The 71927-nt window shown below is 44.4% G+C and overlaps 1 protein-coding gene and 2 pseudogenes across 3 annotated transcripts; all 3 read left to right on the forward strand.

Annotated features, from left to right (window-relative positions):
• The first annotated feature begins 4837 nt into the window (after window positions 1–4837).
• LOC308515336 (small ribosomal subunit protein eS25-like) lies at window positions 4838–5239 on the forward strand (annotated as a pseudogene). The gene has a single exon. The product of its transcript is annotated as a small ribosomal subunit protein eS25-like (transcript).
• A 14066-nt stretch (window positions 5240–19305) lies between these two features.
• LOC308515337 (small ribosomal subunit protein eS25-like) lies at window positions 19306–20512 on the forward strand (annotated as a pseudogene). The gene is made up of 2 exons: window positions 19306–19631; window positions 20422–20512. The product of its transcript is annotated as a small ribosomal subunit protein eS25-like (transcript).
• A 2991-nt stretch (window positions 20513–23503) lies between these two features.
• LOC308515338 (nmrA-like family domain-containing protein 1) lies at window positions 23504–49402 on the forward strand (the record flags this gene model as incomplete). Its single annotated transcript, XM_081085967.1, has 5 exons — window positions 23504–23543; window positions 34994–35232; window positions 35710–35809; window positions 41725–41915; window positions 48398–49402. The coding sequence occupies 5 exons, from the start codon at window positions 23504–23506 to the stop codon at window positions 48575–48577; spliced, it is 750 nt and encodes a 249-aa protein (XP_080942093.1). The 3' UTR covers window positions 48578–49402.
• Between the last annotated feature and the right edge of the window lie 22525 nt (window positions 49403–71927).

The following is a 71927-nucleotide window of genomic DNA, read 5'->3' on the forward strand; positions in this document are numbered from 1 at the left end:
ATTATTGTCTTAAAAGTAGTTTAAGTGTTAGGAAGAAACGTATATGTTGATTTTGGGGAGCCAAAAGGGTAGACTGTGGTGAAATTTGCCTCTCTCATGGTCACTTAGCATCTGAATTCCTTTCCCATGTTTAGAGGAATCTCCACACAGAGCAGAGTCTGATTCTAATGCAAAAGTCATGGATCCCAGATATTTGCTTTCCCCGCAGCTAGGTACCACCCCAGTGTTGGAATCAGAAGTTAGTGATGCGAAGGAACAATATTGTAGTGCATACATTCTGGAAATGGGTATATACACCACCAGCAGCTACATGCAGTTACCAGAGGCAGCAGGGTAGCGGTTCTAATTCTCCGGGTCCATATCCAGAGTCCGTAGTGTTGGTGGTTATAAGCTGTGATGGTGGTGCTCAGTGGCAGCAGCCATGTATCTTTGCCAGACCAGTTCTGTGATATCATTTTGAGATATGTCCTGGCTGCTCAGCCTTTCTGAGCTTTGTTCTCAGCATTTCAGAATTCTGAGATTGTCCCATATCATTTGAATAATTTCCATAATCAGTGTCTGTTGTTTGCAAATAAGAATCCTGATTAATCTTTATTTTTTTATTTTAAAAATTTTTAATTTAATTTTTAAATTCTTTATTGTTTAAAGTATCATACATAATATTACATACGTCTCCTTTTTCCCCCATTGACCTCTCCCTGGCCACCCCCACCCCCAGCACATGCCCTCACCCCCCTAGTGTCTGTGTCCATTGGTTATGCTTATATGCATGCATACAAGTCCTTTGGTTGATCTCTTATTCCCCCCGCTCCCCGCTCTGCCTTGCCTCTGAAGTTTGACAGTCTGTTAGATGCTTCTCTGTCTCTGGATCTTTTTTTGTTCATCAGTTTCTGTTGTTCATTATATTCCACAAATGAGTGAGATCATGTGATATTTATCTTTCTTTGACTAGCTTATTTTGCTTGGCATAATGCTCTCCAGGTCCATCCATGCTGTTGCAAATGGCAAGAGTTCCTTCTTATTTACAGCAGCATAGTATTCCATTATGTAGATGTATCACTGTTTTTTAATCCATTCATCTGCTAATGGGCACTTGGGCTGTTTCCAATTCTTAGATATTGTAAATTGTGCTGCTATGAACATAGGGGTGCATATATCCTTTCTGATTAGTGTTTCTGATTTCTTGGGATATAATCCTAGAAGTGGGATTACTGGGACAAATTTGAGTTCCGATTTTACTTTTTTGAGGAAACGCCATTCTGTTTTCACAGTGGTTGCACCAGTCTGTGTTCCAACTAGCAGTGCACGAGTGTTCCTTTTTTTCCATATCCTCACCAGCACTTGTTGTTTGTTGATTTGTTGCTGATAGCCATTCTGATAGGTGTGAGATGGTTTCATTGCCATTTTGATTTGCATCTCTCAGATGATTGGTGACTTTGAGCATGTTTTCATATGTCTCTTGTCATTCTGTATGTCCACTTTCAAAAAGTGTCAATTGAAGTCCTTTGCCCATTTTTTGATTGAATTGTTTATCTTCCTTTTGTTAAGATCTATGAGTTCCTATACATTTTGGAGATTAGGCCCTTATAGGATATGACATTGGCAAATATGTTCTCCCATGCAGTGTGCTTTCTTGTTTTGTTGATGGTTTCTTTTGCTGTGCAGAAGCTTTTTATTTTGATGTAGTCCCATTTGTTTATATTCTCCTTGTACACTGGTAATGAACCCAAAAGAAAGAGAAACAAAACAAAAATAAATTACCATTGCCCTAGGAGCTGTATCGGTAAAGATATTGCTATGACATATGTCTGATATTTTTTTTAAATTAAATCTTCATTTTTCAGATTATTACAGTTGTTCCTCTTTTCCCCCCCATAGCTCCCCTCCACCCGGTTCCTCTTTGGATTCCTTTTGTTTGGGGTTTTCTGCGCTTCCTGGACTTGTAAGTCTATTTCTTTCACCAGGTAGGGGAAGTTTTCTGTCATTATTGACTCAAATAGGTTTTCAATATCTTGCTTTCTCTCTTCTTCTGGCACCCCCATAATTTGGATCTTGGTACGCTTGAAGTTGTCCCAGAGGCTCCATACACTATCTTCATATTTTTGGATTCTTTTTTCTTTTTGTTTTTCCGGTTGGGTGTTTTTTGCTTCTTTGTATTTCAAATCTTTGACTTGATTCTTGCGCTCCTCTGGTCTGCTGTTGGGGGCCTGAATAATATTATTTATTTCAGTCAGTGTATGCTTAATTTCTAGTTGGTCCTCTATCACAACCTCAAGGGTCTCATTAGATTTCCTGAGGGTCTCATTAAGTTTATCGGCAGTTTCCAGAAAATTCTTGAAAAACCTTCAAAGTGTGGTTTTGAACTCTATATCCAGTAGTTTGCTTTCCTCCATTTCTGTCATTTGTGTCCTGTTTCTTTGTCTCCGCATTTTTTTATGCTTCTCTGTGTCGATAGAGTGGCTTTCTGTGCTAGGTGTCCTATAGGGTCCAGTGGCTCAGCCCCTACAATTACCTGAGGTAGACACTCTTGGTGCACGCCCTTTTGGTCTTTGTGCACAGTCTTGTTGTAGTTAAGCCTTGATTGTTGTAGGTAACTCTGGGAGGGATTGAGCTCCAGGCCAATTGGCTGTGAGAATCAGCTGTGTCTGCAGTGGGAGAACTTCTGTGCTGGAGACACCCCTTTGGGGCAAGAGTTGCTTCAATGGGGCTTTGGTGCTCACTGAGTCTGCCCCCTGAGTGTGTCCTTTATGAATCCGAGGAGCTGCAATCTGGATGGTCCCACTCCAACCACCAGACACACTGGCTCCTGGATCTCTAAGGAGGTGCTAATCTAGCCTCTGCCTGAGGCTATCCAGCAGGAGCCAGCTGTGATGCAATGCAAGTTTCCCTGGGGCCTTGAGCCAGCTGCAGTTTGTTAGGTAATTATCAGATTGCAAAGGGCCAGGCCTTTCATATGCAAAAGCCTCTGTGCATAGCCTGGGTGGGGCGGGTCTCAGAGGATCAACAGGGTGGAGCAAGCAGCTATGGCTACTCCTCAGTCCTACCCTAAGAGGCCCTGCTTCTCAGTGTCCTGGTAATCGTTGGAAGCACCTCTGAGAGAAAGCCGCCCTTGAGTTCCGACTGATGCCAGACAGTCCAGTTTCTCCCCGTATGAGTCTGGGTCCCCAGCGACTCGCCCGGAACTGGAGTTCAGAGCAGTCAGGAGCTTGAGACTCCCTCCGGGTTGAAAGAGACAACAGTGTCCTCAGTTGCCAGCCCTTTCCACGTGCGCCTCTGTACTTCTGCACTCCATCTCCGCAGCTCCTCTGAGTCTCAGTGTGCTTTTCTTTTTCCTTCTAGTTGTAGAATTTCCACTCAGCCAGCCTTCCTGTGGTTCTGGATGATGTCTGTTTTGTCTTTTAGTTGTATTTTTGAAGTGGTTGTGCGAGGCAGCAATGTCCGGTGTTTACCTTTGTCGCCATCTTGGTTTTTTTATGTCTGATATTTTAATGCCTATGGATTCTACTAAGATTTTTATGGTTTCCCGTCTTATGTTTAAGTCCTTTATCCATTTTGAGTTTTTTTTGTGTGTGTATCGAGTAAGTTGGTAGTCTAGTTTCATTTTTTTGCATGTATCTCTCCAATTTTCCCAACACCATTTATTGAAGAGACTGTCTTGACTCCATTGTATGCTCTTGCCTCCTTTGTCAAATATTAATTGAGCATAACGGCTTGGGTCTATTTTTGGGTTCTCTGTTCTGTTACATTGCTCTATATGTCTGTTCTTGTGCCAGTACCAGGCAGTTTTGAAAACAGTGGCTTTGTAATATAACTTGATACCTGGTATTGTCATCCCTCCAACTTTATTCTTCTTTCTCAAGATTGCTGTGGCTGTTCAGGGTTCTTTTTATTCCATATGAATTTTTGGAGAGTTTGTCCTAGGTCTTTGAAATATGCCATTGGTATTTTAATGGGGATTTTATTAAATCTATAGATTGCTTTGGGTAGTACGGTCATTTTAATGATGTTGATTCTACCATTCCATGAACATGGTATATTCTTTCATTTGTTTATGTCTTTCTCTACCTCTTTTTTCAATGTCCTGTAGTTTCTGAGTACAGGTCTTTTATCTCCTTAGTTAAGTTTATTCCTAGGTATCTTAATTTTTTGGTGCAATGGTACATGGGATTTTTTTGTTTTGTTTTGTTTCTCTTTCTTTTGAGTTCATTACCGGTGTACAAAAAAGCCATAGATTTCTGGGTGTTAATTTTGTATTCTGCTACATCACCTAATTCTGGGACCTCTTGGGGGATGTTGGAGAGCTGGTTTCGGCCCAATTCCCATAGGCCAGGCCGAGGGCCCCCACTGGTGCACGAATCTGTTCACTGGGCCTCTAGTTTTATTACAATAACATTGAGAAATTGTTGGATACTTACCATGTTTCTACTTGTTCTGGGAGGGATCAGCCTAGTGAAAAAAATGAACTTTTTGGTTTCCTTCCAGTGCAAATATTTACAGGTTGGTACCTGTCCATTTTAGCTTTTCCTGTTTAGTCACTTCTTTCTCCTGTAGGTTATTTTTAAATAAATTTTCTAATGGAATATAAACAGAGAAAACTACAGATTTTAACTATACAGCTTGTGAGGATATGAAAGAAAAGGAACCCTCATGCACTGCTAGTGGGAATGCAGATTGGTGCAGCCACTGTAAAAAATAGTGTGGAGTTTCCTCAAAAAAGTAAAAATGGAACTCCCATTTGACCCAGTAATCCCACTTCTAGGAATATATCCCAAGAAATCAGAAACACTAATAGGATCTTAGTGAGACAGCAGCGGAGCCTTGCTCTCCAAGTCTTGCAATGCTGCCCAAGGATGATAAGAAGAAGAAAGATGTTGGAAAGTCAGCCAAGAAAGACAAACACCCCCATGAATAAGTTTGGGGGAAGGCCAAAAAGAAGAAGTCGTTCAAAGGCTAAATTTGGGACAAGCTCAATAACCTAGTCTTGTTTGACAAAGAAGCATATGACAAATTCTATAAGGAAGTTCCCAACTATAAGTTTATAACCTCAGCTGTTGTCTCAGAGAGACTGAAGATTTGCTGCTCCTTGGCCAGGACAGCCCTTCAAGAGCTCCTTAGTAAAGAACTTATTAAATTAGTTTCAAAGCACAGAGCTCAAGTAATTTATACTAGAAACACCAAAGGTGGGGATGCCCCAGCTGTTGGAGAAATTTCTATAAGATTGAAAAGCAGGAAAAACTAATCTATGGTAATAGATAACAGAATAGTGGTTACTTTTGTGGATAGTGATTGGAAGGAGCTTAATTGGGGTGGGGGGGGGGCTTCTGTAGGGGTTGCTGTAGGGCTGTAATGTTCTATTTTTTTTCTTTAATAAAGGTTTATTTTTCAAAATGTACAGCCAGTCAGACCTGTTGTTCATGCATCTTCTCAACAGCTGGGCATCCCCACTTTTGGTGTTGCTGGTGTAAATTATTTGACCTCTGTGCTTTGAAACTAGTTTAATAAAGTCCTTTATTGAGGAGCTCCTGAAGGGCTGCCCTGTGCAAGGAGAGCGAATCTTCAGTCTTTCCAAGACAACAGCTGAGGCTATTGTGTTAAGGCTATTGCCTGTTGTACTTCGTTATTAATAATTATGTATAACAGGATATTGTAAAAATTAAGTTACAAAATTTTCACTAAAATGTTTCTTTTATATATAGGCTGGGCCACAAACGTATTCGTATTCAACACCCTAGGCCAGATGCCTAGGTGGCAACTTTTTTTTTAAAGTAAGCTTAAAAAATGTGCATGTCATAGTATTCTCAAAGTGTGAGAATAATGTCACATCATGCCTAGTCCTCTGACTCTACTACCAGCATACTGCATAAAATCAACTACTCATCCTATCTAATAAAAGAGAAACATGGTAATTGGCGTACAACCACTACCCTTCCCATTGGCTAATCAGGGCAATATGCAAATTAACTGTCAGCCAAGATGGCGGCTGGCAGCCAGGCAGCTTGAAACTAACATGAGGCTTGCTTGCTTCAGTGACGGAGGACTCCAACGTTCCCCGCCTGCCTTTCAGGCCTCTGAGCTTGCAGTTTAAGAAACACTGTAACATATAGAAGCTAAAAATAACCCCCAGAAACCAGCTTTCAGTGAGCTGGGGTCTCAGAGCTGGAGTCAGAGCTGGAGTTATACATTGTTTCAATTACCTACTTTCAGCAGCGGAGGCCTAAGAGCTGGAGCCTCAGAGTTAAAGCTGGCCCAGAATTAAAAAAAGAAAAAAGAAAAAAAGGAGCAGTTGGGAGCTTCCATCACCTGCCAGCCTGAAAACAGCCCTCAGCCCCTCACCCAAACTGGCCAGGCACCCCAGTGGGGACCCCCACCCTGAAGGGTGTATGACCAGCTGCAAATAGCCATCATCCCCTCACCCAGGCTGGCCAGGCACCCCAGTGGGGACCCCCACCCTGATCCAGGACACCTTTCAGGGCAAACCAGCCAGCCCCACCCATGCACCAGGCCTCTACCCTATATAGTAAAAGGGTAATATGCCTCCCAGCACTGGGATCAGGGGAGCTGCGAGGCCTCCCGGCACCGGGATCAGCGTGACAGGGGGAAGCGCCCAAACCCCCTGATTGCCCTGCAGCTCTGTGTGTGACAGGGGCCGGGGCCACAACCTCCCTATCTGCCCTGCTCTGTTTGTGACAGGGGAAGGTGCCCCAACCTCCTGATCAGCCCTGCTCTGTGCCTGATATGGGGGAGCTCCCCAACCTCTGATCGCCCTGCGGCTCTGTGTGTGACGGTGCGGCGCCCCAACCCCCTGGTTGGCCCTGCTCTGTGTGTGACAGGGTGCGGCGCCCCAACCCGCTCCCCACCCCCCCACGGGCCCTGCTCTGTGTGTGACAGGGTAGAGCCATAACCTCCCCATCGGCCCTGCCCTGAGTGTGAGAGTGGCGGCGCCCCAACCCCCTGATCAGCCCTGCTCTGTGGGTGATAGAGGGCGGCACCACAACCACCCCCCCCCCCCCCCACAGGCCCTGCTCTGTGTGTGATGGGGTAGAGCCATAACCTCCCCATCGGCCATGTCCTGAGTGTGACAGTGGCGGCGTCCCAACCCCCTGATCCGCCCTGCTCTGTGGGTGACAGGGTGCGGCGCCCCAACTCCCCTATCAGCCCTATTCTCTGAGTGACAGGGGGTTGCTCCCCAACCCCCTGATCAACCCTGCTCTGTGCGTGACTGGGGGGAGCTCCCCAACCCCCGGATTGGCCCTGCTCTGTGCGTGATAGGGGTTGGCGCCGCAACCTCCCCATTGACCCTGCCTTGAGTGTGACAGGGGGTGGCGCCCTAACACCCCAATCGGCCCTGCTCTGAGCCCGACCAGGGGCTGCACCTAGGGATTGGGCCTGCCCTCTGTCACCCGGGAGCAGGCCTAAGCCAGCAGGGCGTTATCACCCGAGGCGTCCCAGACTGCGAGAGGGCACAGGCTTGGCTGAGGGACCCCCCCTTCCCCCCGAGTGCACAGATTTTTGTGCACCGGGCCTCTAGTAGTCTATATATGTGTATGCATGTATGTGTGTATAATATTTTCTTTACAACCTGGAATCACACAATATATGCAGTTCTCTATTCTGTTGATTGTCTTTCCCTCATTGAATAACTCATGGGGTCTTCAGGCAACTGCAGTAGCATTTCTCATAAACTTTCCCTAACACCTCTAGTCTGGGTTTTGTGTCTTCCCTCCATAACCTATGTCCCCTCTGCCATTTCTCCCTACTGTACTTTTTTAAAAAATTGATTTTCAGAGAGAGAAGAGAGAGAGGTCGATTTGTTGTTCTGTTTATTTATGTATTCATTGGTTGATTCTTGTATGTGTTCTGACCGGGGGTTTAACTGCAACTTTGGTGTATTGGGACGATGTTCTAACCGACTGAGCTACCTGGCCAGAGTTCTTTATTGTGTTTTTATTTACTAGTTTATCTCCCTTACAAGAGCTGAATAAGCAGGACCTTTAGTTCAATGCTTAATATACCAAAGGCACTCAATACACTTTTGCAGAACACATGAGTGAGTGAGTAAGCTAACTGGGATCAACCCAAAAACTACACGAATGAGGAGCACAATAGGGGGTGTGGTAATCAGACTTGGTTTATAGGTCTCATGCTTGAAGAGGAACTATTATAACTGCTGTTGCTGCTTGAGGAAAGTTCAGCTACTTCACTGACTCCTTCTTTGTTCAGTAACATGACCAGCAAGAAGGTAATTGCAGTGTTTGGAGCAACAGGTAAAAAGCTTACTTTTAAAGTGCATGCTGACTGCTTACTTTCCTGTCTTCTTGTTTTTAAAGTCAGAGCTTGCCAGTGTGGGTGAATTTCCTGCCTTTGGAGGAAATTAAGAAAAGTTTCTTACTGCTTGGAGTTCTGATGTGGTAAAGGGGCTGGTGAATTTATTTTGTCAGAAATGATCTGAGCAGGACAAGGACAACTGACATTCTCTATTTCTCAGTCATGTGCTGACTTGGTATGTTTCATTTCAACATAAGCTATCCTCTGGAGACTTTTCTCCCTTCACTTCCTGACAAGTGAAAGAAGCAAGTGTGGGTCTGTAGGGCATATCTAGGTGCCTAACCAATACCCCAGCCATTCTGAAAGGATGGAGAGGTTGGGGGTTAGGCAATGTGCTGAGTGACATTTCTGGGTCAGCTGCCCCAGCGTTTTAACTGCTCTCCCTGATTTCAATCTTATTTCTTCTGTTCTTTACAGCCAGAGCCATCTTTGCAAAATGTTGATCAAATCAGGCCACACCCATTTAATCTGTTCTCATTTCAGCCTCCTGATGATCCATTTGAAACTATCAGATCATGACATGCCTCTGCTCAAAACCCTCCAACAACTGCCTCCTCCCTCCCCCATCTCACTCCAAGTAAAATGCAAAGTCCAGCTAATGGGCCCCCATCTTTTACCCTCCCCTTTACTTGCTCAGGTGTTCCTCAAGTACACTCCCACCTTAAGTCCTTTGCATTGGCCGCCCCCTCAGCCTCCAGCTCCCTACACTGCTTTCTCCCTCCTGTCACCCAAGCCTCTGCTCAGATGTCGCCCTTTCCATGAGCACTTTCCAGACCTCCATATTTAAAATTGCAACTCCACTCCCCCTTACTGTTATCTGGCTGCCCTTCCTGCTTGGTTTCCTCCTTTACTGCTTGCCTTTCCACAGGAGAAGATAAGCTCTATGAGCAAAGGAATTTTGTCTGAAAAGAGGAAAGGACTAAAGCAGGGAGAAGAGAGAAATAAATTTGCAAAAACCAACAGCCAGTTATGACATTGACTTTAGAAGGAGTTCTTACCTTTTTTTAAAAAAATTTATTTTATTGATTTTTTACAGAGAGGAAGGGCGAGAGATAGAGAGTTAGAAACATCAATCAGCTGCCTCCTGCACATCTCCTACTGGGGATGTGCCCGCAACCCAGGTACATGCCCTTGACCGGAATCGAGCCTGGGACCTTTCAGTCCACAGGCCAACGCTCTATCTACTAAGCCAAACCGGTTTCGGCAGGAGTTCTTACCTTTTGAGACAGTGTGGATGGACCTGGAGATTATGATACTAAGTGAAATAAACCAGTCAGAGGAAGACAAACATCATATAACCTCACTTATATTTGGAATCTAATGAACAAAATAAACTGACAAACAAAATAAAAACAGAAGCATGGTTACATGGAACAACTAACAGCTGCAAGAGGGAAGGGAGGTGAGGGGACTGGATGAAAGGAGGTGAAGGGATTAGTCCAAAAACATATGTACATAACACATAGACACAGAAAACAATGGGAAAGGGTGTTTGGGATAGGTGGAGGTGGGCAAAGGGGGCGGGGTAATGGAAATAGAGACTTTGCTTTGTGTGATGGGTGCACTATGCAGTGTGCAGATGTTTTGTTGAGTTGTATACTTGAAACTGTTAATAGCATAATCATAAGCTAGGAAAATTCCAGGACAAGTAGAATAGGAAAACTAAGATAGTTAAACCACAGTTTGAGCCAAAGTAGCCCAGCCTAGGCCCTCCTGTTGCTTTTTCTATGCCCATCTTTGTTTCACCGGCCTAAGTATATTTATGCTGTGGTCAATAAACTCTTGCTTGCTTTTCTACCCTGTGTCTCTTCATTGAAATCTTTCCTTCAAGAAGACAAGAAATGAGTGTTAGGTCCGTGCCAGGAGATGAGGATTTAAGAAATAATTCATATGTTGAAGCCCTAGTTTCTAATATCTCTGAATATGACTGTATTTGCAGATAGGGCCTTTGCTGAGGCAATTATATTAAAGTGAGGCCATGAAAGTGGTCCCTAATCCCGACTGATGTCCTTTTAAGAAGAGGGAATTTTGACACGCAGAGAAGCAGGAGGGGCTAGAGTGCGCAAAGGAAAGACCATATGAGGACACAGTGAGAAGGCTCTTCATCTGCAAACCAAAGGGAGAGATCTCAGGAGAAACCAATGTAGCAACACCTTGATCTTGGGCTTCTAGCCTCAGAACTATGAGAAAATACATTTCAGTTGTTTAAGCCACAATCTGTGGAATTTTTTTATGGCCGGCTTAGCAAACTAACATAGCTAACAAATATTTGTTATTGAATTTTTATTTTTATAAATGTATATATAATAGTTTTAAAAGTCTAATAGTCCTTGTCTGGCTTCGGTTGGAACTCTTAGGCAGCTTTCTCTTAGAGGTTTGCAGTGGTTGCTGGGACTCTGAGAGGCAGAGCGCCTGGGGATGGGACTGACCCGCCCTGTAGATCCCCCTGGTACCCACCCCGCCCAAGCCCTGCACAGAGGCATTTGCCGGATAGCCCCAGGCAAAGGCTAGATTAGCACCTCCCTAGAGGACAGAAGTTCTCTCACTGCAGACACAGCTTATTCTCACAGCCAGTTGGCCTGGAGGTCAAATCCCACCCAGTATTACATACAACAATCAAGGCTTAACTACAACAAGACTGCACACAAAGACCACAAGGGGGTGCACCAAGAAAGCATAAAAAATTTGGAGACAGACGGAGAACCAAGATGGCGGCATAGGTTAACACCGGAGTTTGCTGCTTTGAACAACTACTTCAAAAGTGAAACTAAAAGACGGAACGGACATCACCCAGAAACACTGGAACGCTGGCTGAGTGGAGGTCCTACAACTAGGAGGAAAGAGAAACGCATACGGACACTCAGAGGAGGCGCAGTGCTGAAGTCAAATTCTGAGGGGCGGAGTGCGCAGAGCGGGCTGGCGGCGGAGGGCGCGGTTGGCGTTTTCAATCAGGAGGGAGTCGCAGACTCTGAGCTCCAGATCCGGGCGAGTCTTTAGGGACCCAGACTCAAACGGGAGAAGCGGGACTGCCTGGCTTCGGTCAGAGCGAGTGCAGCTTTCTCTCCGAGCTTTGCAGCGGGTGCTGGGACTCAGAGAGGCAGAGTCCCTGGGGACAGGACTGAGAGCCGCCATAACTGCTCTCTCCGGCTCACCCTGTTGATCCTGTGCGACCCGCCCCGCCCAAGCCCTGCACAGAGGCATTTGCCGGATAGCCTCAGGCAAAGGCTAGATTAGCACCTCCCTAGAGGACAGAAGTTCTCTCACTGCAGACACAGCTGATTCTCATAGCCACTTGGCCTGGAGGTCAAACCCTCCCTGGAATTAGCTACAACAATCAAGATTTAACTATAAGACCACGAACAAAGACCACTAGGGGGTGCACCAAGGAAGCATAACAAAATGCGGAGACAAAGAAACAGGACAAAATTGTCAATGGAAGATATAGAGTTCAGAACCACACTTTTAAGGTCTCTCAAGAACTGTTTAGAAGCCGCCGATAAACTTAATGCGATCTACAAGAAAACTAATGAGACCCTCGATGTTATATTGGGGAACCAACTAGAAATTAAGCATACACTGACTGAAATAACGAATATTATACAGACTCCCGACAGCAGACCAGAGGAGCGCAAGAATCAAGTCAATGATTTGAATTGCGAGGAAGCAAAAAACACCCAAACGGAAAAGCAAAATGAAAAAAGAATCCAAAAATGCGAGGATAGTGTAAGGAGCCTCTGGGACAGCTTCAAGCGTACCAACATCAGAATTATAGGGGTGCCAGAAGATGAGAGAGAGCAAGATATTGAAAACCTATTTGAAGAAATAATGACAGAAAACTTCCCCCACCTGGTGAAAGAAATGGACTTACAGGTCCAAGAAGCACGGAGAACCCCAAACAAAAGGAATCCAAAGAGGACCACACCAAGACACATCATCATTAAAATGCCAAGAGCAAAAGATAAAGAGAGAATCTTAAAAACAGCAAGAGAAAGAAACTCAGTTACCTACAAGGGAATACCCATACGACTGTCAGCTGATTTCTCAACAGAAACTTTGCAGGCCAGAAGGGAGTGGCAAGAAATATTCAAAGTGATGAATACCAAGAACCTACAACCAAGATTACTTTATCCAGCAAAGCTATCATTCAGAATTGAAGGTCAGATAAAGAGCTTCACAGATAAGGAAAAGCTAAAGGAGTTCATCACCACCAAACCAGGATTATATGAAATGCTGAAAGGTATCCTTTAAGAAGAGGAAGAGGAAGAAAAAGGTAAAGATACAAATTATGAACAACAAATATGCAGCTATCAACAAGTGAATCTAAGAATCAAGTGAATAAATAATCCGATGAACAGAATGAACTGGTGATTATAATAGAATCAGGGACATAGAAAGGGAGTGGACTGACTATTCTTGGTGGGGAAAGGGGTGTGGGAGATGCGGGAAGAGACTGGACAAAAATCGTGCACCTATGGATGAGGACAGTGGGTGGGGAGTGAGGGCGGAGGGTGGGGCGGGAACTGGGAGGAGGGGAGTTATGGGGGGAAAAAAGAGGAACAAATGTAATAATCTGAACAATAAAGATTTAATTAAAAAAAAAATTGGAGACAAAGAAACATGACAGAAATGGAAGATATAGAGCTCAAAACTGCACGTTTAAGGTCTTTCAATAATTTTCTAAAAACTGCCGATAAACTTAATGAGATCTACAAGAAATCTAATGAGACCCTCAAGGTTGTGATAAAGAACCAACTAGAAATTAAGCGTACACCGACTGAAATAAAGAAGATTATACAGACACCCAACAGCAGACCAGAGGAGCGCAAGAATCAAGTCAAAGATTTGAAATGCGAAGAAGCAAAAAACACCCAACTGGAAAAGCAAAATGAAAAAAGAATCCGAAAATACGAAGATAGTGTAAGGAGCCTCTGGGACAGCTTCAAGCGTACCAACATCTGAATTATAGGGGTGCCAGAAGATGAGAGAGAGCAAGATATTGAAAACCTATTTGAATCAAATAATGACAGAAAACTTCCCCCACCTGGTGAAAGAAATACACTTACAAGTCCAGGAAGCGCAGAGAACCCCAAACAAAAGGAATCCAAAGAGGACCACACCAAGACACATCATAATTAAAATGCCAAGAGCAAAAGACAAAGAGAGGATCTTAAAAGCAGCAAGAGAAAGAAACTCAGTTACCTACAAGGGAGTACCCATATGACTGTCAGCTGATTTCTCAACAGAAAATTTGCAGGCCAGAAGGGAGTGGCAAGAAATATTCAAAGTGATGAATACCAAGAACCTACAACCAAGATTACTTTATCCAGCAAAGCTATCATTCAGAATTGAAGGTCAGATAAAGAGCTTCACAGATAAGGAAAAGCTAAAGGAGTTCATCACCACCAAACCAGCATTATATGAAATGCTGAAAGGTATCCTTTAAGAAGAGGAAGAAGAAGAAAATGGTAAAGATACAATTATGAACAACAAATATGCATCTATCAACAAGTGAATCTAAGACTCAAGTGAATAAATAATCTGGTGTACAGAATGAACTGGTGATTATAATAGAATCAGGGACATAGAAAGGGAATGGACTGACTATTCTTGGTGGGGAAAGGGGTGAGGGGGATGCAGGGAAGAGACTGGGCAAAAATCGTGCACCTATGGATGAGGACAGTGGGTGGGGAGTGAGGACAGAGGATGGGGCGGGAACTGGGAGGAGGGGAGTTATGGGAGGGGGAAAAAGAGGAACAAATGTAATAATCTGAACAATAAAGATTTAATTAAAAAAATAGTCTAATAGTCCTACAAGCCTTATAAAGAAATCCAACAGACTCTGCTCTATCCCTTTCCACATTTAACTCTTCTGTTTCTATTGGTATTTGTCTCCATATTTCTAAATAATGTGATAATGAGCTATTTCTTGATTTTTCTATGTTAGATAATATTTATTAGCTCTCCTATATCATCAGTCCCAAATACATACTTCCTTTTTGCTCATCTTCCCTGTATAGTTTAAAACAATTTGTATATGGATGATGGACTAATATGGACTTTTATAGTGACTATGTCATTATTGCTCATACTTGAGCCATGTACTGTGCACTTTCTTGTTTTCCCTGAAATTAGTAATTGTCTTAATTTTTTTTTCTACCTATCACTCATCTATTTTTCTAATCTCCCTGTAAAACTCGATGAGCTATCTCAAAATGAGGAAACACATCAATTAATCTCTTAGTTCTGTTTTTTTGCCTCTCCGTGGAGACCTCCTTCCTGGAATGCTACCTTTTTTTTTTTTTTAAATATGTTTTATTGACTTTTTACAGAGAGAGGAAGGGAGAGAGATAGAGAGTTAGAAATATCGATGAGAGAGAAACATCGATCAGCTGCCTCCTGCACATCTCCCACTGTGGATGTGCCTGCAACCCAGGTACATGCCCCCGACCGGAATCGAACCCGGGACCCTTCAGTCCGCAGGCCGACGCTCTATCCACTGAGCCAAACTGGTTTTGGCACTACCTTTTTTTTTTTCTTTCAAGCTTCCTAGGATTTCCTTCCCCATTATTCTAATAATTCTCTTTGCCTTTTTCCTGGGTTTGTTTTCTATTTCCTGGGTTCTTCTTGCTTGCTTTATTTTGTCATTTTGCTGGAGCACACCCTCCAGTGGCTTACAGAAAACATGTACATAAGGATTACATTTTTGAGACCTTGAGTGTCTGGAAATGTCTTTATGTAGAATGTTTAGAACCAACTGATCATTTGGTTAGGTGTAAAATTCTAGACAGAAGTTAATTTCCCTTCTACATGACATTACTCCATTGCTTCCAATGTTATAAGGAAATCTGGTGCTATTTTTATCCCCCACCTTTGAATTGACTACACTTCTGCCAAAGTTTGCAAAATATTTTTATCCCCAGTGTTTTGAAATTTCACAATTATGTAAATAATGTAAGACTTAATTTATTCATTGTGCTGGGCACTCAGTGGCCCCTTAATCTGGAAACTCATTCGATATCCTTGAACTCTGCGAAATTATATTCTTTGATAATTCCATATGTCCATTTCCTCTAGTCTCTCATTCTGGAATTCCCCTGGCTTGGTCCTCTATTTTCTCCTTCCCGTTTTCCATTTCTTTTTAATTTTGAGAGATTTCTCTGACTTTTTCGATTGAAAACTTATTTCTCCTATAATATTTTAAGTATTGAGAACTTCATCTTCTCTTCTGAATGCTCTCTCTCCAGCCTCCCCCTCCCTTTTCATTGGTGCAGTATGCAGATGTAGTGTTCTGAATGCAAAATCTTCTCCAATCTCTGAAGACATTAATGCTTTAAAATTTTCTTCTGTACACCACATTGTTTCTTTTTTAAAAAAATTAAATCTTTATTGGTCAGATTATTACAGTTGTTCCTCTTTTCCCGCCCCATAGCTCCCCTCCACCCATTTCCCACCCCACCCTCTACCCTCATCCCCCTACCCCATCCTCATCCATAAGTGCATGATTTTTGTTCAGTCTCTTCCTGCATCCTCCCCCCCAAGAATAGTCAGTCCACTCCCTTTCTATGCCCCTGATTCTATTATAATCACCAGTTCATTCTGTTCATCAGATTATTTATTCACTTGATTCTTAGATTCACTTGATGATAGATGTGTATTTGTTGTTCATAGTTTGTATCTTTACCATTTTCTTCTTCTTCCTCTTCTTAAAGGATACCTTTCAGCATCTCATATAATACTGGTTTAGTGGTGATGAACTCCTTTAGCTTTTCCTTATCTGTGAAGCTCTTTATCTGACCTTCAATTCTGAATGATAGCTTTGCTGGATAAAGTAATCTTGGTTGTAGGTTCTTGGTATTCATCACTTTGAATATTTCTTGCCACTCCCTTCTGGCCTGCAAAGTTTCTGTTGAGAAATCAGCTGACAGTCATATGGGTATTCCCTTGCAGGTAACTGAGTTTCTTTCTCTTGCTGCTTTTAAGATCCTCTCTTTGTCTTTTGCTCTTGGCATTTTAATGATGATGTGTCTTGGTGTGGTCCTCTTTGGATTCCTTTTGTTTGGGGTTCTCTGCGCTTCCTGGACTTGTAAGTGTATTTCTTTCACCAGGTGGGGGAAGTTTTCTGTCATTATTTGATTCAAATAGGTTTTCAATATCTTGCTCTCTCTCATCTTCTGGCACCCCTATAATTCAGATGTTGGTATGCTTGAAGCTGTCCCAGAGGCTCCTTACACTATCTTCATATTTTTGGATTCTCTTTTCATTTTGCTTTTCCAGTTGGGTGTTTTTTGCTTCTTTGTATTTCAAATCTTTGACTTGATTCTTGCGATCCTTTAGTCTGCTGTTGGGTGTCTGAATAATATTCTTTATTTCAGTCAGTGTGTGCTTAATTTCTAGTTGGTCCGTTATCACAACCTTGAGGGTCTCATTAGATTTCTTGTAGATCTCATTAAGTTTATCAGCAGTTTCCAGAAAATTCTTGAAAAACCTTAAAAGTGTGGTTTTGAACTCTATATCCAGTAGTTTGCTTTCCTCCATTTCTGTCATTTGTGTCCTGTTTCTTTGTCTCCACATTTTTTTATGCTTCTCTGTGTCGATAGAGTGGCTTTCTGTGCTAGGTGTCCTATAGGGTCCAGTGGCTCAGCCTCTCCAATTACCTGAGGTAGACACTCTTGGTGCACCCCCTTTTGGTCTTTGTGCACAGTCTTGTTGTAGTTAAGCCTTGATTGTTGTAGGTAACTCTGGGAGGGATTGAGCTCCAGGCCAATTGGCTGTGAGAATCAGCTGTGTCTGCAGTGGGAGAACTTCTGTGCTGGAGACACCCCTTCAGGGCAAGACTTGCTTCAATGGGGCTTTGGTGCTCACTGAGTCTGCCCCCTGAGTGTGTCCTTTATGAATCCGAGGAGCTGCAATCTGGATGGTCCCACTCCAACCACCAGGCACACTGGCTCCTGGATCTCTAAGGAGGTGCTAATCTAGCCTCTGCCTGAGGCTATCCAGCAGGAGCCAGCTGTGATGCAATGCAAGTTGCCCTGGGGCCTTGGGCCAGCTGCAGTTTGTTAGGTAATTATCAGATTGCAAAGAGCCAGCCTTTCATATGCAAAAGCCTCTGTGCACAGCTTGGGTGGGGCGGGTCTCAGGCGATCAACAGGGTGGAGCAAGCAGCTATGGCTACTCCTCAGTCCTACCCTCAGAGGCCCTGCGTCTCAGTGTCCCGGTAATCGTTGCAAGCACCTCTGAGAGAAAGCCGCCCTTGAGTTCCGACTGATGCCAGACAGTCCAGTTTCTCCCCGTATGAGTCTGGGTCCCCAGCGACTCGCCCGGGACTGGAGTTCAGAGCAGTCGGGAGCTTGAGACTCCCTCCGGGTTGAAAGAGATAACAGTGTCCTCAGTTGCCAGCTCTTTCCACGTGCGCCTCTGTACTTCTGCACTCCATCTCCGCAGCTCCTCTGAGTCTCAGTGTGCTTTTCTTTTTCCTTCTAGTTGTAGAATTTCCACTCAGCCAGCCTTCCTGTGGTTCTGGATGATGTCTGTTTTGTCTTTTAGTTGTATTTTTGAAGTGGTTGTGCGAGGCAACAATGTCCGGTGTTTACCTATGTCGCCATCTTGGTTTTTTTATGTCTGATATTTTAATGCCTATGGATTCTACTAAGATTTTTATGGTTTCCCGTCTTATGTTTAAGTCCTTTATCCATTTTGAGGTTTTTTTTGTGTGTATGGAGTAAGTTGGTGGTCTAGTTTCATTTTTTTGCATGTATCTGTCCAATTTTCCCAACACCATTTATTGAAGAGACTGTCTTGACTCCATTGTATGCTCTTGCCTCCTTTGTCAAATATTAATTGAGCATAACGGCTTGGGTCTATTTTTGGGTTCTCTGTTCTGTTACATTGCTCTATATGTCTGTTCTTGTACCAGTACCAGGCAGTTTTGAAAACAGTGGCTTTGTAATATAACTTGATACCTGGTATTGTCATCCCTCCAACTTTATTCTTCTTTCTCAAGATTGCTGTGGCTATTCAGGGTTCTTTTTATTCCATATGAATTTTTGGAGAGTTTGTCCTAAGTCTTTGAAATATGCCATTTGTATTTTAATGGGGATTGTATTAAATCTATAGATTGCTTTGGGTAGTACGGTCATTTTAATGATGTTGATTCTACCATTCCATGAACATGGCATAGTCTTTCATTTGTTTATGTCTTTCTCTACCTCTTTTTTCAATGTCCTGTAGTTTCTGAGTACAGGTCTTTTATCTCCTTAGTTAAGTTTATTCCTAGGTATCTTAATTTTTTGGTGCAATGGTACATGGGATTTTTTTGTTTTGTTTTGTTTCTCTTTCTTTTGAGTTCATTACCGGTGTACAAAAAAGCCATAGATTTCTGGGTGTTAATTTTGTATTCTGCTACATCACCTACTTCTGGGACCTCTTGGGGGATGTTGGAGAGCTGGTTTCGGCCCAATTCCCATAGGCCAGGCCGAGGGCCTCCACTGGTGCACGAATCTGTTCACTGGGCCTCTAGTTTTATTACAATAACATTGAGAAATTGTTGGATACTTACCATGTTTCTACTTGTCCTGGGAGGGATCAGCCTAGTGAAAAAAATGAACTTTTTGGTTTCCTTCCAGTGCAAATATTTACAGGTTGGTACCTGTCCATTTTAGCTTTTCCTGTTTAGTCACTTCTTGTTTCTCCTATAGGTTATTTTTAAATAAATTTTCTAATGGAATATAAACAGAGAAAACTACAGATTTTAACTATACAGCTTGTGAGGATATGAAAGAAAAGGAACCCTCAGGCACTGCTAGTGGGAATGCAGATTGGTGCAGCCACTGTAAAAAATAGTATGGAGTTTCCTCAAAAAAGTAAAAATGGAACTCCCATTTGACCCAGTAATCCCACTTCTAGGAATATATCCCAAGAAATCAGAAACACTAATAGGATCTTGGTGAGACAGCAGCGGAGCCTTGCTCTCCAAGTCTTGCAATGCTTCCCAAGGATGATAAGAAGAAGAAAGATGTTAGAAAGTCTGCCAAGAAAGACAAACACCCCCATGAATAAGTTTGGGGGAAGGCCAAAAAGAAGAAGTCGTTCAAAGGCTAAATTTGGGACAAGCTCAATAACCTAGTCTTGTTTGACAAAGAAGCATATGACAAATTCTATAAGGAAGTTCCCAACTATAAGTTTATAACCTCAGCTGTTGTCTCAGAGAGACTGAAGATTTGCTGCTCCTTGGCCAGGACAGCCCTTCAAGAGCTCCTTAGTAAAGAACTTATTAAATTAGTTTCAAAGCACAGAGCTGCCGGGAGCCGGTCCATGCTTGCTGTTTCAAGGGACCTGGCATATATTGCATACTGTTCTTAATATGTTTGCTCACCTTCTAGGCACTATGTGTTTTAACCAAGGTCTCTGAGAAAGGTTGTTTCCCCAGGTAGGGATTTTCCCCTGAAGTTAAGGAGGGAATAAAACCTCTTAACTAAGTGCCAGGTGGGTAATTAATCACTTTAACTATGAACAATCATGCTTAAGCTACATAATCTTTACTCCCTGGAATGGAGATAAGAAACGCCCTAACCTTTGGAATAGAGATTGATAGGATTGAATCAACTGGTATAAATACAGATGTAACAAGACAGCAAGAGACAGACAGAGAGACAGAACCTAGGCACAGAACCTACACAGAACATTCTCTAGAGACAGAAGAACTTCGCTGGAGAGAACATGGCAAAAGATCCTGGACAGAAACTGGCCTCAGAACCTAGAGACAGAACCTAGCGAGAGAACATGGCAAAAGATCCTGGACTGAACCTGACTATAGAACATGGCAAGAGAACCTGACTAGAACCTGGACCGAACCTGGCTGGAGAACCTGGAGAACCTGGCTGGAGAACCTAGCAAGACAACATGGACACAGAACCTGGCTGGAGATCCTAAGCAGAACCTCTCTGGAGATCCAGACCAGAACTTGGCTGGAGATCCTGGCTGGAGACCCTGGCTAGGCTGCTGATCAACTGAACACTGTCTCCGTGTCCTTCCTTCTTCGCCGACTCCGTCTACGCCTTTGGGAACCCCTGGACCTGCTGGGGCAGGACCCCGGCACAGAGCTCAAGTAATTTATACTAGAAACACCAAAGGTGGGGATGCCCCAGCTGTTGGAGAAATTTCTATAAGATTGAAAAGCAGGAAAAACTAATCTATGGTAATAGATATCAGAATAGTGGTTACTTTTGTGGATAGTGATTGGAAGGAGCTTAATTGGGGCGGGGGGGGGGGGGGCTTCTGTAGGGGTTGCTGTAGGGCTGTAATGTTCTATTTTTTTTCTTTAATAAAGGTTTATTTTTCAAAATGTACAGCCAGTCAGACCTGTTGTTCATGCATCTTCTCCAACAGCTGGGCATCCCCACTTTTGGTGTTGCTGGTGTAAATTATTTGACCTCTGTGCTTTGAAACTAGTTTAATAAAGTCCTTTATTGAGGAGCTCCTGAAGGGCTGCCCTGTGCAAGGAGCAGCGAATCTTCAGTCTTTCCGAGACAACAGCTGAGGCTATTGTGTTAAGGCTATTGCCTGTTGTACTTCGTTATTAATAATTATGTATAACAGGATATTGTAAAAATTAAGTTACAAAATTTTCACTAAAATGTTTCTTTTATATATAGGCTGGGCCACAAACGTATTCGTATTCAACACCCTAGACCGGATGCCTAGGTGGCAACTTTTTTTTAAAGTAAGCTTAAAAAATGTGCATGTCATAGTATTCTCAAAGTGTGAGAATAATAATGTCACATCATGCCTAGTCCTCTGACTCTACTACCAGCATATTGCATAAAATCAACTACTCATCCTATCTAATAAGAGAGAAACATGGTAATTGGCGTATGACCACTACCCTTCCCATTGGCTAATCAGGGCAATATGCAAATTAACTGTCAGCCAAGATGGCGGCTGGCAGCCAGGCAGCTTGAAACTAACATGAGGCTTGCTTGCTTCAGTGACGGAGGACTCCAACGTTCCCCGCCTGCCTTGCAGGCCTCTGAGCTTGCAGTTTAAGAAACACTGTAACATATAGAAGCTAAAAAAAACCCCCAGAAACCAGCTTTCAGCGAGCTGGGGTCTCAGAGCTGGAGTCAGAGCTGGAGTTATACATTGTTTCAATTACCTACTTTCAGCAGTGGAGGCCTAAGAGCTGGAGCCTCAGAGCTAAAGCTGGCCCAGAATTAAAAAAAGAAAAAAGAAAAAAAGGAGCGGTTGGGAGCTTCCATCACCTGCCAGCCTGAAAACAGCCCTCAGCCCCTCACCCAAACTGGCCAGGCACCCCAGTGGGGACCCCCACCCTGAAGAGTGTGTGACCAGCTGCAAACAGCCATCATCCCCTCACCCAGGCTGGCCAGGCACCCCAGTGGGGACCCCCACCCTGATCCAGGACACCCTTCAGGGCAAACCAGCCAGCCCCACCCATGCACCAGGCTTCTACCCTATATAGTAAAAGGGTAATATGCCTCACAGCACCTGGATCAGCGGATCCGAGAGGCCTCCCGGCACCGGGATCAGCATGACAGGGGGCAGCGCCCAAACCCCCTGATCGCCCTGCAGCTCTGTGTGTGACAGGGGGCGGGGCCACAACCTCCCTATCGGCCCTGCTCTGTTTGTGACAGGGGAAGGTGCCCCAACCTCCTGATCAGCCCTGCTCTGTGCCTGATACGGGGGAGCTCCCCAACCTCTGATGGCCCTCTGTGTGTGACAGGGTGCGGCGCCCCAACCCGCCCCACCCCCTCCCCCACGGGCCCTGCTCTGTGTGTGACAGGGTAGAGCCATAACCTCCCCATCGGCCCTGCCCTGAGTGTGAGAGTGGCGGCACCCCAACCCCCTGATCAGCCCTGCTCTGTGGGTGATAGAGGGCGGCGCCACAACCCCCCCCCCCCCCCCCCACGGGCCCTGCTCTGTGTGTGATGGGGTAGAGCCATAACCTCCCCATCGGCCCTGTCCTGAGTGTGACAGTGGCGGCGTCCCAACCCCCTGATCCTCCTTGCTCTGTGTGTGACAGGGGGCTTCGCCCCAACTCCCCTATCAGCCTTATTCTCTGAGTGACAGGGGGTTGCTCCTCAACGCCCTGATGGGCCCTGCTCTGTGCGTGACAGGGGGGAGCTCCCCAACCCCCTAATGGGCCCTGCTCTGTGCGTGACAGGGGGGAGCTCCCCAACCACCAGATTGGCCCTGCTCTGTGCGTGATAGGGGGTGGCGCCGCAACCTCCCCATCGACCCTGCCTTGAGTGTGACAGGGGGCAGCGCCCCAACACCCCAATCGGCCCTGCTCTGAGCCCGACCGGGGGCTGCACCTAGGGATTGGGCCTGCCCTCTGCCACCCGGGAGCAGGCCTAAGCCAGCAGGTCGTTATCTCCCCAGGGGTCCCAGACTGAGAGAGGGCACAGGCTTGACTGAGGCACCCCCCCTTCCCCCCGAGTGCACAGATTTTTGTGCACCGGGCCTCTAGTAGTCTATATATGTGTATGCATGTATGTGTGTATAATATTTTCTTTACAACCCGGAATCACACAATATATGCAGTTCTCTATTCTGTTGATCGTCTTTCCCTCATTGAATAACTCATGGGGTCTTCAGGCAACTGCAGTAGCATTTCTCATAAACTTTCCCTAACACCTCTAGTCTGGGTTTTGTGTCTTTCCTCCATAACCTATGTCCCCTATGCCATTTCTCCCTACTGTACTTTTTTAAAAAATTGATTTTCAGAGAGAGAAGAGAGAGAGGTCGATTTGTTGTTCTGTTTATTTACGTATTCATTGGTTGATTCTTGTATGTGTTCTGACCGGGGCTTTAACTGCAACCTTGGTGTATTGGGACGATGTTTTAACCAACTGAGCTACCTGGGCAGAGTTCTTTATTGTGTTTTTATTTACTAGTTTATCTCCCTTACAAGATCTGAATAAGTAGGACCTCTAGTTCAATGCTTAATATACCAAAGGCACTCAATACACATTTGCAGAACACATGAGTGAGTGAGTAAGCTAACTGGGATCAACCCAAAAACTACACGAATGAGGAGCACAATAAGGGGTGTGGTAATCAGACTTGGCTTATAGCTCTCATGCTTGAAGAGGAACTATTATAACTGCTGTTGCTGCTTGAGGAAAGTTCAGCTACTCCACTGACTCCTTCTTTGTCCGGTAACATGACCAGCAAGAAGGTAATTGCAGTGTTTGGAGCAACAGGTAAAAAGCTTACTTTTAAAGTGCATGCTGACTGCTTACTTTCCTGTCTTCTTGTTTTTAAAGTCAGAGCTTGCCAGTGAGGGTGAATTTCCTGCCTTTGGAGGAAATTAAGAAAAGTTTCTTACTGCTTGGATTTCTGATGTGGTAAAGGGGCTGGTGATTTGATTTTATTTGTCAGAAACTATCTCAGCAGGGCAAGGACAACTGACATTCTCTATTTCTCAGTCATGTGCTGACTTGGTATGTTTCATTTCAACATAACCTATCCTCTGGAGACTTTTCTCCCTTCACTTCCTGACAAGTGAAAGAAGCAAGTGTGGGTCTGTAGGGCATATCTAGGTGCCTAACCAATATCCCAGCCATTCTGAAAGGATGGAGGGGGTGGGGGTTAGGCAATGTGCTGAGTGACATTTCTGGGTCAGCTGCCCCAGCTTTTTAACTGCCCTCCCTGATTTCAATCTTATTTCTTCTGTTCTTTACAGCCAGAGCCATCTTTGCAAAATGTTGATCAAATCAGGCCACACCCATTTAATCTGTTCTCATTTCAGCCTCCTGATGATCCATTTGAAACTATCAGATCATGACATGCCTCTGCTCAAAACCCTCCAACAACTGCCTCCTCCCTCCCCCATCTCACTCCAAGTAAAATGCAAAGTCCAGCTAATGGGCCCCCATCTTTTACCCTCCCCTTTACTTGCTCAGGTGTTCCTCAAGTACACTCCCACCTTAAGTCCTTTGCATTGGCCGCCCCCTCAGCCTCCAGCTCCCTACACTGCTTTCTCCCTCCTGTCACCCAAGCCTCTGCTCAGATGTCGCCCTTTCCATGAGCACTTTCCAGACCTCCATATTTAAAATTGCAACTCCACTCCCCCTTACTGTTATCTGGCTGCCCTTCCTGCTTGGTTTCCTGCTTTACTGCTTGCCTTTCCACAGGAGAAGATAAGCTCTATGAGCAAAGGAATTTCGTCTGAAAAGAGGAAAGGACTGAAGCAGGGAGAAGAGAGAAATAAATTTGCAAAAACCAACAGCCAGTTATGATAGTGACTTTAGAAGGAGTTCTTACCTTTTTTAAAAAAAATATATTTTATTGATTTTTTACAGAGAGGAAGGGAGAGAGAGATAGAGAGTTAGAAACATCGATCAGCTGCTTCCTGCACATCTCCTACTGGGGATGTGCCCGCAACCAAGGTACATGCCCTTGACCGGAATCGAACCTGGGACCTTTCAGTCCACAGGCCAACGCTCTATCTACTAAGCCAAACCGGTTTCGGCAGGAGTTCTTACCTTTTGAGACAGTGTGGATGGACCTGGAGATTATGATACTAGGTGAAATAAACCAGTCAGAGGAAGACAAACATCATATAACCTCACTTATATTTGGAATCTAATGAACAAAATAAAATGACAAACAAAATAAAAACAGAAGCATGGTTACATGGAACAACTAACAGCTCCAAGAGGGAAGGGAGGTGAGGGGACTGGATGAAAGGAGGTGAAGGGATTAGTCCAAAAACATATGTACATAACACATAGACACAGAAAACAGTGGGAAAGGGTGTTTGGGATAGGTGGAGGTGGGCAAAGGGGGTGGGCTAATGGAAATAGAGACTTTGCTTTGTGTGATGGGCACACTATGCAGTGTGCAGATGTTTTGTTGAGTTGTATACTTGAAACTGTTATAGCATAATCATAATTTAGGAAAATTCCAGGACAAGTAGAATAGGAAAACTAAGATAGTTAAACCACAGTTTGAGCCAAAGTAGCCCAGCCTAGGCCCTCCTGTTGCTTTTTCTATGCCCATCTTTGTTTCACCGGCCTAAGTATATTTATGCTGTGGTCAATAAACTCTTGCTTGCTTTTCTACCCTGTGTCTCTTCATTGAAATCTTTCCTTCAAGAAGACAAGAAATGAGTGTTAGGTCCGTGCCAGGAGATGAGGATTTAAGAAATAATTCATATGTTGAAGCCCTAGTTTCTAATATCTCTGAATATGACTGTATTTGCAGATAGGGCCTTTGCTGAGGCAATTATATTAAAGTGAGGCCATGAAAGTGGTCCCTAATCCCGACTGATGTCCTTTTAAGAAGAGGGAATTTTGACACGCAGAGAAGCAGGAGGGGCTAGAGTGCGCAAAGGAAAGACCATATGAGGACACAGTGAGAAGGCTCTTCATCTGCAAACCAAAGGGAGAGATCTCAGGAGAAACCAATGTAGCAACACCTTGATCTTGGGCTTCTAGCCTCAGAACTATGAGAAAATACATTTCAGTTGTTTAAGCCACAATCTGTGGAATTTTTTTATGGCCGGCTTAGCAAACTAACATAGCTAACAAATATTTGTTATTGAATTTTTATTTTTATAAATGTATATATAATAGTTTTAAAAGTCTAATAGTCCTTGTCTGGCTTCGGTTGGAACTCTTAGGCAGCTTTCTCTTAGAGGTTTGCAGTGGTTGCTGGGACTCTGAGAGGCAGAGCGCCTGGGGATGGGACTGACCCGCCCTGTAGATCCCCCTGGTACCCACCCCGCCCAAGCCCTGCACAGAGGCATTTGCCGGATAGCCCCAGGCAAAGGCTAGATTAGCACCTCCCTAGAGGACAGAAGTTCTCTCACTGCAGACACAGCTTATTCTCACAGCCAGTTGGCCTGGAGGTCAAATCCCACCCAGTATTACATACAACAATCAAGGCTTAACTACAACAAGACTGCACACAAAGACCACAAGGGGGTGCACCAAGAAAGCATAAAAAATTTGGAGACAGACGGAGAACCAAGATGGCGGCATAGGTTAACACCGGAGTTTGCTGCTTTGAACAACTACTTCAAAAGTGAAACTAAAAGACGGAACGGACATCACCCAGAAACACTGGAACGCTGGCTGAGTGGAGGTCCTACAACTAGGAGGAAAGAGAAACGCATACGGACACTCAGAGGAGGCGCAGTGCTGAAGTCAAATTCTGAGGGGCGGAGTGCGCAGAGCGGGCTGGCGGCGGAGGGCGCGGTTGGCGTTTTCAATCAGGAGGGAGTCGCAGACTCTGAGCTCCAGATCCGGGCGAGTCTTTAGGGACCCAGACTCAAACGGGAGAAGCGGGACTGCCTGGCTTCGGTCAGAGCGAGTGCAGCTTTCTCTCCGAGCTTTGCAGCGGGTGCTGGGACTCAGAGAGGCAGAGTCCCTGGGGACAGGACTGAGAGCCGCCATAACTGCTCTCTCCGGCTCACCCTGTTGATCCTGTGCGACCCGCCCCGCCCAAGCCCTGCACAGAGGCATTTGCCGGATAGCCTCAGGCAAAGGCTAGATTAGCACCTCCCTAGAGGACAGAAGTTCTCTCACTGCAGACACAGCTGATTCTCATAGCCACTTGGCCTGGAGGTCAAACCCTCCCTGGAATTAGCTACAACAATCAAGATTTAACTATAAGACCACGAACAAAGACCACTAGGGGGTGCACCAAGGAAGCATAACAAAATGCGGAGACAAAGAAACAGGACAAAATTGTCAATGGAAGATATAGAGTTCAGAACCACACTTTTAAGGTCTCTCAAGAACTGTTTAGAAGCCGCCGATAAACTTAATGCGATCTACAAGAAAACTAATGAGACCCTCGATGTTATATTGGGGAACCAACTAGAAATTAAGCATACACTGACTGAAATAACGAATATTATACAGACTCCCGACAGCAGACCAGAGGAGCGCAAGAATCAAGTCAATGATTTGAATTGCGAGGAAGCAAAAAACACCCAAACGGAAAAGCAAAATGAAAAAAGAATCCAAAAATGCGAGGATAGTGTAAGGAGCCTCTGGGACAGCTTCAAGCGTACCAACATCAGAATTATAGGGGTGCCAGAAGATGAGAGAGAGCAAGATATTGAAAACCTATTTGAAGAAATAATGACAGAAAACTTCCCCCACCTGGTGAAAGAAATGGACTTACAGGTCCAAGAAGCACGGAGAACCCCAAACAAAAGGAATCCAAAGAGGACCACACCAAGACACATCATCATTAAAATGCCAAGAGCAAAAGATAAAGAGAGAATCTTAAAAACAGCAAGAGAAAGAAACTCAGTTACCTACAAGGGAATACCCATACGACTGTCAGCTGATTTCTCAACAGAAACTTTGCAGGCCAGAAGGGAGTGGCAAGAAATATTCAAAGTGATGAATACCAAGAACCTACAACCAAGATTACTTTATCCAGCAAAGCTATCATTCAGAATTGAAGGTCAGATAAAGAGCTTCACAGATAAGGAAAAGCTAAAGGAGTTCATCACCACCAAACCAGGATTATATGAAATGCTGAAAGGTATCCTTTAAGAAGAGGAAGAGGAAGAAAAAGGTAAAGATACAAATTATGAACAACAAATATGCAGCTATCAACAAGTGAATCTAAGAATCAAGTGAATAAATAATCCGATGAACAGAATGAACTGGTGATTATAATAGAATCAGGGACATAGAAAGGGAGTGGACTGACTATTCTTGGTGGGGAAAGGGGTGTGGGAGATGCGGGAAGAGACTGGACAAAAATCGTGCACCTATGGATGAGGACAGTGGGTGGGGAGTGAGGGCGGAGGGTGGGGCGGGAACTGGGAGGAGGGGAGTTATGGGGGGAAAAAAGAGGAACAAATGTAATAATCTGAACAATAAAGATTTAATTAAAAAAAAATTTGGAGACAAAGAAACATGACAGAAATGGAAGATATAGAGCTCAAAACTGCACGTTTAAGGTCTTTCAATAATTTTCTAAAAACTGCCGATAAACTTAATGAGATCTACAAGAAATCTAATGAGACCCTCAAGGTTGTGATAAAGAACCAACTAGAAATTAAGCGTACACCGACTGAAATAAAGAAGATTATACAGACACCCAACAGCAGACCAGAGGAGCGCAAGAATCAAGTCAAAGATTTGAAATGCGAAGAAGCAAAAAACACCCAACTGGAAAAGCAAAATGAAAAAAGAATCCGAAAATACGAAGATAGTGTAAGGAGCCTCTGGGACAGCTTCAAGCGTACCAACATCTGAATTATAGGGGTGCCAGAAGATGAGAGAGAGCAAGATATTGAAAACCTATTTGAATCAAATAATGACAGAAAACTTCCCCCACCTGGTGAAAGAAATACACTTACAAGTCCAGGAAGCGCAGAGAACCCCAAACAAAAGGAATCCAAAGAGGACCACACCAAGACACATCATAATTAAAATGCCAAGAGCAAAAGACAAAGAGAGGATCTTAAAAGCAGCAAGAGAAAGAAACTCAGTTACCTACAAGGGAGTACCCATATGACTGTCAGCTGATTTCTCAACAGAAAATTTGCAGGCCAGAAGGGAGTGGCAAGAAATATTCAAAGTGATGAATACCAAGAACCTACAACCAAGATTACTTTATCCAGCAAAGCTATCATTCAGAATTGAAGGTCAGATAAAGAGCTTCACAGATAAGGAAAAGCTAAAGGAGTTCATCACCACCAAACCAGCATTATATGAAATGCTGAAAGGTATCCTTTAAGAAGAGGAAGAAGAAGAAAATGGTAAAGATACAATTATGAACAACAAATATGCATCTATCAACAAGTGAATCTAAGACTCAAGTGAATAAATAATCTGGTGTACAGAATGAACTGGTGATTATAATAGAATCAGGGACATAGAAAGGGAATGGACTGACTATTCTTGGTGGGGAAAGGGGTGAGGGGGATGCAGGGAAGAGACTGGGCAAAAATCGTGCACCTATGGATGAGGACAGTGGGTGGGGAGTGAGGACAGAGGATGGGGCGGGAACTGGGAGGAGGGGAGTTATGGGAGGGGGAAAAAGAGGAACAAATGTAATAATCTGAACAATAAAGATTTAATTAAAAAAATAGTCTAATAGTCCTACAAGCCTTATAAAGAAATCCAACAGACTCTGCTCTATCCCTTTCCACATTTAACTCTTCTGTTTCTATTGGTATTTGTCTCCATATTTCTAAATAATGTGATAATGAGCTATTTCTTGATTTTTCTATGTTAGATAATATTTATTAGCTCTCCTATATCATCAGTCCCAAATACATACTTCCTTTTTGCTCATCTTCCCTGTATAGTTTAAAACAATTTGTATATGGATGATGGACTAATATGGACTTTTATAGTGACTATGTCATTATTGCTCATACTTGAGCCATGTACTGTGCACTTTCTTGTTTTCCCTGAAATTAGTAATTGTCTTAATTTTTTTTTCTACCTATCACTCATCTATTTTTCTAATCTCCCTGTAAAACTCGATGAGCTATCTCAAAATGAGGAAACACATCAATTAATCTCTTAGTTCTGTTTTTTTGCCTCTCCGTGGAGACCTCCTTCCTGGAATGCTACCTTTTTTTTTTTTTTAAATATGTTTTATTGACTTTTTACAGAGAGAGGAAGGGAGAGAGATAGAGAGTTAGAAATATCGATGAGAGAGAAACATCGATCAGCTGCCTCCTGCACATCTCCCACTGTGGATGTGCCTGCAACCCAGGTACATGCCCCCGACCGGAATCGAACCCGGGACCCTTCAGTCCGCAGGCCGACGCTCTATCCACTGAGCCAAACTGGTTTTGGCACTACCTTTTTTTTTTTCTTTCAAGCTTCCTAGGATTTCCTTCCCCATTATTCTAATAATTCTCTTTGCCTTTTTCCTGGGTTTGTTTTCTATTTCCTGGGTTCTTCTTGCTTGCTTTATTTTGTCATTTTGCTGGAGCACACCCTCCAGTGGCTTACAGAAAACATGTACATAAGGATTACATTTTTGAGACCTTGAGTGTCTGGAAATGTCTTTATGTAGAATGTTTAGAACCAACTGATCATTTGGTTAGGTGTAAAATTCTAGACAGAAGTTAATTTCCCTTCTACATGACATTACTCCATTGCTTCCAATGTTATAAGGAAATCTGGTGCTATTTTTATCCCCCACCTTTGAATTGACTACACTTCTGCCAAAGTTTGCAAAATATTTTTATCCCCAGTGTTTTGAAATTTCACAATTATGTAAATAATGTAAGACTTAATTTATTCATTGTGCTGGGCACTCAGTGGCCCCTTAATCTGGAAACTCATTCGATATCCTTGAACTCTGCGAAATTATATTCTTTGATAATTCCATATGTCCATTTCCTCTAGTCTCTCATTCTGGAATTCCCCTGGCTTGGTCCTCTATTTTCTCCTTCCCGTTTTCCATTTCTTTTTAATTTTGAGAGATTTCTCTGACTTTTTCGATTGAAAACTTATTTCTCCTATAATATTTTAAGTATTGAGAACTTCATCTTCTCTTCTGAATGCTCTCTCTCCAGCCTCCCCCTCCCTTTTCATTGGTGCAGTATGCAGATGTAGTGTTCTGAATGCAAAATCTTCTCCAATCTCTGAAGACATTAATGCTTTAAAATTTTCTTCTGTACACCACATTGTTTCTTTTTTAAAAAAATTAAATCTTTATTGGTCAGATTATTACAGTTGTTCCTCTTTTCCCGCCCCATAGCTCCCCTCCACCCATTTCCCACCCCACCCTCTACCCTCATCCCCCTACCCCATCCTCATCCATAAGTGCATGATTTTTGTTCAGTCTCTTCCTGCATCCTCCCCCCCAAGAATAGTCAGTCCACTCCCTTTCTATGCCCCTGATTCTATTATAATCACCAGTTCATTCTGTTCATCAGATTATTTATTCACTTGATTCTTAGATTCACTTGATGATAGATGTGTATTTGTTGTTCATAGTTTGTATCTTTACCATTTTCTTCTTCTTCCTCTTCTTAAAGGATACCTTTCAGCATCTCATATAATACTGGTTTAGTGGTGATGAACTCCTTTAGCTTTTCCTTATCTGTGAAGCTCTTTATCTGACCTTCAATTCTGAATGATAGCTTTGCTGGATAAAGTAATCTTGGTTGTAGGTTCTTGGTATTCATCACTTTGAATATTTCTTGCCACTCCCTTCTGGCCTGCAAAGTTTCTGTTGAGAAATCAGCTGACAGTCATATGGGTATTCCCTTGCAGGTAACTGAGTTTCTTTCTCTTGCTGCTTTTAAGATCCTCTCTTTGTCTTTTGCTCTTGGCATTTTAATGATGATGTGTCTTGGTGTGGTCCTCTTTGGATTCCTTTTGTTTGGGGTTCTCTGCGCTTCCTGGACTTGTAAGTGTATTTCTTTCACCAGGTGGGGGAAGTTTTCTGTCATTATTTGATTCAAATAGGTTTTCAATATCTTGCTCTCTCTCATCTTCTGGCACCCCTATAATTCAGATGTTGGTACGCTTGAAGCTGTCCCAGAGGCTCCTTACACTATCTTCATATTTTTGGATTCTCTTTTCATTTTGCTTTTCCAGTTGGGTGTTTTTTGCTTCTTTGTATTTCAAATCTTTGACTTGATTCTTGCGATCCTTTAGTCTGCTGTTGGGTGTCTGAATAATATTCTTTATTTCAGTCAGTGTGTGCTTAATTTCTAGTTGGTCCGTTATCACAACCTTGAGGGTCTCATTAGATTTCTTGTAGATCTCATTAAGTTTATCAGCAGTTTCCAGAAAATTCTTGAAAAACCTTAAAAGTGTGGTTTTGAACTCTATATCCAGTAGTTTGCTTTCCTCCATTTCTGTCATTTGTGTCCTGTTTCTTTGTCTCCACATTTTTTTATGCTTCTCTGTGTCGATAGAGTGGCTTTCTGTGCTAGGTGTCCTATAGGGTCCAGTGGCTCAGCCTCTCCAATTACCTGAGGTAGACACTCTTGGTGCACCCCCTTTTGGTCTTTGTGCACAGTCTTGTTGTAGTTAAGCCTTGATTGTTGTAGGTAACTCTGGGAGGGATTGAGCTCCAGGCCAATTGGCTGTGAGAATCAGCTGTGTCTGCAGTGGGAGAACTTCTGTGCTGGAGACACCCCTTCAGGGCAAGACTTGCTTCAATGGGGCTTTGGTGCTCACTGAGTCTGCCCCCTGAGTGTGTCCTTTATGAATCCGAGGAGCTGCAATCTGGATGGTCCCACTCCAACCACCAGGCACACTGGCTCCTGGATCTCTAAGGAGGTGCTAATCTAGCCTCTGCCTGAGGCTATCCAGCAGGAGCCAGCTGTGATGCAATGCAAGTTGCCCTGGGGCCTTGGGCCAGCTGCAGTTTGTTAGGTAATTATCAGATTGCAAAGGGCCAGGCCTTTCATATGCAAAAGCCTTTGTGGCTTGGGCAGGGCAGGGTCCCAGGGGATCTACAGGGCGGATCGAGCAGTTATGGTTGCTCTTAGTCCTGCCCTCAGAGGTCCTGCTTCTCAGTGTCCCGGCAATCACTGCAAACACCCCGAGAGAAAGCTGCCCTCAATTTCCGTCCGATGCCTGACAGCCCAGTTTCTCTCGTATGAGTCTGGGTCCCCAGAGACTCACCTGGAACTGGAGCTCAGAGCTTGAGACTCCCTCCCGATTCAAGAAGACAACCCTGTCCTCAGCCGCCAACCCTCTCCGCATGCACCTCTGTACCTCTGTATTTTACTTCCGCACCGCACCTCCTCTGAGTCTCAGTATGCTTTTCTCTTTCCTTCTAGTTGTAGAATTTCCACTCAGCCAGCCTTCCCGTGGTTCTGGATGATGTCCGTTCCTTCTTTTAGTTGTATTTTTGAAGTGGTTGTGTGAGGCAGCAATCTCCAGTGTTTACCCTATGCCGCCATCTTGGTTTCTCAGGGCCTTGTCCGCGTTGTTTCTGCTTAACTTTATCAATTTGTTTATTTTGGTTTTGCTGGAGGCTTTCTTCAAACATCTGGTGACCTTTGGCTGTATGTTCATATTTACTACTAGATCACTAAACTTCAACCGAAGCTCCTTGTGGAAAAGCAGAACTCATTGACAGCAGACCCTATAGGGTTATTGGTGGTGCATCAGTTGGGGTTTCACATGAAACAAATGCCACAATCTTTCAGAGAAGCAAAGGAAAAAATAAAGCTTGAAAGGGAAGAGACCAATAATGAATAAGTAAGCAATAAGAGAAAGGAGCAGAGGGCAGGAGAGATGACCAAAACCCAGGGAGAGTAGCAACATGGAGATAGCCACCTTTCTTCCTGTTCTTGGATTTCCTGCTGCTGATGCCTCTTTTGGCCAGACCAAACCTGAGAGCATGAAGAGAGCGCATTGATGGAGTCCAATACAAGTCAAACTCCCAGGGCACTAAGCAGGGTGCGGAAGGTGAAGGTAGATTTGAAGGCGCGAAAAACATATTCAGGACAGATATACAACCAATTTGATAGAGAACCCCAAATGTTAGTAACCCAGCACATAACCGGGCATATATGACAGAGTATTCAGTAAATATTTGTAGAGTACATAAATTAGGCAAGTAATGATAATATAATCAATGACTTTGAATGCCATAAAAAAGAAACTTATGCAAGTTTTCGACTTAAAAATAAAATAGGAAGCTCTTTTGAAAAGAAAATTTTGTGAAGACCTCAAAATAAAATCTATAACCAGATAAAAATAGCCGAAACCGGTTTGGTCAGTGGATAGAGCATTGGCCTGCGGACTGGGGGGTCCCAGGTTCAATTCCGGTCAAGGGCATGTACCTGGGTTGCGGGCACATCCCCAGTAGGGGATGTGCAGGAGGCGGCTGATCGATGTTTCTCTCCCATCGATGTTTCTAACTCTCTATCTCTCTCCCTTCCTCTCTGTAAAAAAACAATAAAATATATTTTTAAAAAATTATAAAAAAAAATAGTTTTTCCCAGTTGAATCTGGGCTATAGGGTCTGGCACCCTGCTCACTTGGCCTCATTGTTGTTGGGGAGCACACGAGACTTGGTTGGAAAGTTTGTGAGATGGACATTCTGAGAAAAGGAAAGTGTGTGGAAGGCCGCCTGCCCTGTTTATCAGAATTCCAACTTAGGGGAGACTTAGGGGAGTGTTGAAGGTGGTGCCCCTAATTATTCCTTGACCTTTCCAAACAAGTCTGTGAATGTGCAGACCCCTGGGTGTTTACTGGATACCTGATGCCTAATCTTTGGGTGCCCTTGCCTTGAGGACAATGGAAACACATGTGCCCTCCCAAGATTACTTACTCTACTGATTGTATCTAAAGATAAAAAAATGCCAATAAAAGCCTAATGAGGCAGGCAATCGAGGCTGCCTGGTTGCTATATCTGGGCCGTCCCTTAGCCTCTCTTTCACAGCAAATGTGTATCAGAGTAATCCATTCATCGGTCACTCAGGCTCTGCTGGCCAGCCCTGGAGCCCCAGCAATGGTTACCTCAGGCCTCTCCCATTCTTTCTCTGACCCATAGATTTTTCGAAGCTGCCTCTGATGCGGCTGTGAAAAACCTAGTTTGAAAACTACTGTTGCAAAAATGGGAATGCCTCCTGAAGTAGTTATTATAACAGCTGTATTCTGAATGGTGGTACTTCCTGAGCAGCTATTTTTTAGTAAATATTCCTCCTGAACCTTCCTCTGTTTCTTCTTCCCCAATGCTGCAGGATCTCAGGGTGGCTCTGTGGCCAGGGCCCTTTTGGAGAGCAAAAAGTTTGCTGTAAGAGCAGTGACCAGGAATGTGACTCAGCCAAAAGCACTGGTGCTCCAGGAACTTGGTGCTGAGGTGGTAAAAGAGGACCTGAATGATAAAGCATCGGTGGAGGCCGCCTTACAAGATGCCTGTGGGGTCTTTCTAGTGACCAACTACTGGGAACATCACAGCAAAGAGGAAGAAGTGTATCAGGTGGGAACACTTTTGAGCCCTTTCCTCTTACCCTTCCTGGCTGCTCTGCTCTCCCTTGAAGGGGATGGGCCTTAAGTCTGAGCAAAAATTGCCTCACTCCACACAATCTCTCTGGTATTTATGAAATATATGTACTTGAAGTATTTCTTTGATTGTGAAGTCAGTGTTCTATAGCACATGTCCACATCTCAAGACTGTGGAGATCTGAGGATGACTGTGCAGTGGAGCCGGTCATTTGTCTGTAGATGGCATTTGAAGGGTACCCCATTAATTAAGGTAACTCTGAAGTGAAAATGAAAGAACAAAAATGTAATGAGTATATTTTTACTTCTGGCAGAGAATTTGGGGAGAACTTAATAATGGGTACATAGAAAAAAAACTAAAACAAGCAAATAAACCCACAGTGATTAACAACAGGCAAAATAAAAGTTTGTAGAAAAAAATGTAACCATAGAATATTACTTGGTTCAATTTCAGCTGTGTGGTAGGCACTACTTTTTTGATCTAGCCAAACATTATGATATTGGGAATATGAAAAAAAGGGAATTGCATATATGTGTGATGGTGGTGTTGGGCTGTATGTGTCTGTGAGAGAGAGAGAGAGAGAAAGAGAGAGAGAGAGAGAGAGCACATTAAAGATGAGGACTGATCTTTCAGAGTAAGAATTTAATAGGTGATATCTTAAACTGAAAAAAATCAAGCTTTAGTAGTGCAAACCTGTTATTTAGAAATAAAGAAACAGCTAAAAGAGATGAAAGTGGTTACTTATGGAGAGCAGTTATCATATGAGGGCTCAGGGAACATCATTGTCATTATAAATTCAATCCCCCCTCCCCCCGCTTGACAATACTATTTGAAATGATGTTTGTGTATAAATTGGAAAAATGTGAAGATTAAATTTTTTAAATGTAATAATGGGTTCAGCCTCTTGCAGAAATGGCATAATTCAAAAAATAAGAGTAGGATTCAGCTATTTGAGGAATAGCTGTTAAATTAATTATACCATTTACAGCTTGTCTTTTAGTGATAAACTTTGGAAGAGCTCATATTAGGAATTCTGGGTTCTAATTCTGATACTCACTTACTATGAGATCCAGGAGTACAAAGTCACTTCTCTGCTCACTTTCTACCTCTACTAAACCAGATTAATTATATCTTCTCTACTTGCTACATGGGGTTTTGTAAGGAAAAAAGAGAAAGAAACAGTGGAAAGAAAGAAAAAAGAGAGCAAGAGAAAGAGGGGAGAGAGAGTGATGCGGAAAATAAGGGGGGGTGGGGGTGGGTGGGTTGCAGTCTGAATCTGTGCCAGTAACCTAATGTACACTTGATAGCCTATAATTAAGTCACTGCCCCTTTCTCCACAATCTGGTCTTGCAAGACCGGTTTACCTAAGTACTACTCCCATTTTACAGAGGCCACAAAACATGAACAACCCCCGGAGGGGGTTATCAGTGCTGGCACCAGGCCAGGCCTTTAGGTGTGGTCTCAGGGCACCCATCCCAACACATGGGGCTTTTTGCAAAGCCCATGAAAGGTCTGGAAGTTCCATCCCATATTTGCGGGACAAAGAAACCAAAGGGTATAAAGGGAAAGCTTCTTCCCGACTGCTTTACCTAGGATTTGGAGAGAAACAGTCTCCCCTGCATCCTGTACTAGTACATGCGAAACATCTGAAAATAAATGGGTATTTCCCGTGCCTCCAGTACTCCTGTGTATTTTTCAGTCGCCTGGTAAATACTGTAACAAGAGAAAGAGAGAAGAGAGAGATGAAGGTGTTTTATAAAATTTGGAACTGAAATACAAAAAAGAGAATGTGTGTGTGTGTGTGTGTGTGTCTTTATTGTGCCCTCAATATCCAAATGGTGTGCAGATACAATTAATTACTAGAAAACATTATTACACTGTATGAATATTGTTTTCTCAAGTATCCCTGAGGCTCATATATAAATAAATGTGGCAGTTGATCCAAAGATACTGATAGCCTAGAGCAGTGGTTGGCAAACTGCAGCTCGCGAACCACATGCGGCTCTTTGGCCCCTTGAGTGTGGCTATTCCACAAAATACCGACTTCTGCGCATTGGCCACGTAGTTTCAATCGCACTGTATGTGCGCGCCCACATGTGGTATTTTTTTTTTTTTTCCTGCATGCACCCTGACCAGGGCTGGGGATCAAGCCTGCAACAGAGGTATGTGCCCTTGACCTGAATCAAACCCAGGAAGCTTCAATCTGACGGTGAATGCTCTATCCACTGAGTCAAAGTGGATAGGGCAAGGTGACTTCTAAGGTTCCTTCTAGCTCATCCATCTGACCTATGATAGCAACAGGGAAAACATGCTCCTCTTGACCTGAGTCTCATGGTCAGAATTCCTAGATGGGCCCTGAGAAAGATTCTGAAGGTCTGGCGGCGGAGTGTGTGTGTGTGTGTGTGTGTGTGTGGGGGGGGGGGGGTGCTAGGGGGGTAGGAGTGCTAAAGTTGTAACAAGGATTCCTAATAATTCCAATGCTTCCAGTCCACTGGCTGGACTTTCTCTGCCCTTTGGAGTCATTTTCTTTGTCCACAGTCCAAGGTGGCTCTGTGGAGTGGAGGAACTATGGGAGTATCAATGGCAGCAATTCAGTCTTTTTTCCTTGGCAAGTAATTAAGACTTATCAGAGGCATAACTAGTGACAAAGTCAACCTGAGCACCTGCCATACAACAGGTGACTTGGGTAATAGCTCAACAAGTAACCCCCTTTCTTCCTATGCCTTTACTAGGTTACAGAAGCCAGCTCACTGACACTTCCCAGGTCCTGAACTAGGGCATTGTAATCTCTTGGTTAGACTGGCCTGTATGAAGAGGTGATGCCTTAAACTTCTTCTGGTACCCAGTCCCATCTGGGGCTCCAAAGTCTATATAACCCCGTGTTTGGTATTCCTGAGACTCAGGTATCGTTCCCACTATAGGAATAGCTAATATTTACCAACCGCTTAGTAGGGGCCTGGCACTGCACTATTTACCTTCACTTCATAGATGAGGAAACTCACGTAATATAGATTAAGTAACTTTCCAAAGATCACTAGTAAGGCAGACCAGGACATGGACCCTGGCAGTCTTACTCCAGAGCCATTGTCTTTACCACTGTCCTATAGCTGCTTTGAATCTCATCTCAAGACCTTCAACTCTCAAACAAAACAAGCCTCAAAGTCAGATGAGACTTATCAAAGAGTGCCTCAAAAAGCTTAAGGACACATTTGTAATACCTTAACTAAAAAAAAAAAAAAAAAAAAAAAAAAAAAAAAAAAATTCAATAAAATATATTTTTTTAAAAAAAAAGTCAAAAAAAAAAAAAGCTTAAAGTGCTTTACAAATAGAAAATACAATTAGAATTTAATCTGAGCAGGCAATGTGCCCACCAAGAAATTGCGACAGGAAGCTAATTTTGCTACAAAAGATTAAATGTGATATTTAATCCCTGGCTGCTAAGCCTGAAGTCACTTTTACACTGGGTTGAAATTCAGAGACCTTGATTCTTGTCCTAGCCTGTTGTTTCCTAGCTGTGAGGTAGCAGGCAAGTCAATAGACTTAGTTTCTTCATTAAAAAAAAAATCTTTATTATTGAAAGTATTACACATATCCCCCTTTTTCTCCCATTGACCTCTTCTAGCCCACCCTCTCCCTCTGCCCCAGGCCTCCAACCACCCTGTTGTCTGTGTCCATGGGTTATGCATATATGCATACAAGTTCTTTGGTTGATCTCTTCCCACCCACCCTCCCCCATCCCCGCCTTTTCTCTGAAATTCCACAGTCTGTTCCATGCTTCTGTGTCCCTGGATCTATTTTGTTCATCAGTTTATTTTTGTTCATTGGATTTCACATATGAGAGAGATCACGTAATACTTGTTTTTCTCTGACTGGCTTATTTCACTTAGCATAATACTCTCTAGGTGCCTCTATGCTGTCTCAAAGGGTAAGAGATCCTTATTTTTTTTACTGCTGCATAGTATTCCATGGTGTACATGTACCACAGCTTTTGTATCCACTCATCTACTGATGGGTACTTAGGCTGTTTCCAGATCTTAGCTATTGTAAATTGTGCTGCTATGAACATAGGGATGCATATATTCTTTCTGATTGGTGTTTCCAGTTTCTTAGTATATATTCCTAGAAATGGGATCACTGGGCCAAATGGCAGTTTCATATTTAGTTTTTGGAGGAAACTCCATACTGTTTTCCATAAAGGCTGTCTGTACTCCCACCAGCAGTGTACTAGGGTTCCCTTTTCTCCACATCCTCGCCAGCACTTGTCATTTGTTGATTTGTTGATGCTAGCATTCTGACAGGTGTGAGGTGATACCTCATCATCATTTTAATTTACTTCTCTCTGATGATCAGTGATGTTGAGCATTTTTTTTCATATGTATCTTGGCCATCTGTATGTACACTTTGGAGAGATGTCTATTTTGGTTCTTTGCCCTTTTTTAAATTGGATTGTTTTGTCTTCCTTTTGTTAAGTTGTATGAGTTCGTTATATATTTTGGATATTAACCCTTTATCACATGTATCATTGCCAAACATGTTCTCCCATACAGTGGGCTCCGTTTTCATTTTGTTGATGGTTTCTTTTGCTGTGCAGGAGCTTTTTATGTTGATGTAGTCCCATTTGTTTATTTTCTCCTTAGTTTCCTTTGTCCTAGGAGATGGATCTGTAAACATACTGCTGTCGATCTCTCCCTTATAGTTCTCCAGAAGTATTATTATTTTATTTAGGTGCTCCTATATTGGGTGCATATATGTTTACCAGGGTTATATCCTCTTGTTGGATTGATCCCTTTAGTATTATGTAGAGACCTTTATTGTTTCTTGTGATGGCCTTCATTTTGAAGTCTATTTTGACAGGTATGAGTATTGCTGCTCCAGCTTTTATTTTCATTTTCATTTGCACAGAAAAATCTTTTCCATTCCTTCACTCTCATCCTGTGCGAGCCTTTTGTTCTGAGGTGGGTCTCTTGTAGACAGCATATATTTGGTTCATGTTTTCATATCCATTCAGTATTTCTTCATTTAAAAAATTAGAGTTCTGAGGCTAGATCATATCCATTTTGGGTTCCAGCCTCAGGATTCTGGGATTCTGGGTACCCATGAGAGGCTGTGTCACACTGTAGGACGGGGCTTTTGAGTGACACATGAGGGTTTGAGCCCACTTCTGCTGCTTGCTGGCTGAGTAATTTCTGGAAGTACCTGATATTCCTATGTTTCAAGATTGTTTTGAAGATTAAACCAGCCAATATATTGGGCTCACTCATTCTTTCATCCATTCATTAAATATTTTGGGGGCTTATTACTATGTTCTATTCTTTTACTGGGGAATTAGTAATAAACAGTTCAAAACAAAGTCCGCCCTCATGGAGCTTTTATTTGGGTGGAGGAGATAGATAAGAAACATAATAGATAAGTAAAGTATATTTGTAATAATAGACAAATAAACATAATAGATAAGTAATAGGAGGTAAGTACTGTATAAAAATAGGGCAGGGTACGTTATATGTGGTGTGCCAGCAGTAAGGAGGTGGCATGTGAAACTTAAACAAGAGGATCAGTGGGCCTCTTTGAGAAGGTGATGTCTGAGCACCTTCTGATGAGCTAGGTGGTGGTCTTTGTGAGTATTCAGGAAAGAACATTTTGAGAAGAGGGAACAGCTCATGTGGTTGGAAGAGAGCATGTAAGGGAGAATAGTAGAAGGTGAGGCCAGAGTTAACAGAGGTCTGGTCTTGTAAACCATTGACTTGTCTTTTGAAGGACAGAGAGCCATTGGAGGGTATGGGCAGACATGATATGAGCTGATATTAGTTTTACAGATTGACAAAGAGACCATGGAATGGCAAGAGTGGAAACAAGTAGACCAACTTTGCAATAATCCAAGTCAAAGATGATGGTTCAAGGTGGCTTTGACCACGGTGGTAGCAGTGAAGTTGGTGAGAAGTGGTCAGATTCTAGACATACTATGAGTAGGATTAAAAAAAGAAAGAAAGGATGTGGGGTGTGAGAGAAGTGTCAAGCTAAGATTTTTGACTTGAGAAACTGGAATGATAGACTTGAAATGGGGCAGTCTGTGGGAGGAGCAAGTAGTTGGGGGGCGGTTATAGGAATTCATTTTGATGCACATTGACACGTTTATTAAACAATAAAGAAAGGATGTTGAGTAGGAAGTTGGGCAATAGAGCCTGGAATTCAGCAAAGAAATCTGGATTATAGATACAACTAATTATATTTTGCACAAAGCAGATGCTTAGTAAATGGTGGCTTTTAAAAAATCAATACTTAGGCATTATGGTATGTTCTCAACCTTGTAACTAATTGTGCATAGATTGTGGCCATGAGGTGTTGCATTGCTTTCCTACCTTTTGTTTAGTGGTTGATTAATTCAAGTTGGTAACTCTTACTGAGGATGTGATATAATTACCTATTTTTATCTCTTGTTTTTTTTTTTTTGTTTTGTTTTGTTTTTACTAGCACTGCCTATGGGGGACATTCCCATGGATGGCATCTCTGTTGCTGATATCGGAGCAGTCGTCTCTAGAATTTTTGATTCTCCAGGAGAGTTCTTAGGCAAGGCTATGGGCCTCAGTGCAGAAGCACTAACAGTACAGCAATATGCTGATGTTTTGTCCAAGATTTTGGGGAAAGATATTCGAGATGCAAAGGTGAGTTCTTAGAAGATATAAATGTGATCATAAGAGCCCAGCTTAGGTCACACCCCACTGACTTAGACATTCTGGTAGACTCTCCATGCATTTAGACAAGGGTTCAGCTTAGGCTGTCAGAAGAAATTGAAGAGGATTTCAGTTCCACAAATCTATCTTATATTGGTGCATCTGAATCCTACCCTTATGGCTTTATTTCTTTGGCTTAAGGTTAATCAGCTTGTTAGAGTAAAATTACTTTCGGATGGCAAGAACTTAGAATCTGAAGACTGAAGTACAACTTTTTCATACACACTATCCAACTCTTCTCTCATAGGCACTCATTGCTGATCATTCCAGTCTGCAGAGCTCTCTGGTGTGGGCAAGGCACTTACCTTTCTGAGCCTCAGCTTCTTCACCTGTGAAGTGTGATAATAGCATCTACCTCAGGGTGATCTTGTGGAAATGAGAGAGAATATATTTAAGGGGCTTAGCACAGTGTTTGGTACATACATACCTATTGGTATATATCAAGTACCTCTTGTGTACCCGGTGCTATCTTTGAGGAGTTTACATCAGAGTGAAAATGTTAATGCACATGAAGTCACAGGGATCAGTGCAGCTATAACACTATAGATGCTTAATTGTGTTGTCCACACTCTCTGTGACCAAAGAAGGGTAGGAGAAGTCTTTATGGCAAAGTGGCTTTGAGGTGGTCCTTTAGGGTGGGCAAGACTGTGTCTAGATGGAGGGAATGATGGTGCCGTCCTGGCTAAATTCTAGGATTCTAAACTCTAGCTTGACTAAATCCACATGAATGAACCAGACGCAGTATGAGAAAGTAAGCAAATCCTGGCTCTGCCCTTACCTATCTGTGGAACCTTGGCAAGTTACTTAACCTCTGTTTCTTCATTTGCTAAAATAAGTTTATATATATATATATTATGCCAAGTGTCCCCCTTGGGATTTCGACGGACTGGGAGTTCAATCTCTCACTATGATGCGTGCTGACCACCAGGGGGTGGCACAGAATAAAGGGAGGCCCCGGCCGGCAGCCAGCAGCCACTAGGGACCCTACCTGTGCACAAATTTCGTGCACTGGGCCTCTAGTACCTAATAAGATTGTTTAGAGCAGTGGTTCTCAACCTTGGCTGCACATTAGAATCACCTGGGAATCTTTTTAAAATCCTGATTTCTGGGCCTCATCCTCCGGAAATTCTGTTTCTTTGTTATGGGGTGGGGCCACAACATTAGTAACAAAGAAACAGAATTTCCGAAGGATGAGGCCCAGAAATCAGGATTTTAAAAAGATTCCCAGGTGATTCTAATGTGCAGCCAAGGTTGAGAACCACTGGTATAGAGGATGAAATGATATATAAATGGCAGGCCCTGGCACTGGGTCAGCAATTAGTAAGCCCTTGATAATTGATCATGGTATAAATCAGGTAGGAATGGCCTAGACCAGTGATGGCGAACCTATGACACACGTGTCAGAGGTGACATGCAACCTCATTTTTTTGGGTTGATTTTTCTTTGTTAAATGGCATTTAAATATATAAAATAAATATTAAAAATATAAATCTTTGTTTTACTATGGTTGCAAATATCAAAAAATTCCTATATGTGACACGGCACCAGAGTTAAGGTAGGGTTTTTCAAAATGCTGACACGCCGAGCTCAAAAGGTTCGCCATCACTGGCCTAGACCAGTGGTCGGCAAACTCATTAGTCAACAGAGCCAAATATCAACAGTACAATGATTGAAATTTCTTTGGAGAGCCAAATTTTTTAAACTTAAACTATATAGGTAGGTACATTGTTATTACTTAACTAGGGGCCCGGTGCACAAAATTCGTGCACGGGGGGGGGGGGGGAGGAGAGTGTCCCTCAGCCCAGCCTGTCCCCTCTCACATACTGGGAGCCCTCAGGCGTTGACCCCATCACCCTCCGATCGCCTGATCGGCCCCTTGCCCAGGCCTGATGCCTCCGCCAGAGGTGTCAGGCTTGGACAGGGGACCCCCATCTCCCCCCGATCACTGGCTCTGGCCCCCGCCCAGGCCTGAGGCCTCTGGCCCAGGAATCATGCCTGGGCAGGGGACCCCCATCTCCCTCTGATCGCTTGCTCCACCCCCCGCCCAAGCCTGATGCCTCTGACCCAGGCTTCAGGCCTGGGCAAGGGGACCATCATATCCCCCCAATCCCCGGCTCCGCCCCCCACCCAGGCCTGATGCCTCAGCCAGAGGAGTTGACCCTCATCACCCTCTGATCACCAATCACCGGATCGGCCCCTTGACCAGGCCTGAGGCCTCCGGCAGAGGTGTCAGGCCTGGGCAGGGGACCCCCAGCTCCCCACGGTTGCAGGCTCCGCCCCTGCCCAGGCCTAACGCCTCTGGCCTAGGCGTCCGGCCCAGGCAGCGGGGACCTGCAGTGGCAGCGGGGGGCGCCGCGATCGTGGGCTTCGCTTTAGGCCCAGGCAAGGGACCCCTAGCTCCTGGGACTGCCAGCTTCCACCGTGCCCAGCTCCCATCGCTGGCTCCACCCCTACTTCCTGCTATCACTGGCCAGGGCAGCAAAGGCGCCTGATTCTCCGATCATGGCTGGGGGGCATGCCCCCGCCTTTGCCCTGCCCCCCAGCTCTTAGCTCCCCGCTGGGTTTCCGATCACTGTCAGTGGCAGGGGGCTTCTTCCTGCTTTCCCTTTCGCCTCCCTGCATTGTGCCTACATATGCAAATTAGCCGCCATCTTGTTGGCAGTTAACTGCCAATCTTAGTTGGCAGTTAATTGCCAATCTTAGTTGGCAGTTAATTTGCATATAGCCCTGATTAGCCAATGAAAACGGTATCGCCGTACACCAATTACCATTTTTCTCTTTTATTAGTGTAGATTAGGGTGCTCCTAAGGCTTAGGAAGAGCCACACTCAAGGGGCCAAAGAGCCACATGTGGCTCACGAGCCGCAGTTTGCCGACCACGGGCCTAGACTAGATCGTGGATAGGACAGACCTTTTACAGAAAAGTGAGAGGAACTGATGACACCACACATTACCAGCCATTTCTCCAAAGCAGGTGTTGATAAGAGGAAGGACAACAGGACTTCCGTGAAGGAAGTGTGTGTGCCTTGCAGACACCCTCAGAGCTGAAAGGAGGCTCCATACCTTCTTTCAAGCTGGCAGGCAGGGACTAGTCTGGCTCTCTGCCTCTCTTGGCTGCATTCCACCATCTGTGAAATGAGTGTTGTTGGGGTGATTTCCAAGGTCATAACCCAGCACATCCTCTCTACAGGAGGGGTCCACAATTAGGACCCACCACCTCCTTTTTTTAAAATAAAGATTTATTAGAACACAGCCACACCATTTTTTATGTATTGTCTCTGGCTGTTTTCATGATACATTGATAGAATTAAGTAGTTGTGACTTAACCCATATGACCCACAAATCCTTAAATATTTATATCTAGTCCTTAGAAAAAACTTTCTTGACTCCCACTCTAGAATGTTTCCTAGAGGTAGGCCCAGAAAGTTGATTTTTGTTTTCATCTGCAACTCTTGGTCCAGTGAATCTTGAGTCATGAGGGGTTATCTAGATTCCCAATTCAGAGTCAGGAACAGGAGCTACAAGGAGGCTAAGAAATCCTAATAAATTATTATATACTAGAGGTCTGGTGCACGAAATTTGTGCACTGGGTGGGGGGGGGCGCGCGTCCCCTCAGCCCAGCCTGCACCCTCTCCAATCTGGGACCCCTCTCGCAATCCGGGACTGCTGGCTCCTAACTGCTCACCTGCCTGCCTGCCTGATCACCTCTAACGGCCTCTGCCTGCCAGCCTGTTTGCCCCCAACTGCCCCTCTGCTGGCCTGGTCACCCCCAACTGCCCTCTCTGCTGGCCTGGTTGCCCCTAACTGTCCCCGCCCCCCCCAGGCCTGGTCGCCCACACAGCCTGCTGTTCAGTCATTTGGTTGTCCCTCACTAACCCCCCTGCCGGCCTTGTTGCCTCATGCAGCCTGCTGTTCAGTTGTTACCGTTACTGTGATGGCATCCCAAACAATTTGCATATTTCTCTATTATTAGTATAGATGTCTTTAATGAAGAAAATAAGTTACCCCCAAACTCTGGATGACAGCCAATCACTCAAAAGATGGACTCATGAGAGGATCTGCAAAGTCACTTGTACCTGGGTGTAAATATACTTCCCAGGGACTGACCCCTCTCCAAGGGCATTTGCATTTGGGTCTTATATTTCTTTTGTTTCATGGGTTTGAAGTCTGTACGGAAGAAGGAGAGAAAGGTGAAGGAGTGTGGGCATGTGGAGAGTGTTCATTCTCAGAGGGCCAGGTAGACGTGTTCAGGGCCTTCCAAGCATCACTCAATCACATACTTGGTCCCTGACTCTTCTTAGTACATCTAGTTATTTCACAATTCAGCAGAACTTCTCTAGCACCAAAAGTTCTAGGGCATTAGAAGCTGGAAGTTCTACAGAATGGTTAATGCCGTGCTTAGTAACTAGTCTGACTTGAAGATGCTGCCCAGGGTTCTAGAGTGGGGAAAGGCTTAGGCATCATGCTACTCTGGGGAAGGATGCATGTGGCCACAAGGTGGCGCTCCAGCACTGGCAGTCTGACTTTCCCCGCCCCCTAGTCTGGTCAGAAGGAGGCATAACTGCTTCAGTGAGTGCATGCCCTGGAAGAAACTCCCACCAGGAACTCTGGTCTGGCTGAAACTGTCTGTCCAACCCCAAAAGGAACATGGTCCTCTCAGAAAGCGAGACACAACAAAAATCTTTTTCCTTCAAAAATCTGCAGAAAAGAATCCCTTATTTCACTAAGGAATATTAGTTGTCAAAGTTATAGGATGAGGGAGTGACCCAAGGAGACAGACATTTTCAAAGTCATCTTCCATGCTTCTCATGCAATCTTCTTACTAAATTTTAAATTGTTTTCTTATTTCAAATATAGCAAATGCTTATTTCAGAAAATTATAAAAAAGAAAACAAAAATCACGTACTCAGAGATAGCAACTAATAAGATCTGACACATTATATTCTAGTCTTTTTCCAATATATATATATGTTTGTATCTAGCTCAGCGGTTCTCAACCTGTGGGTCGCGACCCCTTTGGGGGTCGAATGACCCTTTCACAGGGGTCACCTAAGACCATCGGAAAACACATATATAATTACATATTGTTTTTGTGATTAATCACTAGGCTTTAATTATGTTCAATTTGTAACAATGAAAATACATCCTGCATATCAGATATTTACATTACGATTCATAACAGTAGCAACATTACAGTTATGAAGTAGCAACGAAAATAATTGTATGGTTGGGGGTCACCACAACATGAGGAACTGTATTAAAGGGTCGCAGCATTAGGAAGGTTGAGAACCACTGATCTAACTTTTTCATTTAATGTTATATTATGAGCATTTTTATTTTGTTAAAGTTCTTTAAAACATTAATTTTAATAACATTATGTTAATAACTACATAATATTGTTAAAATATATATATTAAAATTTATTCTGCCATTTCTTGTTTTTGCATAGGCAAGTTATTGTTATTTTTCCATATTATAAATTCCATATGATAATCATTTTTTTAAAGAATATATTTTTATTGATTTCATAGAGGAAGGGAGACGGAGAGTGAGATAGAAACATCAATGATGAAAGGCAATCACTGATTGGCTGCCTCCTGCACACCCCCTATTGGGGATAGAGCCCACAACCAGGGCATGTACACTGGATCCAATAGTTAGAAATCGTCTTTGCTAATTCAGGAGGGGGAACTATTGATGTAGTTAGTGTCAGAGGGACTCAAGGGGTGGGTTTTGTGGAAGGTGACAGAAGGCATCTCAGTAAGTGTGTGGTGAGCAGCATTGGTGTGAGCCTGGGCCTGGCAGAGTCTGGGATGGTTGAAGTCAAGATGCTCATTTCTAATCAAAGACTGGAATGATGATGAAGGGACATCAGCCCATAGGAAAGGATAGAGAGCCTGGTGCCAGAGTGCTGCATGGAGGTGGAGGGCCAGATGGGTAGACTGTCAGAGAGGGCTGCTGAGGGACTGTATATGAAAGCAGGTCAGATGAAGGGAGGACAGATCTATCGTTTCTTATCCAAAATGCTTGGGACCAGAAACAATTTGGCTTTCAGAAGCTGCAGCTTTTAGGTTGTGTTCTACATGTATGATGTAACATCACCATCAGGGGCAGGACAGGAACCTGTAACATCTCTGCAGAAAAATATATGGCTATTTCCACTAAACGGTATCATTAAAAAGCATAAATAGCTTCCAAGTTCGGATCAGAATTAGTTCAGAAAAGTCAGTTTTCTGTCAAATTGCTTAAGAAAAAAACTCAAGAGCTTCTTGGGTTTTGGAGTTAGGCTGAAGAACGGTGGACCTATGTCATCATGAAGGTGAATCATTTATTCTCAAACTATTTTCAATGAGAGCTGAAACATTTCCTTTTCAAAAAATTTACTATTTTTTTTTTAAAACTTGTTCTTAAAAGATCACCCCGGAAGCTTACGAGAAGCTGGGGTTTCCTGGAGCGGAGGAAATGGCCAACATGTTTCGTTTCTATCAGATGAAGCCAGACCGTGATGTCAAGCTCACCCATCGACTAAACCCCGAAGTCAAAAGCTTCAGCCAGTTTGTCTCAGAGAACAAGGAAGCCTTGATGGGCATTTAACAGGCACCTGACAACTTTCTTTTTCCCTGATTCTGGCCCTCTGTACAGCACATCTCCATTTACAGAACAGATATGTTAGAATGCAATAGTTTGCAACTCCAAAGGCGTCCCTGAAATTCTCTCTTAAGTAGGAAACATGGAAATGGTGATGGACACAGTGATTTGATTCACATATAACTTTCCAGCTAGTGATAAGGATGGTATACCTGTTAAGTAAGAAGCCCCAAACCTGGCACCTTCTGTAGCTTTGTCTCCCCAACAGCCAAGTCTTCCCTAACATGAATGGGGGGTGGCCACTCAGCCTTCTCCTGCCTAACTCATCCAGAGCCCTGGCACTGAACCTCTCCTTGGCAGCTCCAAGTCCCCCCGCCCCCCCAAGTGCATTGTCACATTCTCAGTGAACTAAGTAATTTTAATTTCTTTAAAAAATATTTTTTAATTGATTTCAGAGAGGAAGGGAGAGGGAGAAAGAGATAGAAACATCAATGATGAGAATCATCTATCAGCTGCTCCCTGCACACCCACTACTGGGGACTGAGCCTGCAACCTGGGCATATGCCCTGACCAAGAATTGAACTATGACCTCCTGGTTCATAGGTCAGTGCTCAACCACTGAGCCACTTTGGCAGGGCTAATTTCATAAAACAAAACAAAACAAAACACACACACAAAAAAGCTTGGTAGATAACTTTCTGGGGTGGGGGCAGGGGGAACATGGTGTTCAATGAACAAGCACAAGTATTAAAAACTCTAAAATTCAGTTTTGTTCAGGGTTGAAAGTTAACGTTCTCTGATTCACTCATTAAACCATCTATTGAATCATTCAATTACTGTATTCATCTATTCATTCTTCTGTCCTTCATTTAAGCCAAGGGTGGGAAACCTTTTTTCTGCCAAGGACTATTGGATATTTAGAACATCATCTGTGGGCCATACAAAATTAACAACTTAAAAATTAGCTGCTATATTCAATCAAACATTCAATTAACTGGCTCCTGATGCCTTAGCAGGGCCAGATCAGATGACTTCGTGGGCCTTATACGGCCCTTGGGCTGGATGTTTCCCACCACTGATTTAGGCATTCCACAAACTTTATTTTTGGCACCAGTACTGATCTTGAATTGGAAATTCTCTCCCTTCCTATGTGGTTTCCTTTTTTTAAAAAAATCCTCATCTGAGGGTATTTTTTCCATGGATTTCTAGAGTGAGTGGAAGGGTCAGAGGAATAGGGGGAGAGAGGAGAAACATCGATGTGTGAGAGACACATCAATTGGCTGCCTCCCACACATGCCTCCACGGGGGCTGGGGAACTTGCAACCTGGGTAGGTGCCCTTGACTGGGAATTGAACCCAGGACCCTTCAGTCTGTAGGCTGATGCTCTAACCACTGAGAAAAAATGGCCAAGGCCTATGTGCTTTCTTATCGGAGTGGTCCACGCTCCAAAGCCTACCATGGCTCCTTTTCAGCTGGTGGTTGGCTTTGTGTCATGCTAGGGCAAGGGGGCTCTCTGATCATGTAGCTCCAAGCCAAACCCAGAGGCTCTGCAGTGGATGAAGGCAGGAGCTTGAGGCAAGGGCTGGGGAAAGGTAGGGAAGTGGAAAGAGGAGGTGATGGAAGGGCCCCCATAGTATTGTTGTATATCTCTGGCTTAGCATTTCTACGCCTCATTTACTAGTCTTCCTCTTGGCTGTGAGTGACTGGCACTCCTTTATATCCTGGTACTTGGCACATGATTTGTGATCAATAAATGTTGGTTATCTAAATGAGTGAATAAAGCTAATTGGACATATCATTGCAAGGAAGGGAAATAAACAGGTGTCTAGGTTGGAGAGTGGTAAGAACCAGCAAGTGGTACCACTTCTGGGGGAGGCTGGCAGGCAGTGACTGGTGTTGGGAGCGGCTGAGCAAAGATGGCGGTGCCTATGGGTCTGACTCAGAGGAGAAGGAGCCTTGGAGATGCCAAATATCAGCCTTTTGGGTCTTTCAAGGCATCAAGTGGTATGTTTGTGTTGAATGAAATATGTTGAAGTTACTGCATTTTGATTCTTGAGGGGAAATTGCAGTCCAAGTGCATCTGAAGACCACTCCCCTTTTCAGACTGCTCTCTGCTGACCTTCGGAGCAGTAATTCACTGCAGCTCAAGCTCTCAACCCTGGGAAAGGGGTCTGGATAAATTTCTAAAAAGGGAAAAGCAAAACAAAACCCTAAACTAAAAATAGGTGTTTTATTACTCATCTGGGTGGGCCAGGCAGGAGGAATGGCTGCTGTCTCCTAAATCGACCTCAGTGTCCCTGAACTGGCGAGTGCCTGCAGGTCACACGGCCTCCTGGGTGGCTGGCTGGTTCTTTTGGCCTTTGGAACAAGGCTGGGGTAGCCCGAGGCCAGCCCTGTCATTGTTCCTACAAAGCACAAGAAGCTCTTTCGGGATTTGGAAGCGAACCTACAGTACCCATCTGAGATGAGACAGTCTTTTAGGGGCCTGGTTTGCATCCCCACCTCACTTGACCAATAAGTGGAAAGAAAGAACAGGGAACATTAGCCTGAAACATTTTATATTTGTTGCCTGTAGACAGGGGACTTCCCCACCATCCTCTCCTCTCCCCCATGGACAATCTCCAGGCCTGGGAGAGAAAAGCTTCCTTTGGAGTTGCTCAGAGTAGACACCTGGGGACTCAGGAGAAGCACAGAGGGTGGAAATGAGGCTGTGAGCCACTGCGAACGAAACCACCCTCTGTTGACCACAGGGAATGGGTTGGGTGGGGGTGGAGGTGCTGGCATAGAAGGGATGCAGGAGGAGATCTCTCTCTGTGGTTCTAGAAGTGTTCCTGGAAACCCAAGCCATGAAGTCAGACCATGCTGGATGTGATTCCTGACGCACCACTGACTGGCTGGGTGAACTGGGGCCAGTCACTTGACCCCTCTGGGTTTCAGTTTCCCCATCCTCACAAGGGGCTGCTGGAAGGACTGAAAGATTGAAAGCATGGAAAGCACTTTGGACAGTCTTTGGTAAATAGTCAGTGCTCAATAAACAGTAGCTGTAATTATTATCGAGACTAATTCCTTCCCCTGCTGCCTTTACACAGCACCCGAGTTCTGAGGTGCCCAGGGGCTGCTCCAGGTCTCCCTCACCCCACCTGCTCACCCACTGGCTTTCCCACTGCAAGTTCTTGTGCCCTGACTGCCCTCTGCTGGTGGTCTGGTCCCTGCCCTTCTTCCTTTGCCCGCCACTAGATGGCAGGACAAACCTAGTGTGAGGAAGGGTCACTCTAACCCAGTGGTTCCCAACCTGTTTTTGGCCACGCCCCACCTAAGCATCTCTAAAATCCTGATGGCCCCTCGTGACATATAATTCTTAATATTCAAAAAGTGAACTCCTTGGTGCATATCACAGCCCTCAGGCTCTCTCATCACCTGCCATGGTCATTTCAGCGAACATATGCTGGGCACCTTCCCTATGCCTGGCACTACAGCACTGGCCTGACTCATGGTAGAGGTTGGGCCTCAGGCCAAAGGTGAGCCTTCTATTGAAACAGGGTCTTAGGTCCCTGCCCCGGGAGCAGAGGAGCATAGGAGCGAGGGCAGAGCCTGGGTGTGGGCACTCCTACACTGGTTTCTCCACCATCATCCTCTTTTCCCCCCAGGGGACCCTTCCAACTCTGGAGTCCCATCAGGACTGCACAAGGGGCAGAGGCAAATTCCCCAAAAGGAATCTGGGGCATTGTTAGGAAAAGGAAGTGAATGCTGGACAGGCCCCAAGGTCAACTCTCCAAAGTAGGTGTTCTTTGGCAATGGAGTCCACTGCTGGACTCCTCGCAGAAGCGAACAGGAAGGCAATAGCATGAATTTAACACATCCCAGAGGATACGTTTTTATAGCATTTCTGAAGGGCTACGCAGCAATCTGTTCCAAGAGGATTAAAAATGTGCACATTCTTACCTGGCAACACTACCTCTAGGAAGCTATTTTAAGTAAATAAACACAAATATAAAAAAATAAATAAAATTTCCAGGATTTTATATGGAAGTGTTGTTCATGAGAGTAAAAAAAATGGAAGTAAGCTAACTGTTCAGCATTCAAGGAATAGATAATTAAATTGTTGAGTAGTTTAAAAACTCCCTTAAATTTTTAAATTTTGAAACTATTATTTGTAAAGAATTTTTACTAAAAAAAAATCACTCTTTGTGTTTTAAGTGAAAAATGTTGGATGTCAAATAACATTATATCTGGCTTATTAATTCCAATTGTGTAAAGCATACATGTACATGGTAAAATATTGAGAGGAAAAGCACCAAGATGTTACTAGTGGTTTTCTCTGAAAAATGAAATTTTGGTCGATCTCTATTTTCTCCTTTTAAGTTTCCCCTTTTATGCAGCTTTCCATGACTACAATGTTAATTAGATGTTTAATTTTATGTAAAAAAGTTACTTTTATAATTTAACAGATATCACAGATTGTCCTAATTCTTCCCTTTGTTATGACAACTACAATAATTGTTACTTATGAGTGTTCGCTGTGTACCAGTCATCTGTGCTCAGAGCTGTACAGTGGGGCCTTGACTTATGAGTGTCCTGACTAATGAGTTTTTTTGAGATACCAGCTGTCTTTCCGCCGGATTTTTTGCATTGAGTTGATAGAGTAATTTGAGTTAACGAGCTCCTTAACGATGTCCTTAACGAACTCGGTCTCGGAACGAATTAATCTCGTAAGGCAAGGCCCCACTGTATATGCAATCTTTCACTAAATCTTTGTACCAACACCATAAACAAGGTCATCTTCTTATTTTTTTTTTAAAATATATTTTATTGATTTTTTACAGAGAGGAAGGGAGAGAGATAGAGAGTTAGAAACATCAATGGGAGAGAAACATCGATCAGCCGCCTCCTGCACATCTCCCACTGGGGATGTGCCCGCAGCCCAGGTACATGCCCTTGACCGGAATCGAACCTGGGACCCCTCAGTCTGCAGGCCGACGCTCTATCCACTGAGCTAAACCAGTTTCGGCCATCTTCTTATTTTGCAGATAAAGAAACATACGTCGTGCCCTGATTGGTTTGGCTCAGTGGATAGAGCGTCGGCCTGTGGTCTGAAGGGTCCCGGGTTCGATTCCGGTCAAGGGCATGTACCTTGGTTGTGGGCACATCCCCTTGCGCAGGAGGCAGCTGATCGATGTTTCTCTCTCATCGATGTTTCTAACTCTCTGTCCTTCTCCCTTCCTCTCTGTAAAAAATCAATAAAAAAATATTACAATAAATAAATAAAAAAGAAACATACGTCGTAAGTTTTAGTAACTTACCCAAAGTCACCTAATCAGTAGGTGGCAAAGCCAGAATTGAAGTTCACATTCGAATGTCTCTAAAGTTCGTGAGCTTCCCACCATACAGGAACTTTGGTCAGTGCAATTCTCAGGTTATGAAAGGATTGGGTTGTCAAATTCATTCAGAATTCAGTTGTTTGGAATTTGGGACATATTTCCTCTTAGAAACACTGTAGAGATGAGACTCCAACCTGCATAAAGATCAACCCTCCAAAAACTGGTGAAGCCACATCTACTCACATGCTGTGAAATCACAACTTTCGATGTTTCCTGCAAACCCTTTCCCAGATGCACACAGAGAACAAGGCAGTATTTGGGCAAGTCACAAGGAGGAAAAGAAAGCATAGCCAAGAGGTGCCTCAGGGTACAGGCCAAAGCCAAGGGGTCTGAATGGCTGGCTGGAATGCATCAGGATCAGGGACAGGGCTGTGTATAGAGGCCCTTCATGGAAACCTGGGAGATCATCGGGTGTCAAATCTAAAGGTTTTCAAGTGCCAGGAAGTTAACTGAATGAAGTAGACCACATGTAAACAACGGAATAGTGGGGACTATGGCAGTGAGAGACTGCATGACCCACCTACAGGTACTGAGTTAAAATTTAACAGAAACACAGTGACATCAAACATAAATTGCCTCAGCTGTTCCTAGAAGGATGGTTTTCTGATCCTAATGTGGAACCATCCAACTTTGTGGAAGGGTGAGGCTGCAAGGACTGTGGGTGGAGGGCTTGATCATGATGAGGAAGAGCAAGAACAAGATTCAGGGTCCCCTATTTTGGCAATGGGACTGTGGGTGGAGGAGCTGGTTGGCAGCAGCTGCTTCGATTTGTATGTCCTTACAAATGAAGCATCCATCCCCTCATTGCTTCTAGCAGAGGTCGGGCCATGGAGGCAGAGAAAGAAGAAAGGAACCAACATTTGCTGAAAGCTGCACTTTTCATAGTTGGCACTTCATTTAAGCCTTCTTGTCTCCCTGAGAAGTTGGTGTATGTGGCAGACTAGCAAGATGATTACCAAACCTGTTTCCACGTCTTCCTGGGCACAGCTGGACCTCATCCCTAAGTGTTCTTCGCTGTTAATGGCAGCCATGTAACTGTGATATAGACACTCACATGTGAGCAGAAGTATGTGCCATTTCTAGGCCCAGCATAAAACTCTTCCATCATCTGCCCCTTACCTTTGGATTGATGTCTTCAAGCCTGATGACCTGGAAAGCCATGTTTAGAAAATGGTGAAGCCAGACAAAGAGAGAACCCAGGCACTTAATGCCCCTCTTGGAGGGCAGCTCGAAGATTAGGAACATGTGTTCTAAACTTTATGTAAACCAAAACCAAGCTTCCATAAAGTTAGGGCCAATTAACTTTTTTGGGGTGTTTATTATAGCAGCTGGCATTGCTTTAGCCAATATGATGTTTTTATGCCCATTTTATTTATTTTTATTGTTCCTTAAAATTTTTTTAATATGCTTTTTAAAAATGGATTTTTAGAGAGAGATGGTGAGAGAGAGAGAGAGATAGAAACATTGATTCAGCTGCCTCCTGGGGATCGAGCCCACAGCCAGGGCATGTGCCCTGATTGGGAATCGAACCAGAGACCTCTTGGTCTATGGGTCGATGTTCAACCACTGAGCCACACTGGCTGGGCCCCAGTGACACTCTTGCTTGGCCCCCTTGTTCATTAACATCTGTGTCCTTCCGATCTGGGCTCTGGCTTGAACTCTGTGAACTGCTCAAGACCTCTTTGCTCAAACAGACAATGGTTGCAACAATAACAAAGAGGAAAATCAGATGCAGGTGAAAGTTTATTTTTAACATTTGCGAGGCCATATGGGGACTTAACATGAAAATTAGAGCTCTTGCTTCCACCCGCTCTCCTTCAAAGTGGCTTGGGTGCTTTTGGCTGGCCAGGAGGACTCCAACACGCTTGGATCCCTTCCAAGCAAGTGCACCATTTGATAAGGTAGACAGTTCTACCTTTCTGGGGCCTTCTTTTGGCCAGAAATAGGCATACTGTTTGGAGATGGTGTTAAACTTGGGCCCACAGAGTGTCATTGGTTTGGGAAGCCATGCTGCTCTGGCCACCCCAAATATGTGAGGTTTCTTGATATTTTAGTCAAACTAGTCAGAGACATAAAAAATGTGTAATAAAGTGAAAATAGGTGAAAAGCTCCATTGGGGTTGGGGGTGGCCCCCAACCCCCTACCTTATTCCTTTTTCTGTGGTTCTCTCCCCTGGAGGCCCACAGGTAGCAGAGGTTGGAAGATTCTTCTGAGAAATAGCAGGACCCCTAGTAGCCAGTTTTCAGGGTGCATCTACATTGTGCAGAGGATTTGACCAGGTTATTTCATCATCCTATTATCTCTGGAGGTAAGAGTTAGTATCAGCTGTGTTTGATCAGTAAAGGAGAAGCTCTAAAAGTAATGAGTCAGCCCATTCATTGCAGAGCACACCTAAGATTATTTCACTCCAAAGGCATTGTTTCCCATTGTCCCATCGTGTGGATGAGCACTAATTTTCTTTTTTTAAAAAAATATATATTTTATGATTTCAGAGAGGAAATGAGAGGGAGAGAGAGATAGAAACATTAATGATGAGAGAGAGTCATTGATTGGCTGCCTCTTGCATGTTTCCTACTGGGGATCTAGCCCACAACCTGGGCAGGTGCCCTTGATCAGAATTGAACCTGGGACCCTCCGGTACATAGGCCGATGTTCTATCCACTGAGCCAAACCAGCTAGGGCGAGCACTAGTTTTCTTATCCCTGATTTTCTGTTTGCCAGGGGAAGATAGGAACGTGCAGACATGGCTCTGTGGGTTCTCTCCTCTCAGAACCCCAGCAGCTGCCGTTTTCCTGCAGAAATGAAGAAACGAGAAGAGGTGGGTTCAGAGTAGCCATGATTATAATAAAATATTTCAAAACAAAACAAAAATGAAATGGCTTATTCTTTTTGTGCTTCACTTTAAGTTAAATTGGCTTTCTGATATAGAATGGCGTTCCCTTCTGATTCAGTTCTTCCCTGGACAGGTCTGGAACAAAGTATGGATTGAGGAAGAAAGGGAGAGGGGAGTAAATGGTCCCAAGAGCTAAGAACCACATTTCTTCTTTTAGGACACTTGGTGAATGTGCCTTCCCTCTTGCTTGTATGTGTGTGTGTGTGTGTGTGTGTGTGTGTATTTATTTTAGAGGCCCGGTGCATGACATTCGTGCCCTGGGGAGTGTGGGGACCTCTCAGCCTGACCTGCACCCTCTCCAATCTGAGAGCCATCAGGGGAACCCTCTCTAATCTGGGAGTTTCTGTCTGTCTTTGCAATCATATGAGCGAATTGTCTGAGCTCCCAACTCAGTTTGGTTTGTTGCTTACAGAATAATAGAGGCTTTTCCCCCCCTTTGCTTCACTGGTGGAGATTTCCTGGAAGTTTTAGGATATCTTCCCTTTAATTATTCCTAGACACTCTGATTTTACTTCTGTCTCTCACCTTTGCTTTCCCTCCATCCCCCACCGCGACAGTAACTTGCTCCAGGCTCACTTTGCTCTGGGGCAGTGGTTCTCAACCTTCCTAATGCCACGACCCTTTAATACAGTTCCTCATGTTGTGGTGACCCCCAACCATAAAATTATTTTCGTTGCTACTTCATAACTGTAATGTTGCTACTGTTATGAATCGTAATGTAAATATCTGATATGCAGGATGTATTTTCATTGTTACAAATTGAACATAATTAAAGCCTAGTGATTAATCACAAAAACAATATGTAATTATATATGTGTTTTCCGATGGTCTTAGGCAACCCCTGTGAAAGGGTCATTCGACCTCTAAAGGGGTCACAACCCACAGGTTGAGAACCACTGCTCTAGTGTCTAGGAGATCCGTCTGTCACCAGAACTACGATTCCCAGCATTTCTGGTGCTCCCCACGCTCTGGGCTTCCACTTCCGGTCCTGGGGCTGCCACCAAAATTACTATTCCCAGAATTCCTGGTGTTCCCGCGATCTTGGTTTTCCCTTCCTGCTCTGTCTCTGTCCCACGGCCTCCCACTCTGCCAAGTCCTCCAAGCTGCCAGCTCTCCCGCTCTGCTCTCCATCTGGTGGCTTGGGGAGCCGATTTCCCCAAGCCGCTCCACTCTCCGCCGGCTCTCCCTCTCTGCTCTCCACCCGGCACCTGTGTATGCAAATTAACCTGCCATCTTTGTTGGGTTAATTTGCATACACACTCCTGCTTGGCTGGTGAGCACAGTGAAGGGATGGTCAATTTACATGTTTCTCTTTTATTATATAGGACTAGAGACCCGGTGTATGAAATTTGTGCACTGGGTGGGGGGAGGTGTCCCTCAGCCTAGCCTGCCCCCTCTCCAATCTGGGACCCCTTGGACATCCCTCTCACAATCCGGGACTGCTGGCTCCTAACTGCTCGCCTGCCTGCCTGCCTGATTGCCCCTAACCGCTTCTGCTTGCCAGCCTGATCACCCCCTAACCAGTCCCCTGCCAGCCTGATTAACACCTAACTGCTCCCCTGCTGGCCCAATTGCCCCCAACTGCCCTCCCCTGCTGGCCTGATGACCCCAACTGCCCTCCCCTGCTGGCCTGGTCGCCCCAACTGCCTTCCCCTGCTGACCTGGTCACCCCCAGCTGCCCTCTCCTGCAAGCCTGGTCCCCCCCAACTGCCCTCCCCTGCAGGTCTGGTCCCCCCAAACTGCCCTCCCCTGCTGGCCTGGTCACTCCAACTGCCCTCCCGTGCTGGCCTGATCTCACCCTCAATGGCCCTCCCCTGTAAGCCTGATCTCTCCCCCAACTGCCCTCCTCTGCTGGACTGATCGTCCTCAACTGCCCTCCCCTGCCAGCCTGATCACCCCCAACTGCCCTCCCCTGCAAGCCTGATCTCGCCCCCAATGGCCCTCCCCTGCCAACCTGATTTCGCCCCCAACTGCCCTCCCCTGCTGACCTGGTCACCCCCAACTGCCCTCCCCTGCCAGCCTGATCTCACTCCCAACTGCCCTCTCCTGTCAGCCTGATCTCACCCTCAATGGCCCTCCCCTTTCAGCCTAATCTCTCCCCCAACTGCTCTCCCCTGCCGGCCTGATCATCCCCAACTGCCCTCCTCTGCCAGCCTGATCACCCCCAACTGCCCTCCTCTGCTGGCCTGATCTTGCCTCCAACTGCCCTCCCCTGTCAGCCTGATCTTGCCCCCAGCTGCTATCCCCTGCTGGCCTGATTGCCCCCAAATGCCCTTCTCTGCTGGCCTGATATTGCCCCCAACTTCCCTTCCCTGCTGGCCTGATCGCCCCTAACTGCCTTTGCCTGCCTGTTAGCCCTCCCCTGCAGGCCTGATCTTGCCCCCAACTGCCCTCTTCTGCAGGCCCAATTTGGTTCTGATTGGTCAGTTTCTATGCCAGTCAGCATCTCTGGGCCTATCAACGGGGCCTGATCAGAAAGGTGGGGCTGATCAGCAGCCCCAGTGGAGGCCTGGAGAGAAATGGAGGTGGCCGCTGACCAGGCCCAGAGCTAAAGAGAGAGGCAAGTGCTGATCAATAGCTGCCACAGAGGCTACGTATCAGACCCTGCTTCTTTTTTCAGGCCTCTCTCTCAGGCCCTGATTCTCAGCGCCCTCAGCAGTCAGTGCTGGGTCACTGTGCCTGCAGCCATAGCAGTCAGCCCTGGGCCACCACGGCAACCCAGCGCTGACTGCAGGACTGACTTCTGGTTGGTCGAGCCTCCTGGTGGTTGCCGATGTGACAGACCCAGGGTTTTTATATATTAGGATTTGTGTGTGTGTTTTGTGAAACAGGGAAAAGATGGGGTGACCACTGGAGAGAAGGGAAGAGTAGAAAAGGGCAGGGTGAAGAGGTAGACTGAAATAGAAGGTCTGAGCAAGGCTAAGGGTTAGCTTTATTTATTATTTAAAAATATTTGATGAGAGAAAATCACTGATTGGCCACCCGGGCACATGCCCTTGAACCATGACCTCTTGGTTCATAGGTTGATGCTCAACCACTGAGCCACGCTGGGCTGGGCCCAAGGGTTAGTTTTAAATTCAACTCCACTGGATGGATTTGGCTGCCTGAGGCAAAACTGACAGTTTGGGAATGATGGTCCTATTATTGTTATATACAAGTTCCCTTCTTGCCATCCTTATTTCCTTTCTGCTCTAAGCCTCTTCAGGCTGGTCAGTCCACCCCCCTCCTGGTGCTTGCCCCTTTTCCAGAAGAACAGACACTCATTGGAGGTTACCAAATTGCTTTTTCCTAAATCCCCGTCTCCAGCCAATACCTCTCCCCCCAGTACTGCCCGTGTTACTCCTTTTTCGTCACCAGCAACTTCTGTGAAGCTCAAGAAAGGCAAAGTCATGGCAAAATCTTTTGCACACCTACTGCCCCTCTCTTTTCTTTCTTTCTTTTTTAAATCCTCACCTGAGGATATTTTTTTCCATTGATTTCTAGAGAGCGTGGAAGGGAAGGAGGAGAAAAAGAGAAATAGAAACATCGATTGGTTACCCCCCACCCCCGCCCCTACTGGGGCTGGGAAACCTGAAACTGAAGTACGTGCCCTTGACTGGGAATTGAACCCGAGACCCTTCGGTCCACAGGCTGATGCTCTAACTACTGAGACACACCAGCCAGGGCCTATTGCTCCTTTCTTCCCATTTTTAGCAGGGGCATTGCCAGTGTCCAGGAGCCCAGGGTTGGAGGCAACATGGATCCTTCCTTTCCCATGAACTTCCATGGTCTGTCTTTCACAAAGTCCTATTGTCCTTTCTTCCACATGCCTCTTGCATTTCTTACTTTCTCTTCATTCCTTCTGCCCCCATCCTAGCCCAGAGTCTTGTGTCTGCCTCTTGGCTGGTCTCCCTATATACTCTTTCCTCTCCAAACTATTATTCCTCTCCATACATTTATTCCCTCATCCATCAGAAGAATGTTTATTGAGCTCCCACCAAGTGCCAGACAGCGTACTAGACAGCAGGTGCACCAGTGAATATTCCCTTGGGCACATGGCTTCACCTTTCTAAGCCCCAGCTCCCTCATCTGCGAAATGGGCACATTACCATCTGTTCCATAGGGCGATTGTGGGGATTACATGCAATCGTGTTTTTAAAGAATTAGACACATAATAGACACTCCAAAATATGTTTTGCATGCTTCCCAAACCTTGACTTTTCTCAAGGTGCCGGGAACAAATCATTTTTGTCTTTCACTAGAAGGCAGTCCTGAGTCGTGCCTTCTCTCTTCATTCTTTTAACAAATAAATGGCACCTGTCTTCTTGGAGTTTCTGATTTAATTCAGTATTAACAGTGGAATATTTACTTAGCAAAGAAAAATACTTTTCATGTTCCTTTTGACTGTGTCACCCACATGCACACCAGCCGCCCGATGCCTGTGCTAAATCGGCAGAACCTTCTGCGAGCACAGCGGCTCTCTGTGACCCGGGCGTGCTTGTTCAGCTGAAATTGCTTGCGTCTGGCACAGACCTTCTCTTTTGATTTTGGCAGGACTTCAGGGAGTGAAAAAGCTGGGTTAGTGTTAGGGCTGGGATTAGAATTTGAGACTCAACAGATCATACTGTTAACACTTCTCCTCTTTGCTAACTTTATGAAGTTCAAGAAAAGCTTTCTGGGGAACGGCACCAACTTATTTGCCAAAAGCTGGGATGGGCCAAGGAAGATGTAGTCAGCATTTGGAATCTCCTTGCCTTAGAATTTAACAGCCAAGGAGGGGAGAAGGATGTGCTGCGAGGCTGGGAAGTGGGGAGCGGTGGGGGAGGTGTGTAAAAAGGACTTGGAAGGAGTCAGGATGCTGAACAGGCTTGGCTTCTTGTGGTTCCACCCCCACAACATCTCTCGAGTCTCAAGCCATCCCTTCCTCTCCTCCGGCACAGTCCCTGCGCTGGTCCTCATCACCCTCACCGATGATAGCAATATCTTCTGATAAGTCTCCTTGTCCCTCTTGTTCCTAAACACTGCTGCCAGGACTGGGTCCTGGAGGGTGTGTGTGTGTGTGTTTTTAATATAAATATGTTTATGGATTTTTAGAGAGAGAGAGAGAAGAAGGGAGAGGGATAGAGAAACAGAAACATCAATGAGAGAGGGATATCATCAATCAGCTGCCTCCTGCATGGCCCCCATTGGGGATCAGCCTGCAACCTGGGCATGTGCCCTGACTGGGAATCAAACCGGTGACCTCTTGGGTCCTGGGTCAACACTCAGCCGCTGAGCCACACTGGCCGGGCTGCTGCCAGTTTTTATTCCTCTGCTTAAACACATTCAGGGCTTTCTGGTGCTCCTCAGATAAAAGCCTCATCTTTAGCACAGTGCTCAAGGCCCTGACAAGCAGGCCCCAAACCATCCTCTAGCCTCATCTCATCCCTCTACATACACTGGCCCGCTTGTGTGCCCGTTCATCTCAGCCTGGGAGCCTTTGCCCGGCTGCCCCTCTGCCTGCTTGTTCTCCCCTAATTCTCATCGTTGCCTGGTGGACCCCTCATCCTCCAGGACCCAGTCCAATGTGGCTCCTTCGGCAAAGCCTTTCTCAACTCCTCCTCCTTTTCTCAACTCCTCCTTCTGTTCTACCGCACTGTGGGCTGCACTGGTTTGTGTGTGCCACTGGGTGACCTTGGGGACAGACTAAGCCTTATTTATGTCTTCTCCACCCCCACCTAGTGACTTGTTCAGCATATGTAACTACTTGAATTTCTTAAAGCTGTTGGTACAAACTCCTAGGATGCCAGGGAGGAGCCAGAGCAGTAGACTGCACTTCTGGCTGTGTCAGGCTCACTGGTTTTGCCTTTCCCGATCTCCAGGAAAGTTCAGTGGACTGGGTGAATGCCTTCCTATTTACCACAGGTAACTGCTCCCTGAGAATGTGTTTGTCTTGTAGTAGGTGTCCCAACTGGTAGGCACTTTAGTCCAATTAGGCTCCTGACATGGATCCCCATTATGTGGCAGACCCTGTGTTGGACTCTGAGGACATGCACCCTACTGTGACTCTGTTCCTGCCATGGGACTTCTCATAGGTTAGTCAGGGAGAGACACACGTCATTTTAAGGCCAGGCATGAAGCTTGACGGGGTGCTCAGTCAAGCCTGGGAATATCAGGGTAGGCTTCTTGTAGGAGGTGGTACCTAAACTAAACGTTAGAGGATATATAGGAGGTAGACAGGCAAAGGCAGTGCACCTAACCAACACAGCCTCAAGTGACCAGGATCATGCAGGACTGAAAGATTATTGGTGGGGTGGGAAAGAAGGTGAGATGAAGATAGAGCTATCAATAAAGAAGATGATGGCATTTGAGCTGGACTTTGAAAGATGAGTTTTGGATGGATAGAGACCAGAATAGGGTAGAGTTTGGAGGACAATCTGGGCAGAAGAAAAGCATGAGCAAAGCATAGAGTGGCAATGAAGCTTGCTTTAAGTGATCCACTTCAAGAAGATTATCATGAGTTTTATTTAAGAGGTGGGTCCTGGAGAGAGGCAAGGGTCCAGGTAATGGAGGGTCTAAATGGTGACATTTGTGCCCAGCTGGCATGGCTCAGTGGTTGAGTGTTGACCAAGAACCAGGAGGTCACGGTTTGATTCCTGGTCAGGGCACATGCCTGGATTGGGGGCTTGATCCCCAGGGGGAGTGGGCAGGAGGCAGCCAATCAATGATTCTCTCTCATCATTGATTTTTCTCTCTCTCCTTTCCTCTCTGAAATATATATATGCCTAAATGACTGTTCAACCATTTGACCGGTAGCTATGACACACACTGACCACCAGGGGGCAGATGCTCCAACCAGTAGGTTAGCTTGCTGCTGGGGTCTGGCCTATGGGGACTGGGTGAGAAGGGCCGGATACACCCTGGAGCCCTCCCACTGTCCCTCCCCAGCCCCAATTGTGCACTGGTCGGGTCCCTCGGCCTGGCCTGCTCCCTCTTCCAATCTGGGACCCTTCAGGAGATGTCTGCAGGCCAGGCCGAGGGACCCCACGGGTGCATGAATCCATGCACTGGGCCTCTAGTAAAAATATATTTTTTATAAATGGTGACACTTTTATATTCTGATGATCTCCCATTAACAGTGGAGTTTGCAAAATAGGGGATGGGGACCTGGGACTCAGTCAGCTCTAATGTCAACCATCAACTAGCACAACTGCAGGAGGTTCCTCACTTCTGCTTTCATCTTCTCCATTCCCACTCGCTGACCCTCCTCCTAGCAGCAGGGTTAGGAATTGAAGCTACCTAGGGTCCCACAGTGCTGAGAGCAAGCATGCACCTCTCTCTGGAGACAACCACCTACACACCCCTCCCCTGAAAGAAGAGCCTGAGCACTCCTTCTGGGCTCGTGTATTCTCGGAATGTCAGGGGTTCCAGGCATTGAGCATTTCAGATGGGCCAGGGAATATGGAAACTGAGAGGCCCCTAGCCTCCTGCAAACAGTTGAAGGAGCCTTAGGTCAGAGCCCAAAGGAGTGGTCTGTGATATTGTTCATCAGCCTCTGAGAGGGATTTAACCTGTTCCAATAATTCTCTCTCTGCTCTTAACCCCAGACTCTGCCAGGAAGGTGGGTCTGTTGGAACATGAGAATCCTGACAGGTTCTGGGAAAGGACAGGAGAGGCTAAATGGAAGGAACTACTTTCTTTAGGTGCCTGGCAGTCCTCAGGTTCTTGTATTCAGTCCTCATACAAGAAGGGCCTTCTGCTTAGTTGCAAAATAAACAGCTCTTGCGCAAACTGCTGCATTTGGGTGGGAATGGGCAACGAAGTGGTTCCAAGTGGAAACTCCAAGTTGACCATTCAGTCATAACCCACATAGCAGTTTCCCTCTTGACCAAATCCTGGGCATCTCTCCTGATGACTCAGGAGGGGTCCTGGCCTTGCATTAGTAATTGCCCGGGGAGGGGACAAAGGCTCTTCTAGCTCCCTGGAGCCCTGGGACCCTATTAGAAATGTCTTGCGAAGGCAGCCTCAAGCTCATCCAAAAAACTCTGCTTTGGTATCTACTGTGTGCCAGACACTAATATGGTTGCTAGGGACACAACTGCAGATAAGACCCAGTCTGTGCTTTCACACTAATTGCAGCAGGAGGGAGTGGGGAATCAACTAGCAAAGTTAGGACCCTTTTGTTTGCAATGACAGTGCTGCTTCCATCTGACTGAAGAAAAGAAAAGAATGAGAACAGGCACAACAGTGGCCAGGGGCTCAACATGCAGTTTTTTTGCTTTCTGGGTTGCCTCCATTCTCAGACCGGCTTTACTCTTGTTGTTGCAAGATGATTCCTAACAGCTACTGGGGCTACCTATCTGGCTCATGTCTAATGGGAAATAGAGAAAAACTTTTTTCCCCAGGATTATTAGCAAAAGCCTCATAATGAATGCATCACTGGCTGTAAACAGGTCACAGCCCATTTCTCAGTCCATTGTAGGTAGGAGAGAGGAGATGAAGCACTGAGGAGTTCATGTCTAGGTTTCATGCTTCATCTTTGAGCCAAGGGTAGGACCCCAGCCAAAGCCATAAACTAAAGGTTAGAGAGGGGAGTAGGGTTGTGGTTACCGGAGGGTTGAATGAGAACTGATGACAAAAATGAGATACTTTAAGGTAGAGTAAAAGAACAGTCAGGGCTCTGTGAACAGCAACCCAAAGCAAGTAAAGCAAAAACAGTAATAATAGCTCTGAAAGTTGCTCAATGGTTAGAGCATTGGCCTACAGACCAAAGGAACTCGGTTTCAATTCCTGGTCAAGGGCACATACCTTGGTTGCAGGTTCATCCCTGGCCCTGGTAGAGCTGGGTATGGTAAGCAACCAATCAATGTCTCTCTCTCTCTCTCTCTCTCTCTCTCTCTCTCTCTCTCGCCCCTCCTCCTCCCTCCTTTCTCTGAAAATCAATGGAAAAAGTATACTCAGGTAAGGATTAAAAAAATTAATAATGATAATGATGATAATAATAATAATGATAATATAAGGTAGGGGCCACAGGATCAAATAAAAGAGTTGAACAGCACATTTTCTCAAAGGTTAGCTCTTAGATTCGTTGGAGATCTCTGTGGGTGACTCCATGACATAGCTTGAGGCGGTGTAGGTTATACTCACTGCCTTTGCTTGTCTAACTCCCCTGCTACATGACATCCTTCAATGTTCGACCTATGCTTAGGCGAGGCCCATTATGATACCCAAGTAGTAAGAGCAGAGTGATGGGGAAAACCCAGATCTTTGGTGACATTGCAGCTGTAAGAGCCAGACATAGGGCCCATCTTACCTCATCTTATGTGAGACAGGTTTTTACATTTCTCTTTTCATTTTGTTCATGGTTTGAGTTCACCATCTACTACTTTCACCAAAAAGCATCCAAATTTGTACAAGTTCAAACAAACAGTGTCAGGACTCTGTATTTCATCTGGGCTTCTCTCTAATGCTGGCTATAGTCCACTGCAGGAGGGCTACATACATACATTGAATGGTTCTGTATTTGAAAAATCGTAGGGAAGGGCTCTGATTGGTCTGGCATGTACAGATGGCCTTCACTTTGGACCAATTATGTGCCCAGGGATGGGATATATTCTGAATGGCACAGGTTGGGTTACTTGTCTATAATCTTGGATTAATCAGCCTTTGGAAGGGAGGGGTTGAGGGAGGAACAGAATAGACGTTGCTCCCGGGGAAGGGTATCCTATTGCATCTGCATATACTCCTACCAAGGTTTTCAAAGTGTGGTCCCCAGACTCCCAGTATGTGCATCCCAGGGAAATTGTCAGAAATGCAAATTCTTATACTCCACCCCAGGTCTCCAGAATCAGAAACTCTGGGGGTGAGGTCCAGCAATGAGCACCAGGTTTTCTGATGCAGGTCAATGAGAACTACAGGCCACAATTACATAAGAATTAACAGCAAATGCCATGGTGGTTAAAAAAAAAAGTAGCAATAATGTTTGATCAGAGGATGAGGAAAGCCTTAGGAAAGGAGGTTTTAGGGATGGTTTATAAGATTGGGTAGATTGTTTCAAATGAATATAAGGTCACATATAATGTTATAATTAAAATAAAGAATTTTACAAATCCTTCACTCAAGTCAACTGTTTGCTTTTACCTATGCTCTTTCCCATTCTTGGTCCATCAAAAAACATATATATTTTTTGGTAACTAACACAGATTGAATTTTCTGTTTTACTTTTTTCACTTACCAGCTTTCTTCCTATGTATGATGATTTCTATTAAAGCATTTTGAACATTTAAAATGACTTTGGGAAATTTTATTTTTAAAAATTTTAGAGACTATCTCTAGATTCACCACCCTAACCCAATCATTATGATCATTTCCTTCTAGTCTTTTTTTCTGTGGAAGTTAAATACATATTAGAACAATAGCAGATATAGTCCAAACCTTACTATTTATTATTGAATAGTTTCATTATGCACAAGAGGAGAGCAAATAAATTAATTATAACTTATTAAACCAATCCATTAGGGGACGTTTTGGTTGTTTCCAGTTTCTGCTATAATAAACATCTTTGTGTATAAAGTGCTTTCTCTTACATTTTGAGTTATTTCCTTAGAATAGATTTCCAGAAGTGGAATTACAAGGTCACAGGATACAAACTCTTTTATGGCTTTTGATGCCTTATGCCAAATTTCTTCCAAAAGGTTTATACCAATTTACATTACCACCAGCAATGTGTGTGAATGCCAGTTTTTCCACATCCTTGGCAGTTGCGGCATTTTAATTAAACAAAAAAAATTTCTTTTTGCCAATTTAACAGGGGAAGAACTTTACCTTGTTTTAATTTGCATTTTTTTATTGCTTTACCTAACATTACTTAATAAATATTTTCCCATGTTACTTTAATGTTCTTAAAAAGCTCTTTTATGATTGCAAAGCCTTTTTATGGTTGGGATTTAATGAGTGAATATAAAGGTAGGGAATTCTAGTTTAGAGCCCACCACGAGCCATAGCACAGGGTCAGGAAAGGTCAAACACAGCCTGTCAGAAATGGAATTCATTGTTTTCAGCATCCTTCTCCTTCTGGGCTCCCATCTTTTTTTTTTTTTTTTTTTTAAATAAATCTTTATTGTTCAGATTATTACAGTTGTTCCTTTTTTCGCCCCCATATCTCCCCTCCACCCGGTTCCCACCCCACCCTCTGCCCTTACTCCCCCCCTCCACTGTCCTCATCCATAGGTGCACGATTTTTGTCCAGTCTCTTCCCGAACCCCCCACACCCCTTTCCCCCTGAGAATAGTCAGTCCACTCCCTTTCTATGCCCCTGATTCTATTATATTCACCAGTTTATTCTGTTCATCAGATTATTTATTCACTTGATTTTTAGATTCACTTGTTGATAGATGTGCATTTGTTGTTCATAATTTGTATCTTTACCTTTTCTTCTTCTTCCTCTTCTTAAAGGATACTTTTCAGCATTTCATATAATACTGGTTTGGTGGTGATGAACTCCTTTAGCTTTTTCTTATCTGTGAAGCTCTTTATTTGACCTTCAATTCTGAATGCTAGCTTTGCTGCATAAAGTAATCTTGGTTGTAGATTCTTGGTATTCATCACTTTGAATATTTCTTTTTTTTTAAAATATATATTTTATTGTTTTTTTTTTACAGAGAGGAAGGGAGAGAGATAGAGAGTTAGAAACATCGATGAGAGAGAAACATCGATCAGCTGCCTCCTGCACATCTCCCACTTGGGATATGCCTGCAACCCAGGTACATGCCCTTGACCGGGATCGAACCCGGGACCCTTCAGTCCGCAGGCCGACGCTCTATCCACTGAGCCAAACCGGTTTCTGCCACTTTGAATATTTCTTGCCACTCCCTTCTGGCCTGCAAAGTTTCTGTTGAGAAATCAGCTGACAGTCGTATGGGTACTCCCTTGTAGGTAACTGACTGTTTTTCTCTTGCTCCTTTTAAGATTCTCTCTTTGTCTTTTGCTCTTGGCATTTTAATTATGATGTGTCTTGGTGTGGTCCTCTTTGGATTCCTTTTGTTTGGGGTTCTCTGCGCTTCTTGGACCTGTAAGTCTATTTCTTTCACCAGGTAGGAGAAGTTTTCTGTCATTATTTCTTCAAATAGGTTTTCAATATCTTGCTCTTTCTGTTCTTCTGGAATCCCCATAATTTGAATGTTGGTATGCTTGAAGTTGCCCTAGAGGCTCTTTACACTATTTAGTATTTTTGGATTCTTTTTTTCATTTTGCTTTTCTGGTTGGTTTTTTTTTTTTTTTTTTTTTTTTTTTTTTTGCTTCTTCTTATTTCAAATCTTTGACTTGATTCTTGCGATCCTCTAGTCTGCTGTTGGAACTCTGCATAATATTCTTTATTTCAGTCAGTGTATGCTTAATTTCTAGTTGGTCCTTTTTCATAACCTCGAGGGTCTCACTAGATTTCTTGAAGGTCTCACTACATTTATCGGCGGTCTCACCAGTCTTTTTGAGGGTCTTACTAAATTTATCGGTGGTTTCTAGAAAGTTCTTGAAAAACCTTAAAAGTGTGGTTTTGAACTCTATATCCAGTTGTTTGCTTTCCTCCATTTCTGTCATGTGACCTGTTTCTTTGTCTCCGCATTTTTTATGCTTCCCTGTGTTGATAGAGTGGCTTTCGGTGCTAGGTGTCCTATAGGACCCAGTGGCTCAGCCTCCCCAATTACCTGAGGTGGACACTCTTGGTGCACCTCTTTGTGGGCTTTGTGCACAGTCTTGTTGTAGTTAAGCCTTGATTGTTGTAGGTATCACTGGGAGGAATTGACTTCCAGGCCAATTGACTGTGAGAATATGCTGTGTCTGCAGTGGGAGAACTTCTGTGCTGGAAACATCCTTCTGGGGCAAGACTTGCTTCAGTGGGGCTTTGGTGCTCACTGAGTCTGCCCCCTGACTGTGTCCCTTATGGATCTGAGGAGTTGTAATCTGGATGGTCCCACTCTGACCACTGGGTACACTGGCTCTTGGATCTCTAAGGAGGTGCTAATTTAGCCTCTGCCTGAAGCTACCCAGCAGGAGCTATGGAGAGATCTGCAGAGTCCTCTTCTTTGTTTGGGGTTTGGGGGTGCCCAGATGAGCCCCAGCTGTGAAGCAATGCAAGCTGCTGTGGGGCCTTGGACCTTCTTTTGGAAGTTCTGGGTCTCTCTGACCCAGCTGCAGTTTGTTAAGTAATTTTCAGATTACAAAGGGCCAGGACTTTCATATGCAAAAGCCTCTGCACACAGTTTGGGTGGGGCGGGGTCTCAGGGGATCAACAGGGTGGAGCAAGCAGCTATGGCTGCTCCTCAGTCCTACCCTAAGAGGCTCTGGGTCTCAGTGTCCCGGTAATCACTGCAAGCACCTCTGAGAGAAAGCCACTCTCGAGTTCTGATCAATGCCAGAAAGTCCAGTTTCTCCCCGTATGAACTGGAGTTCAGAGCAATTGGGAACTTGAGACTCCTTCCAGATTGAAAAAGACAACCGTGTCCTCAGTTGCCAGTCCTTTCCACGTGCGCCTCCTTACCTCTGCACTTTACTTTCGCACCTCCTCTGAGTCTTAGTGTGCTTTTCTCTTTCCTTCTAGTTGTAGAATTTCCACTCAGCCAGCCTTTTTGTGGTTCTGGATGATGTCCGTTTTGTCTTTTAGTTGTATTTTTGAAGTGGTTGTGCGAGGCAGCAATTTCCGGAGTTTACCTATGGGGCTCCCATCTTATTGAATAGTATCACCAGATATCTAGTCATTCAAGCCAAGGCCTGGGCATCACTGTTGATTTCTCCTGGTGCTTCATCACCTCCATTCAATCAATAATCAAGTCCCCTAAATTCCTCTTTTTTTTTTTTAATAACAGGGGAGAGTGCAAACACAGTCCCCCACTACCACAAATTATGCAGCCGAGTTTCCCACATTTGGGGAAATCGCAGGGGTTAGCGCATCCCAAGTGCAATGGATAAGCCTTGTCCTGGGAAAGCAAGGCAACTGCTTTGGCATCTCCCCTGCCAGGTAAGTATCCCTAAATTGCTCTTGATACCTTATGGCTACTACCTGAGTTCAGGCCATATTATCTCTTTCCAACACTATTACAGGAACCTCCTATTGTAGTGGTTCTCAACCTGTGGGTCGCGACCCCTTTGGTGGTCGAATGACCCTTTCACAGGGGTCGCTTAATACCATCCTGCATATCAGATATTTACATTACAACTGATAACAGTAGCAACATTACAGTTATGAAGTAGCAACGAAAATAATTTTATGGTCGGGTCACAACATGAGGAACTGTATTTAAAGGGTCAGAAGGTTGAGAACCACTGCTCTAAGCCCTGTTCCATACTGCAGGCATCCTATCCTTTCCATACCCTAAGATGACTCAAGGGCTTTAACAACTTCCCTTTACTTTCAGGATGAAGTCTCCAAATTCCTTTAGTCTATTTTGCAATCCCTCTGTGATCTGAACCCAGCCCAGCTTGTTTTGAGGTGGTGCAGTCAGGAGGTTGAGTAGTTCTCTTTCTTCTGAGCTGTGAAGGGACCCTGTCTCAGACCTTTGAGAACCACAGCTATAGTCCCAAGGTAGCAGACTGGGGCTGGGAAGGGAGGGGAAACATCACCTGGTTCACATGAGCTGTCTTACTGACATAATCTATATCCAACCATCTCAACAGTGCTTTACCCTGGAGCTACTCAATGTAGCTCCAAGTTTGGTTCACAAATGTTTGTTACTGATTCATGATGGGGTGAGTACAGGAATAGAAAGAAGGCATTTAGAAACCGTTGGAGCAATTTGGTTGTAATTTTTTTTTTTTTAGAATCTAATAATAAAACATGAGAAATGAGTTTCTATTTTGTGAGTCTCTTTAAAATTTCATTTGTCTATTAATGGATTTCATTGCATTATATAAATTATTGGTCTACACTGCAATGAATTGAAAATTTTAAAATAAAAGCTCTTTGACCACAGATAGTTTGACATGCATTCTCTTGGAAAAGTTCAGTCTGAAACAATCTTCTCATAAGTTTGTAAGTGCACTTTCTGGAGTAAGGAGATGTTTGAATGCCCAGTTGGGAGGGTGTCTGTCAAAGATTTAAGGAAAATCACAGAGAGAAAGAAATCACAACTTTTAT

Source organism: Myotis nattereri (genome assembly GCF_964212035.1).
Source record: "Myotis nattereri genome assembly, chromosome: 3".
In the NCBI taxonomy this organism is placed as follows: domain Eukaryota; kingdom Metazoa; phylum Chordata; class Mammalia; order Chiroptera; family Vespertilionidae; genus Myotis; species Myotis nattereri.